Genomic DNA, 60,753 nt, shown 5'->3' with positions numbered 1-60,753 from the left:
TGACCCCACTAAGGCTGGTAGAAAGACTTCAAAAGAGACTATATAGACCCCTTGGTGCAAAGCAGGATGGAAAAAAAACACAGGTGGAAAGCGGTAACGTTTGAGAAGACGCATCAGCAGTATATGAAGACTCAGATGACGAAAGTGTATTCTCGAACCTTATGACCTTGGCAAAGTCACTTTGGTAGAATGAGCAAGCTAAGAGAATGCGCTGTCTCTGCGGGGAATGCGTCCATCATCTGTAGACGGAACATTTCTGAAACAGGAGGAAAACAGGATTGCAGAAAACACAGTGATACGCGAGCAAAAAAGTAATAATTTGATCTGTAACTAATTGTCCTTTTCTAGCATCAGATTATGGTACATTTAATTTTTAATGCAATAAATTCAGCCTCTGTCATTCAGTATTTGTGGCCAGTCATCAGAAAAATTTAAAACAAAAAAATTTTTATTGTCAAGTCCAACTGAACCATAAAACAACTGAACCTAAATTCAGTTGGAACTGTTTTTTTGATTGTCTGAAAGATGTTGACTCTGGTTGAAGTGTTTGCATGGTAAGACTCCTACAGCTAGCTATGTGAGTATTTCTTAGATTCACATACTGAACATGTTTTCTTATTTGTGGTCTTGTCAGTTTCATTACATAATAACAAACATACTTGTGATGACAAACCATGTGAAAATCAGCCACATTCATTTGATTTTGTCACTCAATGCTCATTGCAAATTATTTTTTGCTTTTGTTATAGTTTTGATAAACTATAACATGTCAGAATCCTATATTAGCTAAATAGTAAAGTTGAAACATAAGACTTATTGCCTTTTTTGAATCAAAGAAACACATTGTGTGTACAATTGTACTTAATATCTTATCTTGATCAATATCCATTTTTCAACAGACAACAGTCTCCTAGCAGGGATCAAAGATCAGCAGATGATTATGACTCACCCTGGGAAAGCAAATCTTTTCTGGGAATGCAGCAGAAATCTCCAAACTTACCCCAAGAGAGACCTCAAGCTCCTGTGACTGATACACGCTCATCTGATGATTATGACAAACCATGGGAGTGGAACAAGAATATTAATCTGAATGGCCATACACAAGGGCCAAGACAACAGGAACCTGTTCAGTCACCTAAAATTGACGCTCGGCATCCAGATGATTATGATGCACCCTGGGAGTGGTCAAAATCTGGCCTTACATCAAAGGTGAAGGGTCCAAGGGAAGGAGAGGCACAGGGCATGGCCTTAGTTGCCCCTTCTAAGCCACCAAGAACATTTGTTGAAGATGGATCCCCCATTGACCCTTCTTTGCCACTGTCACGACAGGGGTGAGTTATATAATTGAATTGTTATTCCATATGTACAAGAAAAGTAACCCCAGGTTGTGAATGTTGTGTTTGCTATGACATGTAGATGTAGATGACATCCCCAAATTTTGACTTGACTCTTTAATTTCTATCACACATTAAGGTCATAAGAATAAAGGAATTGATCACCAAGTTAAGAAGTTCTTGATTGTTAAAGAAAGCATGGGCTTTGAGCCTAGAAGAAGTGCAAGTTTTGAGGGTTGTTTGTACTGTATCTGTCCTGATCATTAATTTTCATATTTAAATCTTGAAATACAGCTGGTATCATGGACCTTTAAAGCGACTGGAAGCAGAGAGACTCCTACAATCTGCTGAAGACTGCAGCTTCTTACTGCGACAATCTGAGAGTAGTAAAAATGACTTCTCTCTGTCTGTCAAGTAAGGATTTGTTATATCAATTATTGCCTATTTGTTATTTTCAGTACAACTTTATCCATTCAATACACCATAAGAATTCACTTTGCTTCACACTAACTGAAAATTTACTGTTCTTATTTTTAAAGTTAATATCATTTTTAAAGTCATTATTTCAAGAGGAACATGAGAGAATTCTAAACAAGTTTGTTAATTTGATTTACCCCAAGTGTAAGCTCTTTGCCCTCTTCATCATTTTAAATATTTTTCTGTTTTATTTTTGTTTAGAAATAACAACTCCTTCATGCATTTAAAGATTGTTTGCCAAGGCAATAGATACATCTTGGGACAATTTAGTAAGCCATTCAACACTGTACCTGAAATGATTCACTACTATTCCCTAAACAAGCTCAACATTCGAGGAGCTGAACACAAAAAACTCTTACACCCAGTGGTACCTCCCCCTGAGTATTTTACACTGGAGCCAGGTGGATATCCCACAGCAAGCTGAGAGTCACATTCCTGCATCATATCATGAAGGCCCTTATGGGTGGAAAAGCTTTCCTGACAAGCCTTGGAAAGTCAAAGTGCAGAGATCACTGTATTGAAATAGTGAATTTAAAATAATCTAATTAATTTTAAATTTTTTTTTAATCATCAGTGACAAACGTTAAGGGAATGGTATTTTAATTTCATTTAAATTCTGTTATATGAATAGTTGGCATTAAAAAAAAAATGAAACAAGCAGGATCATGAGTAGAGTTAGTCTTTTCACACAAGTATTATAGTTTTAAGTGTTTGCCAACACATGTGGAATTATTGTTCGATTTTATTTCAGTTGACTTTGAAGTAATCCTTGATAGTAGTGTTCATAGTAGAACACTTTTCAGTTGTAGCAAGCTCATTTCTAGATTTTTCTCAAGACTTAATTATTATCTTGATAGTGTTTTACCTTTTGAAGGAGCAATCTTTGTTTTGCTATTTTAGTTGTTTTTAGTGTTGCATATTGCCCATTGTGGGTAAAAGATAATTTCGACTGATTTACCATTTAGTTAAATCTTGTTTTACCATCAGACCATCAGGGAGAATGTACAAAAAAGGAAAGTCTGTATTATAATAGTGTCAATAGGAGTAGTCTTAGAGCTCCATGTAGTTGTGGAGAAATAATTTGGTATTGAAACTGTTACTTTTAACCTTTGAGTTTTGTTTTAATGAATGAAATTTACCATTTTAATGAAAGGGTGAAGTTCTTTAGAAAAGAATTGAAATGAATGGCCTGAAATATATCACTTGTGCTAGTGTCTGTGTTCTGCAGTACACTGTGCAGTTGGTTCATTTGAAATATAAATGAAAGTTTTGATGTAGAATTGTTTCTCAAATCAAGGATCAAGTAGCAGTGGTAATCTTTTGACACTGACTCTGGGAATGTTACCAGCAATCATTTAAGGTCATTTTAGTAGCTAGTAATAATAACACAATTTACCCCTTGAAAGTCGTCTGAAACATACCAGATCCAGGAATTTCAATAAAATCCAGAATTCTCAAATATAATTAATGTAATATGGACCCTATATGATACTATGCAACATATAGAAATAAGCAATAATGTAAAAATCATGCTTGAAATAGTGAGAAGTCTTTAAACACCGGGTTTTAGATAGCTGTAGGAATTTGTTTACATGTAATCATCACTAGTCATTCTTCTCTCGACATTTGATCACCTCGATTTCTAGCTAAGATTTCATTCTCGAGATAATTTCACCAATCTGGCTTCTCGTCTTCGAAAGTCCCGAATTCATTAGGAATATTGATAAAGCTAAATAAGTATATTTTGAAACTTGGAATATTAAAACTTGAACTAACTGTTGGACTTCGATAGATTTCTTGATGTTTATGTAATTCAAATTTTAGAGATACCACAACATCACACCAGCTAGAAAATCAACGCACATTTTCCAAAATTAAAACTACCGCCATCAATTGGGGAACAGATCCAGAAAGACTGCGACTTCTAGAGCAAGTGGAAGACAGATGTCCCGGATAACAGCGATTTCACTTAATTCTGTATTACAGCATCTGTCTTTCTAGTGGCTTTTAATCCATATCCGCCATATCTATTAAACTTTGGTTGATAGTTTTTTCTTTACTATCATGCCATGAGGTCAAAGTAGGGTTAAAGCTGTAATGATCGCTTTTTTCCATGCAAGACTTAACAAGAGAAGCATCACAAAAGCTAGGCTGTGTAGAGGATGTAGATCGCATTTTGTCGATAAAGGGCCTTTGCAAATGATGACGACGAGAACACGGATGTCGACTTGATTGTCCGGTGGAGGCCTGGGATGCAATCAAAATTCAGCAATAAAGGAAAGGTAGCTTTTGACGAAAAACTTAATTTTAGCGTATTTTGTTGGAACTTAATCATGATAATGTAAAATTCCTTTCTGTACCTCTGATTTTTTACGCAGATTACATGAAAAAGCGTAAGGTATTGACTCATCATTTGATGGGGATTTGATTTCCAGTTGGCTTTGAAATTGAAAAAACACTTCATCTCATGAGTAACCATAAGATATTCTCAAATACTGGACTTGAATAACGAAAAATAACATTTTCTTCACCCGCTATTAGACTAATATCGGATTTATATTTTACAACTTCACTCAACGCACAACTTTGCGATCTAGTTCTGCTCTAACCCTACTTTCCTTCGAGGTATTAACTCTTTTCAAAATGACTTTCTACCTTAAATGGCTTGCATTTTCAGTTAAGTTCAGGTAAAACAAACACAAGATTGGTGATATAAAGACTATAGTGAACTTATTGACAGAATAAGAATCATACCGAAAAAGATATTTAAACGGATATCTAGCCTTTGGAGACTGTTAAATAACAACAGAATGAAAAGAGAATTTGGAAAAGAAATAGCGTACGTACCCAAGGTACCGCCCCTCAAAGAGCTACGTGCTGTTCGTTTAATTTACCTGATAACAAATTTAGTGCGGAGGATAAATGGTATAAGTTAGAGTCACCTTAAAAGAAAGAGGTGTTGGACGTGCTGAATAAAAAATTAAGAATTTTTATCCTGATTAGGAAATTGACATGCAATTAACCTAAAAACGAGCCTGAAGGGAATCGAAAATACAATCAAAGACTCTACGAGCAAAGTCGTGAATGTGGTATAATTTACCAGACGGGCGAGTGTCAGCGAAAATTTTAACTGTTAGCTGAGAATATGAAATTTGTGAGGATGAATTGGTGTGAAATCATATTCTGACTAACGCACCAGGGTCGGGGTTTTTTTATGAGATCAGTTCTTTGTATATTTAGGTGTTTGGCGGGAAATTTATAGGTTACCATGGGTCGGTCACTCTTCGTCCATGTTTATAAAATTTGTTTAGCTATTTAGTTGCATCGTTTTCTCGGGGCCTCGTGCTGCTGTATTAGATGAGAAATAAATTTCTACACATTATTCTTGTCTTTTGATAAGAAAGCTAAAAAACAAAATTGAATTGAGGGACCAAAATAATTAGGTAAAAGGGCAGCATATTTAGAGACGGAAAAGCTAAAATTTCGTTGTTAAGGTTACTTCCCACCTTCGTGGGTGTCCTTCGGGAAAAGATTCGTAAGCGCTGGTTTCACTAGAATCCTAGCAAACTATGTATCAGAAGAAAGCTTATTGACTGCAGTTTATGATGAAAATAAAATTTAAGCGACATTTCTTTTAAGAAAGTGTCAGGAGCCGGGAAGGCGTGAAACGACGCCGCAGCACGAGCAAAATGGCTGCCAGTCTTATTCACAAGGCATCAATCAACGAAAGTGCGTCGCGCTTTCTCGGTATTCTGATCAGTTGTCTAGATATGGGCATCTAAAGTTGGAGTAGCTAAAAATATGCGAGGTGTGTTGCGAAAATAAACGCCACAGGAAAAATATTTCAAATATCAAAATTTCCCGACACAATTTCGTTTGCCATTATTACTAGAATGTTTCAGCGAAATGTGAAAAAATCGGTCAAATCTATATATCCTATAAATTCGCTCAAAGTGGTTGTATTCCTCCCAAAAAGAAATGCGAGATTTTACCTCATAAAGGTTCGCAAACAATAGCGCCAGGCCAGGAGATTATCTCGCCTCCTGAAACCGCAAACCAAGAGGACAACAGAACCTCTTGGCGCCAATGACGATGGATCAAGATTTCCTGGGAAAAGTAACTATAGCAGACACGTTTATTGTTTTATCTCGATCGCTCAAAGAACGTTGAGGAGGACGACACAATAATGAGCAAAGTTGCCAAAAGCAAAGGAAAAACCCGCGGCAAAAATGGTAAAACCGGAAAATGTGTTGAGAGGCGAGACAACGAATCGCCATACAGCTTTCAAAATCACAATTCGAGGTGATTGTTAAAGATTTTGTTTCAAGGCTGGTACTTGCATACAGAAGAGGAAACCTCATTTTAAACATCATGTATGGCAAGTTTTGGTTTGACGGCGACTTCTTTGTTCGAAATCTGGACCCCAGCGTGGAGCTCCGTCAGTACCAGTCACTTTCACAAAGAAATTTTTTCTTTTCTTGACAGAATGGTACTTTCTTTCTTCTTTGGGCCTGTTTTTTTTTCTTTCTCTTTGTACCATGGACTTTCTTCCCCTTTTGATCTCCATGAGCAAAGATTTTTCCATGAGCAAACATTCCACGTGTGAATTTTGTAATGTGCGTGATGTAAACAAAGTATGGAAATAACATGATGACGTGCCCAAACAGGAGCGGTTGCTGCGAAAATTCTCTTAGGGGGATTCGCCCAGGTCCGATGGCAACCTTCAGATTGATTACCTTTTATTTGAAAATACGTTTTTCTAAATAACTCGGACGCTTTTAAAGATTTCTGAAAAATTTTGTATGGAAACCTTAGGTTGAATGTTTGAATTCAGTCTAGTCAAATAGAAGAAAAATCTATTCTTTCGGTAGCCTACGTGTAGGTTTCACCTTGCGGGGGAGGGTACGGCTACACGTAGGCTACTCTTTCGGCCTCCGAAGGTGGAAAGTAACCTTAAGGCAAATCAAACTGTTTAATCGTTTGTCTCACGAGGTAAATGGAGGATTTGACACCGTGGGGAGTAGCATACGTCACCCATAAAGAGTTGTGCTCAGCTGTGATTGGATGGAATTCCACGGCTAAGGGAACCTTCCGAAGATGCGCCAACCACAGACATGGAATTCCATCCAATCTATAAGTGACGTGTGCTCAATGGACCTCATCGCCTGAAAAAGACCAGCAGTATGCAGTCGAAATGTCGTGATCCATTTTCGAAGTGACCACATCGCGAGACAAACGATTATACTTTTCTTTTGAAAGTGATATTAAATTGTGGATCGCAGCAGACCAGCAAGATGTAAAGAGTTTGTGGATTTGTGATCATTTCTTGTCCAACCATGAGCTAGCGAAATTTCTGTGGTAACAATTTGGTGTAATGTTTACCTTGTAGTAGAAATAGTTCATGAAACGATAAACTTAATTTTTGAAATGTTGTTTTGCTTTGTTTGCTGAGAGTTAAAGAAACGAAGATGACAGGGCAGCTGGCGAAATGAAAAAAAAGCTAAACGTTGGTGGCTGTCGCTTTATTACTGATTTTTGAGGCACGCAAGATACTCACAAATAAAAAAATAAATTCCTCTACAAGCTACCCTAAATTTCTTGCTGAACTGACTACAGCGAATGACGCTGTCGAGTTTTAGTAAAAGTACGACTGTTAAGTTTCTGCGGAAACCTTTTATTACTTTCATCAGAATTCTACATAACAACTGCACTGCAAAACTAAGGCCTGGAAATATGTAAATGCAGAGTCATTCATTATTTTTCAAACATGCTGATTCTTCAAGAAATAGATTCAAACTTGTCACCCGCCGGGCCTTGAAAACAAAGGAGACGACAAAAACCAATAGTCTACTTTCAATTTTTCATAGTACCTCTGGTCCTTGACAGGTTGTCAAAGTTATAAAGCGAACACTAGAGGCAAACAGTTTTATTAAACTCTCGAGTCCTCCATGCTCCAGTTTACTTTCCACCATCATGTTAAGTAAGATAACGTTGTTTTTCATTTTAGTGTCCCAGACAAAAACTTCTGATACTGTCGACAAAGGAGCTCTCGAAGACTCGGGTAAGACGAGAATTTGATTTTTTTTTTCAATAACGGAAAAAACATATTGTATCAAATTTTTTACTTAGTTACGCATATGAAAACCAACCCAAACACAACGATCTCGGATCATGATTTGTAGTTTTAGGACGAGTCAAAACAGAACGTGCTACTTCGCTTTTGTAATTGATCTTATTTCATGATGCCTTGTGTTCAAAACCCGTTTTGACGCATTTCTCCTTACTTGTCTTCCAATCGTTTAGTGAATGACTGAAAGCCTGTCATTTTCAAAAGTATATCTAGTCATACTTATACCAAAAATCATTCTCGGGAACTCGGCTACTTTTGGTCGCCTTTCAAGAAGTCACGCTTAAGTTATTTATTGCGTGCATTACCAGTTTTCAGAAGCGGGTTTCATGTTAGTGTTCACGGTAGGGGAAGAAAATCAAACTAAACAGATTCTTCAGTCGAAGACTGTGCGTGAGTCCCACTCGATATCATTCGAGTCATAATGACCCGCAATGAGTTTTATGCGCAACAGGCAAGGGTCGAACTCGTGCTTCAAAGATAGTAACAGTGAAAAACACCGACTTTGTCTCTGTCCGAAATTGTTTGCATTATCAACGGTTTGGAAATAACAGTTGGTCAAAGAAAACTAAGAAATGATATTTTATTAGATTATTCCATGCTGGATGCATCTGTTCACTGTAAATAATATTCCTTGGGTACACGTCTACCTTAACTGCGACCAACGTGACCTTTTGTCCCATCATTTCCACCCTCAGTTTGAAAGATACTTGTTTTGAATTTTCGTGACTGCTTCCTACTTCATGAAACTTTCTCCAATGTCACCTGCAATCACGTAAAAAGAGCATGCAACGATAGCCGGCTCTTTGGATTTTGATAAATTCTACCGTTACGATTCCAAGCAGAAGAATCAATTACTAAGCATATTATCTCAACACAGAACAATGGCACGTTTATCCAAATTTGTAAAAAAATTAAAAAAGCAATACAATACTTTTAAGGCAAACATTGAAAATTTCAGGTTTTCGCACAGTTTACTTAGATTTTTTCCTTCAAGGTTTCCTTAGTGAATTTTTAATGCCTTGGCATTCATTCGATAAGACAAAATTACTTGAATAAACATCAGTTACCTGTTCTCTAGTATAACAAGCCGCCTTATATCATCTGCCGGCAAGTGGACAATTTCACTGAAACAGTTCTGCAAAATGTTTGTGGGTGTTCATTATCTTCTTCAAGAAGAACGTTTAACAGTATACCCCGAGAGAATTTGCCGCAATCCTCTCCAAGACCTGAGGTAATTTGACATAGCCTGCGAATGGAAATGTAACTTGAATCAGACCGCTTTTTCTTCTAATTGGGGAAAATTCAGTGCGTCAACTTTAACTTCATGAATGTTTCGGAAAGGACATCAGTTTCATTTTCATAATTTGCATTGACATCAAAATCAGAATAAATTTTTACTAAATTTTTAATTCGTGGGTAAGGCCACTTCCCCATTGTTATCTTAGTTGACTATCGACACATTGTTCCGTCAGTGGAACATAAAAATATTAATCCAGGTTCGAAAATGGTGAACTTTCAAATTGACCGATTCTGTAATTAGTAGACAACTTTTTTGGATTAAAAAAAGGCAGGGGTTCTTGAGCTATTTACACAATTGTATCCGGTTAATTTTGATGAAATTCATGAGCTCTTTTCACCATCTTAAATTAGTTTTCAAATGGTAACTGCTGAGAAGTGAAGAGGCTTAGGTTTTTTAGAAGCTCTTCTGGCCAGAAATAGCCAGTGCACCTCATTAAGCCCATAATTTCTTTCGTTTTAACCCTAAGTGTAACACGTCGTATATTCTCACAAATAATGCAAAGTGGTAGAATAGAGACATTGTCGCTTACTGTTCCTGTGTAATCTTACATTTTTACAAGGCTGTCAAGCATTGTAAACAGTCAAAAGCAGTAGCTTAAACTTCCGCTGACAAACAGGAAATCTTTTCCGTTTACTTTAGAGCCACAATTATTCCAAAGTGAAGGCTGCTACGGAGCAAAGTCAATACAAGATGCTGGTGTTAATCTTGGACGCTTTAGTTCTTCTGATATCGGTGAATGCGCTGAGCTTGCCTTAAAAAAGGGTTTCGCCGAGTTTGGTCTTTTACATGGAGGTCTGTGTAAAGGTGGTGACAATCTGCAAGGGAAAGTTTCTGAAACTTCTGTAACCTGCAGAGATGGTGTGGGAGGAGAGGATTCTGTGGAACTGTACTCGCTTAAGCCGTCAGGTCAGAATTCAGTTTGTTTTCCTATACGAAGTTAAAAGCGCCTTCTGATTGGGTGTCAATAAACAAAATAATAATAATCGCAAGAAGGGGTCCGATAACCACGCTATTAAAACAAAGATAACTGATAACCCACATGACTGGCTAAAGCGTAAGAAAACTCGCGAGACCAAATTGCGATGCCTTCAGTTGGCATCTGACTAGTTAAGAAATGACGCCAGTCATCCAGATCAATCATGTGACAACTTAAATAAAACCAATACTGTTCCAACTGACGTTTGAAAACTGCCGTTGGTGAAATTGAGTTGTTGTATTGAAACGAGTTTGTTTTAGCCTTTTCTCTCAAGGCTCGAGTTCAATGTGGGATTTATGGTTATCCTGAGATATGTCAGTATGATTGTTAAACAGGAAGAAAGTGGTAGAATGGAACTGAAAAGTGATTAGGAACGACGTTGTATTGCTTGTCTTAGTATGAAGGAATATAAAAAATTTAGATCGAAAAACTGAAATTTCCAGGCCTAACTTACCTTGGTTAACTATGTAATTCTGTGGGAAATGGCCTCTGAATTGATGGAAGATCCAAAGTCAAGTTAGATTCAGTGCTCCTTATCATAGCTAGATCATGGCTATACAAACATTTCATTGTAAGGAAAAAGTGTTGAGCAACGAATATTTTTAAGGAACAACTGAAACACGTTCCTCTAAATAATAAAGAACTTGGTCCATGAAATTCTCGAAACTGATATTTCCTCCCTTACAGCCATTGCCTGTCCAATTGAGTCTTCCGACAAGGCCAGTAAAAAATGCCAGTCCCAGAGACAACAAGAAACAGCTAAAACCAGAGAAGACTACGAGCTCGACAAAGGCAATGACTACCTACCGATTCCACGCATTAACAAGAACATAAGGGAAGTGTTCCTCTTGCTGAAAAAAGACCTCCTGGATAATCACTGGATTTCATTATACAACCAAACTATTTACAAAAACTTCGGCCTCTTCCGAATTCTCGTTAATTTAACTAGACGAAAAGATATTGACTACAACAAAATATACAAGTTCTTCGTTGCAGGTCAACGAGACCCACGCTTTGTTCTTCCGGTATGGATCACTTTAAGCGACAGTTTTAAACATTTAGATAATGCTTCTGTATTTAAATCGAGTTTTGATAGTTTAAATCACCCGCAGTTACCTGTGTATTGGGCCTCGTGTAGCTGACTTTTAAAATTCCCCAAAGGAAGTAAGTTGTGCCATGTTGTTGAGGAGTTGCTCCCCTAGCTTAAATTTGTTGTCAATTATGACTGTCATAATTTCATTACGTTAATTACGTCTACATATACTTTCTTCAGCAATTTTGTCTTGGTGTCTAATGAGCTTATTTCCTTTTTCTGCAGGAAGACCAAAAATTTTTTCGTTTTGCCTTTGAAGACACAACCAGCCCATTCAAAGATGTATCTGATCTGTCTCTTTGGAGAGATGATGATGTCTTTACTGATCAGCGATTGGCTGGCATGAATCCAATGGCCATTCAGAGGGTTTCATTGGATTCAGGTGACTAGGCCTGTGCGATAACTTACAATGTGCACTCATAGAGATTATAGCATTAATCATTTCCTTTTAGAGGATTTTCAACCTCGCAGATATTCCTTTTCATTTGAATCTTTCAGGCAGGCGAGGAGGAGTAAGCTGGAGAACACTGCTTAGAAAGTTAAATCCAACATTCGACTGGCAAGGAGCGATACAAGACGTGCTTGGGAAGAGCATTTCAATGTATTGGGTACGTGCACCAGTTTAGGACATTATTTATGGGCTTTGAAGTCTTCGTCTCTCTTTATAGCTCTGTTCCGCTGGGAATGGGGTTGGTTTTGGACGTGGTTAGTGAACGAATCCTGTTTTCGCGGCTTACATTTCCTAGGGGTGCCCGCTAAACTCAACCTTAAGGTGCTTTCCCTTGATTGTGTCATCTCTCTAAAATTCAGTGCTTGGGACGAGATTGAGTGCGCATGATGATGCACGCGTCACGACCGAAGCTTTGTTAGAAGTTAAATCACTCCCATTTTTAACCGCTAAAGCTGAAAATGTCCTCCTCGACATTCAATAAATTAGAAACGGTGGTATCTGGCCGCCTAATCCCGGAAATAATGAGTTAATTCCCCCCCAATGGGGAAAGAGAACGCCTTGTACGATGAATGTATGAATCCAGAGAAATGCGCGCTAAAATTTTGTTCAAAACGTTTTGTCTCAAATGTGCCAGCCACAAAGATTAATTAAAAGCTTTTGCACCTTGAACAGGCAATACGCAGAGGTTATATCTATGTGGTACACTATCCTTTATACGACGGACTGAATCCGATAACTGACGATCCCTTTGGAGAACTGATGGAGGCAAACTCACCCATCGCCATATTTGCATCTAAACCCAGTCATCAACGGCTCCCAAATAGACTAAAACCAGTGGCCATTCAGATAAACAGTTCTCCAGGTATCATATCTACAGAGTTTTATACTTGCATAGTTACTACATTACCACGCAATAATTGTGAAAAACTTTCGAACAACAGATCACAACAAAGATGCAGGATAGATTTCACACTTTACTAAAGTATATGCAAAAAAAATTCTTGTCTTATTCTTTGTTCCAACCATAAAGACCATAATTTACTATTCTTTGTTCCAAATAATGATGGTCGTTAATTCAACACATGACAAGATTTCTTATGACACCACTGAACGCGGAAATAGGGAAAACCCTCAGCAAGCTGTGTTCTGTTACATTGCTGAGATCAGGCATGCAAAAATCACTTCTTAATTGTATTCCCTTTAGACTCTCCAGTTTATACCCCAGAAGATAGCCAGTTATGGCAGATGGCAAAACATGTGCTCCAAGTTGCAGACTACGCTCAAACTCAAATCGTAGAACATCTGTTCAAGATTCATTTGTATATGGAGCCCATTTGTGTCTGCGTGCATCGGCGCCTGTCAAAATTGCACCCTCTTCACCAGCTATTAAAGCACCATTGTAGGGGGTTGCTTGGAACGAACGCGCTTGGATATCCATTTTTGATGGCACCGGGTAATGGTTCCATCGATAAGCTCATGTTAATTGGTCGACAAGGGGCTATGACAATGATGAGAAGAGCCTATAATGACCTTTCGTGGGAAAAAACAGACTTTTTAGTCAATATCAAGGTTGGTGCTGAGTTATCTATCTGGTGCTTTAATTAGAATTTTGTTCCTTAAAACGTAATAGTAACAAAGAAACCAAATCGGTTGTAGTGGATAACTGCAGAAAGTGTAAAAAGCACTTACGGCAAAAAAAAAAACAAAAGAAAAAAAAGAGAATTAAAATATAGTGAATTACGGGAGACATTTTCTAATAAAGGGAACTAGAAAGCAAATCTAACAAGACTGCACCAAACTCCTCTGAAAAAATTTTTTAATTTTCAAAGAAACGAGGCCTAGGAGACAAGGAGAAATTGCCTTACTTTCCCTACAGAGATGATGGACTTCTGATTTATCATTCGCTGTCGAATATGGTCAAAGAATTCGTTGGGAAGTAAGTTTTTAAGGGTTATTTCATCCCTGGAAAAGGTAAAAGGTAGGGAAAAAGGCCCTTCTATCTCTAAACGTCACCTCCAGAAGTTACTACGAAGGTTTAGTATGAGTTTCAAGTACAAAAGTCTGCGTCACTGCTAATGTTTAGGACTGAACATTCAAATGCAATTTTAAGGTCCTTGTACCGTGATGTTTTTGGCAATCAATAATTCGCTATTTTTTTTCATAACTGAACTTGATTTTTGAGGGTTAAAATTCTAACGAAAGGAAATTGCAGTTTTATTGGCAGTGTGATGGAAAAGCTATAATTGCATCTGAGATCTAACAAACGAAATACCAAGTGCCAGCACCATGCTATGGAAACTATCAAATTGGGGATTTTCAACTATTAGTTTTGGGGTTTCTGCGTACAGAAACAATTTTCAATCGAAGTAGGTCAATCTGGATTATTTCCTAGTTTTATTCCATCGATCTCTAACATTCGTGGTGTGGTTGAAGGTATTACAGATCCAATAGAGAAGTTATGATTGACAAAGAGCTGCAAGATTTCGCACGTGATGTCTCAGTTGGATCTGGAAAGGTATTGTCACGTGACTGGAGAGGAGGAATGGCAAAAGGAAATAGAGGAGGAAATGAAAAAAATTGTCTGAAAGTTATTCAATGAATTCACGATCTTTCTTCTCCGTTCTTGTCGTCAGTTCTAAAATTTCCATTGACAACAAATCCTTCAACAACATTTCCAAAGACCTCGAGGGCGTCAAAGATATTCTCGTGTGTCTTTTCATGTTTAGGTCTTCCCTTAATGTTTGGAACTATTACAAAACCTTTGTGAATGTATATCATATCTTCTCAAGAGTTAAAGGAAAAGATCATCGGTTGATTCACTTCGACTCGCATAATATACGCACGTATCATAAGTTAAACCATCGAATTAGGTGTATATATTTGTTTCATACAGAGGTATTGTGACTCTTGGTTTTTCCTACAAATTATTGTATTCTGCTTTCTGTACAAATTTACCGCAGGTGAAGGGCTTTCCAACAAAAATTACTTCCAAGTTTTGTCTAGCAAGTCACTTAGTTCGCATTATGTGGATGACAAGTGCACAACATAGTGTGATCAATTATCCCGTGAATCATTACGGTGCTTTGACGTTTAACTCGCCGACAAAACTGTACAAAGATAAGATGACAGCCATGGGTCATTACGGCTTCACTAACCTCCCTAGGAGTTTCACTTGTATGGTGAGTGTTTCTTACATAAGTCGCCTACTTGTATACCAAAGACAACGCTGGACACTCGTGTCCTTGCAGTGTGCTCCTTTCCGATTCATTCGCCCAGCTACTGAGCGCCTCTACTCAGGATTGAAGAGCGTTGCTGACTCTGTGATCATCATTTTTTAAATTTTTTTGTCTACAGACTCAATCAGCTCTATCCATGACTCTGGCAGCAATGCATTACGACCGTCTCTTAGACTTCGTACCAAAATTCCCGGAGGAAAATGGAAAATCTGTCCTTCAGAAATACCACGACTACCTGGACGGTGAAGTCACGAGTAAAATAACCCAAAGGAATAAGCAGAGATTTAAGGAGGGTCACCTGCCTTATCCTTATCTCCTGCCAGCTTGGATAGCTAATAGCATTCATACTTAGGCCGCATGGACTTCAGGAGATTGGGAGAGACTTGGTTTAATTAGCTAGAGAGTTTTTTTCGTATGACACTTAAAACCTTCCTGTCTCTCTCAAATAATATGATTCTAAATATAATTGGCTTTTCTCTAAGGTAAATCACTATATTTATTCTTAGCTATATCGATGGGTCATTGTCTCACCTAACTCTAACCCACGGATGAGTGTGCTGCCGTAGGGCGTCTCCCCACAGGCCATGCTTCTCGCTAGCTGGAGGTAATTTACCCCTCCCTTTAGCGAGCTTGAAAAAAGTGACATTAAAAGTAAAACATACCGAGTAGAACTAAATTAAAAGTTATGAAAGAGAAAAAAACTGATGGCAAATGATGTTTGTCTCACCTCTTCCGCTATGGCTCGAACACGATAAGGCTCAAATCCACGGCAGGCTCCAATGTACCTGATTCCCAAGTCATACGCCTCACGAGCGTACTTCTGCACGTCCCAGCGGCTCATTAGGCGAGATTCAAGAGCTAGGTAGCAAGGGAATGAAGAAAGATGTTTTGATATCATATATAGGTATCAGTAACATACGAAAGTGTAGAGAAGTGAGTAAAGAGGAGGGAAAAGCGAGCGCACTGCAAAACCAGAGCTGAACTCGGCTTAGCATGGCATTAATTAACAAGGCATGATACTACTCTTTGAGACCAGGTAAAATTTCTTTGAATCTCCGTTGACCACCCAATATATTTTTGAGATGCCTCGACATTTTAAGCTGGCGAAACCAGTAATACAGGGCTTAAATCCGTAAAAAAAGCGCGATAACCATGGGCCAACGCCTTTCTTAAGATGTGGCATTCGATTGTTCACCTCCTAGCTATCTCGACTATCAATTTTTTGGAAACTATACCATACCAAATGGAAACTCAGGCAGACCAGACAATCCTATGCGGTCATATGTCAGCTCAGGGGTGTGATAACAAACAGGTTGCACTATCAGATGGCGTTGAAGACCTTCTTTTTCCAAAGCAGTCTTCATTTCTTTCATGACAGCTAAACAAATGCTGGGATTTTACCAGCACGTGCTACTCTAACAGCGCATTCCCCAGGCAGAATACCAGTCATATCGCCGGTTAAACTGATGGACAGACACACAACGACTGGTTTCCCTGTGGCCTTTATCACTTCTGTTGCCCATTCGGCTTGCTCAACATACCTAAACAGCTGATAAATGAAACAATGAACCACAACAAGTTAAACTGTTAACAAAATTGAAATATACTCATTCCTGTGCGACCAAGAGAGTCAACTGAAAAAGAGAAGAGAAAAACTCAACGCTTTGGAAACTATTTCTCCTTATCAGTTGAAATGGAGAGATGTTGTTCTGATGTGATCTCACCTTCCCCTTCCCTACCCTTCTCCATGAGAACAAAAACAAAATAACGAAAATAAAAAAGTGAGATACTACAAAAAATAACGTAGTTGTAATTGTCTATGGCGGTTGTAATTGTCTATGGCGATTACATAGTGCCAAAATAAGAAATTCCTGGCTCTGCGTACACATCGATTGGGAATAATAGTTGGAAGTTTTAGTTGTATACCTCCCCTATCAAGAAATCGACGTCATTCTGGACAAAAATATCCGTTTGTCTTCTTTCTGCACTACCTCCTTTCCAGGCCCGCTTAGATAATCCGGCACCTGTGAGATGTTCCCCGCCACCAGAGCATCTCCTTTGCTGGCCACATCCCTAGCCAGTACGCACGCAGATTGGTTTATGGCTTCATACTATAAATCAAATAGATATATAGAGTACAGAATCAAGAGGTGTTTGGCGGTTTCGGTTCTTTCACTATGTGCTAGTCATGTCTGAAGTGTTTAGTTTGGGTTCAAGCTCTTTCAAAGTTCCTAAAGGTCTTTCTTAAATTTTTAGGTCCAAGATTAAAACTTAGCCCACTGTTCTTTACTTCTTAAATTTTATTACCTTATCTATTAACATGTTCATTTATCTATGTATTTATTTTGTTTTTGGCGTGAATGGTTTGATCTTATGGGGAAGGCGGATCGTCGGGCTTAGAACCGGTTGACAATGGAATAATCACACAACTGCATGAATTGGGTTTTTAAAGCGTTACACCCTTTTTTTAACCCCGATCTGTCCAGCTGAATGGCTGCGATTTTCCAGCTTGTCTTTACTGGCATAAAATGTAAATGTTTGCATTACATTAGCTCCGGCTCTCAGAAATTCACTGTGAAGCTGTCGAACTGCAACAGATTAGAGATTCATGCTGTCAGTGAAATGTTTGGTCACGCATTCCCCCAGATCAATTACTCGTCGTCTATCGGGGCAAGAGATTACATTCAAGAGAGTATCAACAGCTAATATTCTCTTGTTCTATTACAATCTCTTGATCGGGGTCATGACTGAACGATTCGATAGAAATTTGCATTTGTGAAATTATTGGAAGACAAGGGCAATACACGAGGGCTTTTCATTCGTACAATGAAGTCAAAACAAAGATTAACAGTCTAAAGAGGAGAAATATATTGTCTGCTGATCCGATGATTAGAGAGGCAACAAGGGCCGTAACACCTTCGCCTCTTGTTGAAGGTGATGAGGTCATTTGCATCTTAATCAAACCTCAAGCTTCAAGGCTCGACGGCAGGGTAACATTTGACTTATTTCCCTTAACTTACCAGCTTCTGGGTGTTCTACAGTAGCCTCTGGTGTCCAGGCGCCTGCTTCAACATAACCACGCCGCTCCATGCAGTAAAGGAAGCCGCCATCCCCAATGACAACCTCGACAGTGTCTAATCTCTTCAGAACTCCACGCTTCTGCGGGGTAGATTATTAGATAAGAAGCTAGATAAATCTTAGTGTGAAAACAAGCGCCACAAGAAAATTTACTGTAAGGTAGGCGAATCTTCTCAGCTGACATGTTTTATTCAAGGTGTTTGACCTTCTGATAATTCGGTGAATATTTTCGTGCATGCAAGACGGACGGTTTGCGCACTCCGTTTGCGCTGCATTGTGGTAGCGTTCTTTTTTCAATGTGGCATTGAAAGCGACGGAAATCGGCAGATTTTGACTTGACGGTAAAAGTTATGCTGTTCCTTTTTCCTTTCACCATAGTTACAAGAAATTTGATTGATTCTGAATGTGTAGAAGTATTTTTTGCACGTATTTGTCGCGTATTCAATAATTCTCAAGGACAAACGCAATCACTGTTTTTTACTCTGTAACTTGAAACCCGTTTTCGAGCGTTCGATGAACGTCATAGTTTGAAGCCTTTCAAAGATTAGAAATGTAATGCGTTTTAACACATAACTCGCGCCTAGGTATGAATTTGTTGTTATTCACACAGCCATCGGCTGTGACTGTAACTGCAGCCATTTGTATAGATTCTTAGGCAAGACTGCAGTTTCGATTCTTTCTCAATCTCGTCAGTTGCCTCCTAAAAACGAATTCGTCAAGGAGGAATGACAGGGATAGCACAGGCCCGTAAACACTTTAAACTTTCGAAGAAACGGCAACAAACAGTGAATCCCCATTACATCCACTTATATTCATGCTACTTCGCAGCCACCAAGAATGTTCACTCGACCGTGACAGGATGCAAATAACTCACCATTTGTGTTACGACCATGATGTAACGCAATCAGAGTGCGCAAACCGAAAAAATACGCTGTTTTGCAATTCCAATAAGAGAGATGGATTATTTGCAAGGCCAATGAGTATTTTTTTTCGACTCAGTGGCTCATAATTTTCCTTGTTTAGCTATCATCATATACCAGTGGCTGGTAAAAAATGAAACCTCTCGTTTTTCAGTTTAAACCTTGAATGTGTAAAATAAGCCAAAAAGAGATTGTGATAAAGATCAACCAAAATGAACAAAATAGCTTCAAATCACGCGAACAATAATCTTGAAGCCTGGATTTGAATGAGGGCATACGTTCGTGGTACAGATTTTGAACAGTCAACGCCTGACGAAATGGTTAATTTTCTGATTTCATTTTACTCGTTATAACGACTATTCGTCGTGATTTGCCTCTTATTTCATTTTCTCCTGAGTCCTTCCGCTCCCTACTCCCATACTCTCTTGTGCAACTTTGCTATTTGTTCTTGAAAGGCTGCTCAGTTCATTTTTTGCTTCCTGCGTTTATTTCCGTACTTCTGAATAGGATAAATATGCCTGTGTGAAATCACTCTACAGACAGCCGTATTTTTCTAAGACTCTCGTGGGCAAACCTTGCTGGTTAATTGTTGTCGGTTTACTTATGCTCAATTGTACGTGTTTGTCCGGTTTCCACTCCTGCTTTTTTTTGTCTTGTTTAGCGCGTTTTTGAGGTTTCTCATTAAAGCGATGCTTTCATTGGTTGATGCTCTTGAAATCCCTCATGATTGGTCAATCTGTGATGAATGACGGTATTTAATCCAATCAAGTACTACACTGGCTAAAAACTTGCTCTACGGAAACAGAGCAGAGGATGTAAATATGGCGAGCGTACTCAATGCTGGCAATTTACTGCGTGGAATATTTCGAAGTAGTTGCGCTGAAATCAGTTTAAGGCGATGTGCTTACCTGTCTTCTATTTCGCGACGCCGTGGAAGCTCAGATTCAAGGTAGATGGTTCGTTCTTTCAAAACTCCGCGGAGGCGAAATTGCTACAGGCACGTAGAGAGTCTCTGATCACTGGTCACGTCAATGTCATACATTTCCATGCCTTTCTATTAATTTACGAAAATTGTCGTCAAACCTTCTAGATCGATTCGAGTAAAAGTTTAGTTTTTAACTCACGAAATATTTACACGATGACCATCGCATCTAAGAGTGAAACGTTTCAATAAAAATTTTGTATTTTATTGCACATTATTATTGAATGAACACCTACACAAAGTAAAATGTTTCTAAAAGTTTGAGAAGACTTCACAAAAGAAGTGCAGCATACAAAACTTGCGATCGCCTCAGCTAAATGTGGATTAATAGAATTTTTCTTTCCTTGATTAAAAGTTTGGTAGGAACATTGCTATCTGACATTCTAGCTTCACTAAAATTGGAAAAAAATTAAATTGTATACAAAAAAAAAAGTGATATTTATTTTAATGTGTTGTGCAGTACTTTAATTTTAATTTTTCCATTTAAGCTCTTCTAAACTGAGCAAACGTTTGAAGGAAGATGCAGAAGTTGTTATCATTGGGGGTGGTGTTCTGGGCACCAGTATTGCATACCATTTGGCCAAACAAGGCATGAAGGATGTTGTGCTCTTAGAAAAATCAGAATTAACAGCAGGATCGACGTGGCATGCAGTAAGTAGATTGCATATTTGTGCAAGAGTAAATTGTTGCATGTTGAACTGTAATTACACATTGGGTAGCAAAAAATTTGATGTACATGGACTTGAGTATAGGGAATCTAGCCATAGTATACCATCATTCTTCAGTTTATGCTCCTGGCATGGCTGAGCCTTCTTGCACACAGGTATCTGACACATATAATTTTAGTTCAAGGCATTATCTCAGTGAGAGGTCCTTTGTAGCTCAATGGGACAGCATCTGACTGCAAAATCTGAACATGTTAGGTTTGAATCCTCAGGGGAACTCATGCTTGAGATTGAATAACACCTTTCTGTTTTCATATCTGTTAACAGGCTGGGCTGACAACATATTTCAACCCTGGAATAAATGTCAAACATCTTCACTATTACAGCATTCAGCTTTATTCAAAATTAGAAGAAGAAACAGGGCAGGTAATTAAGATTTAACTATAAATGTTTGGTCAACATTATCACATTTCAGTTTTTTTGGTCAAGAGGTTGGTAATTAAAAAGTGTATATATATTTATATAATAAGCTCAGTTATGCACGCATTCTGATTGGTTCTCACTTATGATCTATTGAAGGACAGGCGTATAGATGACATCATCATTAAAACTTTTTTTTAATTCTTTATTATATAAAACAAATAGATTCCAAGTTGCCGTACGTCTGTTCAGTAATAGATCACTTACCACAGATCTTACCACATTTTGACGTCATCTGTGATCTATTACTGAACAGAAGCACGGCAACTTGGAATCTATTTGGTAATATATACTTTTTGGTTAGTTGTTTGAATAAAATTGTCCCTACCCTTTGATCTCTATAAAAGACAAGCTTGTAATTACTTTTACTTACAGTTTCACTGCTGAATCACACCTTGAGGTCACAAGAATAATAAGAATGATCATTTAGTGAAGAGGCTCTGGATTATCAAACAAATTCTCTCTATCACCACCTTAGTAATTACATAGAGAACAGTATGGGGAAAAAGGCTTACTTAATGAAATGGGTTTTTGAAAATATTGATGAAAGGTTGGAAATGTTGAAAATCTTAGCTCTTGTGAACACAACAAGTAATAAGTTTATGTTTGTATTTCTCATAGAATGTAGGATTCCATACTCCAGGCAGTTTGCGGCTGTGTACAACACCTGAACGCATGGATGAAGCAAAATACCAGATGCAGAGACAAGGATGGCATAAGGCACCCCAGTGGTTGGTTACTCCTGATGAAATTGCAAAGATGCATCCACTCCTTAAAATGGATGATGTTTTGGGTGGCTTATTTAATCCTGGTTAGTTTTACTGTAGTGACTACAGTATATCTGAAAATTATTTGCTGTGGAACCCTGTATTTAACAGCGCTTTTCAAAGTCCAGATATATTTACCCATTAATTACTGTAATTTTCACTTTAATTAAGCAGTTATGGTCACCATTTGCGGAGTCCCAACTGGCTTTTTGTATTGTCCTCCACATGTATTGTAAGAGCCAATCAAAGGGAACCACTAAAAAAGAACTAAGACTTAACTTTCAAGCAAAATTTATGAAAATAAATGGCATAAAATGTGATGTTTTTAATCATGTTTTTTTATATTACCCCTATTCTATGGAACCTTTATTGAGCATTCATCCTGTATTAAGGGGTCACCATGCCATTTCTTGTGGGTGATAACTTAATACGAGTTTGACTGTATTTAACCTGGCAGATAAGCATGCTCAATTGCTTTATTACATTTATTTAGATCTGGTGATAGTCAGGTGTGTCAGGCTAGATATAAAGGCTGTAATTTTATAGTAGTGTAACATTAATTTATATTAAAATTCTTCAGATGATGGCCACATTGATCCTTACTCACTGACACAAGCCCTGGCAATTGGAGCAAGAAATTATGGAGCCAGTCTTTACCTGCCAGCACCTGTCACAGGGCTGAACCATAGAACTGATGGCAGCTGGGATGTTCACACTGAACATGGAACCATCAAAGCCAAGCAAGTGGTTAATGCTGCAGGTAATAAAAATGAAAATAGAAATGTCTGCAAGTCATGTACATGAAATTACATTTTCTCATTTTCCTTCAGAGTACTCAACATCTGCAATTGTTGTTTTTACCCTTTGACTCTTGAGAGTGACCACTGTCTTATTTCTCAGCACAACATATCATCCCTGAATCAAACATACGGTTGTAAGAATAAAGGAAATGATCACCAAATAAAATAGTTCTTGATTGTTAAACAAATTCTCCTTGTCAGCACCTTAGGAAATGTATAGAGAGCAGTATGGAAAATATGCATTCTGATGTTAGAGTGTTGATGGTTAGGGTGGCTCACACGTGCAAAAATTAGTAGTATGCGAGAAATGCCTAATCTCTGCATAAAATTTAAATCTCAAGTTGCTTGATAAGACATTTCGTTATGATGGTCAGCTGATATAGTGTCTGTCAAAACAATATTAATTATTTTCTCAGTGTAAGTATTTTAGGGTGCAGAGCCACTTTAATTTGGTGAGGTCTGAGGTCACAATGCATGCAATTTGGAATGTAATGCATTTACAGCATGATAGTAAACACCATCAAGTGGTTACCTAATTTTATTTTTGTTATTCTATTTTATGCTACTTATAATTTTATTGTTGTTGCATGTAGGATTCTGGGGTCGCGAAGTTGGTCGAATGGCAGGACATGAGCTTCCAATGGTTGCCATTCACCATCAATACATTGTCACATCTACCATTCCTGAAGTTGCAGCTCTAGAGCATGAAGTACCTGTTATAAGGGATCTTGAAGGATCTTACTACTGTCGACAAGAGAGAAAAGGCTTGTTATTTGGACCATATGAAAATGCAGACCTGATGAAGTTGCAAGATGAATGGTATCCTATTTATACTTAAATTGCTCAACTCTTGCAAAGCAATATGATTTTATGTCATAAAATTTTCAGATTTAATTTAACGTCAGTATCTCAGCAAGTGTGCACCTACCCCTCCCCTAACCCAACAAAGGTTAATATATAACAGGTGGGGTTAATGTTGAGCTAGGGGAGGGGTGGGTACACTGTGGCCCAGATACTGACATTAATCCAACTTTTCCTTGATGAACATTATTTATATTCCATTCAAAGTTACATGAATAAAGTCATCAAACCAAAAACATTATGTTCTTCTTCACCATAATGAAGAACCACAGCTTTTTCACAACTTGCATCAATTTTTTAATGAGTGGTAATATCAAAATCAGAAAAATTAAATGATTATCTACATTTTTATCAGGTGGGATGGTGTGACACCAGGATTTGGAAAGGAACTGTTTGAAAGTGACCTGGACAGAATTAGTGATAATGTTGCTATGGCAATGGAACGCATTCCAGTTCTGGCAGATGCCAATATTGCAAGTGTTGTGTCTGGTCCTATAAGTTACAGTCCTGATGTCAGTGCTGTAATAGGGCCTGCATTTGATCAGCCCAATATGTGGCTGGCTATTGGCACTGGTTATGGCATTATCCATGCAGGTATGTGCATGCTTATATGTGCAACATGAGCATTGCTATAAGTTTTCTAGATATTTTGCCTGGTCACCACATTTTTACTCACTTAGTTGAACTCACAAGTCTCTTGGCTCTTACTCTTGAAAATTTAGTTGAAACACATGAGCTCTTGTGTACTTTAAGCCTGGTTAAAAAAATGGTAAAGTCTTTACTCAAGGCAAGAGGCCCTGCACTCAGCTGGACCTTATTCCAGTTTCCTTAGCATGAGGCAACTAGGAGTATCACCGCTCTGTCCTGAATGGGAGACTACTCCATCTGCTGCTCTAACAGGCTTCCCTCCCCATTCACTAGTACCCATTTATACTCCTGGGTGGAGATAGGCTCCGTGACGCTATTGACTTTTGCCCAAGAACACAACACAATGACCTGGCAGGTTCTCAAACCTGGACTTTTTAAGCTTGAGTCCAGCGCACTAACCAATGGGCCAGTGTGTCTTCATCTCAGCTTAATAGCACCCCTGAATTAATAAAGTTACATGAACCTCAAACCAAACCATTGGATTTTTTAATATAAGGTGGCATTGGTAAATACATTGCGGACTGGATGATAGATGGAGAGCCACCTTATGATTTGACTGAACTAGATCAGGGTCGCTATGGCAACTGGACATCAAAGGAGTATGTGATGGCTAAAACGAGGGAATCGTATGGCTTAAATAACCAAATTGGTCATCCTAAACTAGAAAGGCCTGCAGGACGACCAGTCAGAAAGAATGGTATTTTTGAGGTAAGGTCTGTCTTTAGATCTAAAAGTCTGACTCGACTTGAAGCCAATCAGAGTAAAAGAAGTCATCACGAGGAACCAGTTGGAACACAGATTAAAACAAGAAAATTGCCTGAAACACGGGAAATGTAGCTGTTTAAGTTTTTTAGACGTAGTAGGCTACTGAAGCAAAAGTGTTTATATCCCAGATTCCTTTTGATGCTCATTTGTTTGTTGCTCGATAGTATCCAAGTATTGTGTTAAGACGAGATTTCTCGTATCTTCAATTTTTCGGGTTGATAAACAGTGCACAAACCAATAAATAGTTTTATACCTTTCAAACTTTTAAGAACCCTTTATTTATTTGCAGCGTCTTGTAGAACGAGGAGCAGAAATGGGATTCCATGTGGGTTGGGAGCAGCCAAACTGGTTTGCTCTGTCAGGTGATCATGGTGGTTATAAGCCGAGCTTTAGGAGGACAAACTGGTTTGAACCAGTTGGACGAGAATACGAATTAGTTCTCAACAAAGTTGGTGTTATCGATCTGACACCATTTGGAAAGTTTGAAGTGAAAGGAAAAGATGCTACAAAATTCATGGATATAATGGTGGCTAATGTTTTACCCAAGGTAAAGGACTAGAGGTGTTGTTGTCTTTTAACAGAACAAAAAACATGCCAATTTCACTTGAAACAAATCTATAAACTTAAGTTTGAGTTTATGAACGAGCAAATTCCGTAAGCATTTTCTAAGGTCTGTCTTTGGGCAATAGAGAACTTGGAAAACACAGCGAATGAGTTGCGATGAGGAACAAACTGTAAAAAAGGTTTAAGTTTTTTTGCTCCTTTCAGGTCGGCTGCACCAACATCAGCCACATGCTAAGTCCAAGAGGCCGAGTATATGCTGAGCTGACTGTTTCCACTGTGTCACCTGAGCATTATTTCTTGTTGACAGGAAGTTCTTCAGAGTTTCATGATCTCAGGTTAGTGCGACGCTTTAAGTTGCTGTAACTGCTGTACATTGTGTACATAACACATCTGCATTCATCAACCAAAAAAACTGTGTAACGTAATTATCAATTTATTATTCTGAAACAACTTAATGAATGGATACAGTGTACGTGTACGTTGCTGAGGGAATCCACCACAACTGTGCACCACCGATTACCTGTGTTGTGGTTCTATTTCGTAGTTCTTTTCCTGACTGACCGTCACTTCCAATGCTAAATTTTCTTTTCCTTCCTTTATACAAATGTCGAGTCTTTTTTCAAATGATGATTTCACAAAACTTCCGTTTTATGCCAAGCAAGCTAACCAGCAAGATGGGATGCCATCTTAATTTTGCAAATTACGCTTAATTCCAAAAGTTATGATGCGCGAAGTACAGGATGCACAGTGCGGTATTTTGTGACGCGCCTCTTTGACTCTCATAAAAAAAGACTTTAATCAAATTTACCTGCAACAATTTGACATGTTGTAGAGGCTCTACATTCGTTATCATTCACCACTCCCTCCTCACTAATCCTTACCTTTCTTTTTTAATAAACAGGAATTGTAATCTGCGCTCTTTCCATTGCGGGAGGAGAGAGACGGGATGTTCGTTAAAAATGCTATTTTTTTGTTCTCCAATTCTTTGTAGATGGTTAAAAGACCATGCCAGGAAGGGGAATTTTGATGTCACTATTGAAAATGTAACAGATGATATATCAGTGTTGGGTATAGCAGGGCCATACTCCCGCAGCGTCCTGTCCAAACTTACTCCCACTGATATGAGCAACAGCCAATTTAAATTCTTGACTTTTAAGGACATTGAACTAGCTGGTCTTCCTGTGCGTGCTATGCGAATTTCGTACTCTGGTGAGTAGAACTTTGGGTAGTAGAAATCTGGTCTTGATTTCTTGGCCATAAATTTTTTGAGTATTTCCAGGTTCGACCTCTTTGATCACTTTGCATTATTTAGAAAATGACAAGTGTTCCTGATATTTTCATTGGGTTGTAGGTGAACTCGGTTGGGAGTTATACCACAAGAATGAACACACAGCTGAGCTGTACGAAGCTCTGTTGAGAGCTGGGAAGGAGTTTGGTATTGGAGACTTTGGTACTTATGCCATGACGGCGCTGAGAATTGAAAAAGGATTTAGGGCCTGGGGACAAGAGGTAAAGTGTGTCTTTCAATTCAATCTCTCACAAGCTGAGTATCCTCAGGTCAAGCTATAGATATAAGGCGTGATCAAGTTGATCTGATTCCTTGTTGTTCGTTTGGTAGTTTTTTGTGGAGTGGTCCTCGCATAGTTTGAGATCTCTGTGGCTTCCTCTTTACGTCCTATGAAAAAGACTTGACTGAAAGCGGGATTGCACGGCAGCGAGACGAGAGAAAGTAATAAGAGGAGGGAAGAAAGGGCTCTCTCTCTCTTCCATGTGACTTCTGCTGAAAATCCCGCCATTTTTTTTCTCGCCCACCTGTCCGTGTCAGCTGACTGACAGACCGGCACAGGGTAGAAACTAAATAGCTACATTATATTTGAGTGAGGAAAAAATGTATTCATTATCTCACTTTCCAATAGATGAATATGGACACCACCCCTCTAGAGGCTGGCTTGGATTATTTCATCAAATTTGAGAAGGTAAACTAAACACTGACATAGCTGAACGTTATATTACATTTGGTGACTGAACTCAAGCTTAAAAAGCAACGCTCTATTTGTTCGTAGGGCGTGGACTTCATTGGGCGACAAAGTTTACTTCAACACAAGGAGAATGGAATCAAAAAGAAACTCTGCATGTTAACGGTGGACACAACTGATGTGGATCCTGAAGGAAATGAAACTATTTGGTTTGGAGGAAAAGTATGTTACTTGTTATCTGCTTTTGTTTTCGTTTCCTTTTTCCACCCTCCAAAATTGTTTATGAAACTCATCTTTCTATAGATTTCACGACTCATGATCACACGAGTTTAAGTTACAGCAGCACCTTATCAATTCAGGACCAGCGGTTAAAGTTTATTGAATCAAGAAAAAAGGAATCCTAAGACCTCAACATTTTTATGAGTCACAGAACAGCCGAAAAATTTTGAAAATCTGATTCACCGTGTTGCCTCATGGTCTGTCTGACAAGCTTTCTACCGGCTTCCTCGTCTTTTGTTCCTTTTCCTCTCAGCCATCCCAGGCTCCATTTTTCCCTTCTCCACCATCCCAGGCTCCATTTTTCCCTTCTCCACCATCCCAGGCTCCATTTTTCCCTTCTCCACCATCCCAAAACCCAGAGTCCATGTTACTCGTTCACCACCCTATCCGTTCTCTGACCATATATTCCCAATCATATTCCTTGGAATCGTACCTCTGTGAACTTTACACTAAAGCAAACCTCTTTGGCAGGTTGTTGGTAACACGACATCTGGAGCGTACAGTTACAGACTTAAGGAGAGCATCGCAATGGCTTACTTACCTCTTGAACTGACGGAACTTGGATCCCGGGTTGAAGTGGAGCTTTTGGGAGCCAAATGCCCCGCAACAGTAGTAAAAGAACCACTGTTCGATACAGAACCTGTGCGCACAAGACGGCAACTAAAAGCTGCCAAATTAATCAAAGGAAAGGCTGCTTTATAATGTATAAGGAGACAACAAAGCACTATCATCCCCCCCCTCCCCTCTCATTAGACATTCCCTTTCCTATTCATTAGTTCTAAGAAATAACTCATTACGTTTACACGGCTCTTTGTCTTCGCAAGAGGAAGCTAAAGATTGAATACAGCAACACACCCCTCCGATCAGAAGCCTTCCTTAGAGGATTTAATCCTGACAGATAGAACACGCTTTGTGCCTTCCTTCTCGTGTCTATACATCGAAACCCATTACGGTTTGGATGACCTAACACGTTCATATTCTGTACAGTGTGTGATTTTGAGTTCGCATTGATCAGAACTCATTCTTATGGGGGTTTTTTTAAGATACACACTAAAAATGTGATGTTGTGATGTTAAAAGAACATTGTAATAGTTTTCAACCTGCCTCAGGGCTTGTGAATAGATAAATCTTTCGAGCAAAAGAAAGGTGTCAGCGTTTATTATGCATCCTATTGACTTTTACAGCTCACGTTCATTCGTTTTAATTTAATTTTCTGATATCAACACATTGGCTGACCCGCAAACAACCACAGCGAGCCGAAGGCGGGTCGGTTACTCAGACACCACCATCATTATTTATGCTAAGTTAGTTTATGAAGAAGTCCATTGGGGTAGTTCCTAATTGAATTATCTATAACCAGAAACGCTAAGGATCAAATGCTAAATTATGACAAACTCTTTTTGATGCAGAGCGATTGACAACGAAAAATCCACAATTAACAAAAAAATTTTTAACAAGTCGTTTGATACCTCCAAGCTTAAGACAAATATCTTATCACACAATGTGTCATTAAATGTCCCTTGAAAACGTATCTAGACGGATGACTTAGCGAGAGAATTCAAGACATGAAAAGGAAGACTTTGGAAAAGCCGAAATTAATGCAAACAGAGTACAAAACATTCAAGTTTCATGGTTCAGTGAGTCTCTGCGTATGCAGCAAGCTTATGCAGTTCCTCGTCAGTAGTCAGAGTCTTTTGTTGAATCATGTTTTTGTCTGCCACCTTAAGATTTCCCCACTGTGAATCCAGCTCACGTAAAGCGCTACTGAATGGCCGACCACTAGTGGGCTGCAAGTTCTCCCAATGAGATCGGCGAGCCCTGAAAATCATTAACGGTAAAAAAAAGTTTTTTGGAACTTCGGCATATTTTAAATTTTTTTGTATCAGTTGCACTTGCCAGAACTTATTTGGCTTTAAAGACTAAAATGTTATCATTCTTGGATCAGCATTTGCGCACAAATTATCGAAGGCATCACTTATTAGCATTAGTTACTTTACCCCTGGCATTTCAATTTTTTTTTTCGAACTTTAACCCTCGGGTTTAGTTTTGCTGCAGGATTGCGAGTGCCTTTAAACCAAGCTTGTCATCAGAGGTACTGTACGTTTCCTTTGTCAGATCCCAGGGGTAATATCTCATTTGGCCCTAAATTACGGCGAATGTGCTGCCGAAAGGCCTCTCCTCCTCATAGGCTATGCCTTTCATCACAACTAACCTTTGCTTAGTTTAATCCCTGAGGGGTTCTCTTACCTGGCTCTAACCCAAGGATATGTGTGCTGCCGTAAGGCGTCTCCCCATGGGGCATGCTTCTCGCTAGCTGGAGGTAATTTACCACGTTCTTTTGCAAGCTGGTAACAGCAACAATAAAAAAAAAAGATATGTCGAGCTTTGATTGTAGTTTGAATATCTCTTCTTTCTTATTTGTCAAAAACATGCACGATCCACAACAAAGATTGAAAGAAAGCTTGCAAACCCAAGCATTTTCATGCACGATTTCATTCATTTTGTTCGCTGATGCATTTTGTATTTTCTCTGCAAAAATGTTCAAGTAGATACATTGTGGGACGACGGATTTTACTTTAATTTATCTTAGTTACTCATGACATGAAACTAGAGACCTCTTCAGCTATGGCTCGAACGTGATAAGGCTCCATTCCACAGCATGCTCCAATGTATCGAATGCCCATATCATAAGCTTTACGAGCGTACTTGTGCATGTCAAACCGAGTGAGCAAACGAGTCTCCATAGCTAAAAGAAAAGGGAAAATAAAGAGTGTTTGCGCCAATAGAACGTGTCAAACGGGGAAATATCCCGGAAATAATAGTTCTCAGGTAAGTGAGTTAGACATCAAAATTACATTACTTAGGAGTAGTGAAGTGGCACTTTCAAGGTTAACAAGGTGGTTCTAGGCTTCACAGTTTGTTAATAAATCGAAAAAAAAATAAGAGAGCAAAGTAAAGCAGAACCACGCGCATTCCAAATCACTCTCGACAGTCAATTAAAAATTGCAGTATCTTAACTATCACACCATAAGGAAACTCCGCTAGTCCTGTAATCCCCATTCGTCTGGCTGGGTTAGTGTGGTCGAGACACTCCGGTGTCTTGTAACCCATTGGCTGAACAATCAGATGACGTTTGAGTCCTTCCTTTTCCAGGGCCTGTTTCATAATCTTCATGGTTTCCAAGCATACGTCCGGATCGTAGTAACAATTCACACCGATCATGTCGGCACCTGCCGAAAAATAAGAAAAACAAAAAAATTGTATCATTTTGTAATTCATGGTAGTTTTTTCTTCCTTTTATTTGGCTAAGAGCCTAGAATGTGGCCTGCAGATAACTGCATATACATGCATGATACCGTTTATTGTGTCTTGTTACTCCAGACGTAATGCGTATAATATTTTGCTCATTCACGCTTGAGCCCGTGATCGTGTGCGGAAAAAGCCAGCGTGATTTCCTCGGCTGTTAGAGAAGAAAATCTCGTTCCAGACTCAGACGCAGATTCATTCAACTAAATTGAGAAACTCATGCCTTAGTATAGCTCCCATGAGACAAACACTTGAGACAAACCCAGTCTTTGGGCGGGTTTAAAGCATCGAAGTAGTAAGGCATCGAAGGAAGGCTAGCAGAGCTTCAGATAACTGTTACCTGCTTTAGCGATTCTCACAGCACACTCTTCAACAGACACTCCTTCCAAATCTCCGGCAGAACAGATGTTAAGGCACATGGCAATTGGTTTTCCTGTGGCTTTCATCACTTCAAGGGCCCATTCTGCCTCCTCTACATAGAAAAACAACTAACAAAGACAATTTAATCAGTTCACATTCCCTATTTTGACCAGAGTTCATGAAACAAGCCATATGCTGCACATAGGATAATTCATGTCCGATGTGGAAAGCTGTGTGGAAAGCTGTGAAAAGGGTAAACCAAAGTTATTTCAAAATTACTATGAACAGAAACTCTTGTGTTGCTTAGTTACTGGGGCGGAATTACGGTACTGATTATGTTCAAGTAATGCAAAGCGTAGGAAGATGTAACGTTACCTCTCCGATCAGAAAATCCACGTCATTCTTGACAAAAATGTCGATTTGTTCCTGAAACTCTCTCTGAACGGCTTCTTTACCAAGTCCTGACATGTATGAGGGCGTTTGGCAGATGTTACCTGCTACGAGGGCGTCGCCCTCGTTGGCCACTTGACGCGCGAGATCACACGCAGCTTGATTGATGCGCTTGCACTTAAACAGAACGAAGACAAACAACTCGATCAAAGTTTATTTTTAAATCACTACCCTAAATCGATTTGAAAGAAACTTCAACTGAGTTGTTCTTACCCCAATCTTCTCGGAAGCCGTGTTACCACGATTGCGTAACTTGTCATCACTGGCGTAGAAAGTAAACGTCTGCATCACATCGGCGCCTGCCCGAAGAAACTCTCGATGCAGTTGCAAGACTAAACAAAACAGAAGTAAGAAACATTTATTGTCTTCCTTTAACCATTGGAACAAAAAAGACTCTCGGTTTCCATCCATCTCATTTTTATGGCCCGTAATTCATCCCTTACGTCTTATCTTTTATGTCTTTCCTCCTCTTTTAAATTTTTATTCGTATTTGACATTCGACATTTTGAATTTTCCATGCCAATACATATTTTCCGGTCCTTATTCTTTATTTTCTGTTTCCTATTTTATTTTCAATTCAGCCTTTTCCATTGCACATTCTCTGCGCAGCATTTCCGCTTCGTCATTCCCCATTCTACATTTCCCAACCTCCAATAGGGATTTTTCCTTCTGTAGTCTCGACATTGTATTCCTCTTTCTCGCTCCAACTTCTTCTCACACGCTCTCCATTTCTCGTTTTCTAAATTTTGATTGCCCCTCTATAACTGACATTATCACAGATGCCATTTTTTTCAACGATTTTCCATTTACCCCCTGCCATTCCCTTTCCCCGTTCCTTCCTTTACGCTCTTTGTACTCCAATTCTTGCTCCCGACCCTCATATCCCGTTCTCCGAACACCATTCTTCTTTCTCCTTTGCCCGTTCCCCAGGTTCCTCAGTTACTCGGTTCTACAGTTCATCGGTTCTCTCTTTCCATATGATAACATGGTGTAGTTGAACAGACTTATCTTGAAAATCCGGTTGAACAAGTTTTTTGATGCTCTTACAAAAGAATATGCAGAAATTACATTTATCTGCGTCATTACGCTCGCGCCAATGTAAACAACTAGCAGGTAATTTCGTGTTAACAACTAGCAGGTAATTTAGTGTTAATAACTGGGTTGAAAACGTAAATTAACCACCGTAAAGGGTAAAAAAGCTGACGTTTCGAGCGTTAGCCCTTCGTCAGAGCGATTGAACGCAGCACCACAGTTTCTTTAGAAATTTACCCCTTTATTTACTGGGAGACCTGTGGTAGCCCAGTCATAATTTACTGGGATACCTGTGGTAGCCCAGTCATAAAATGCCTTTGGTTTTTTGTCGTCTTTTTTTTACTGGGATACCTGTGGTAGCCCAGTCATAAAATGCCTTTGTTTTTTTGTCGTCTTTTTTTTTTTTTTTTCCTCCGCCACAAAATGGAAAAATTGCGCAATAGTACCCAGAGGTCATTGGGCCCTCAACACCATGACAACTAACTGTGATCCAATGAGGTGTTCACATACTGATCACGCGTGTTATCCCTCGACACCATGACAACTAACTGTGATCCAATGAGGTGTTCACATGCTGATCACGCGTGTTATCTTGATGATGATTGACGTTGTCATGCACAGACAGGGCCGGGTCACATGACGAACACGAGATTTTGCTCATGAAACTCTTTGGTCAGTTGTTTTGCATTTTAACGTATTTGGATTGCGATCTCCTGGAGCATTATAGCGCAAACGCGCAAAATACTTACAGACGCATATACAAGTCGTATTAATCGCGGCTAATCCACACTGAAAGATGTTATTGAGCGGTAATTTTGGAACGGATTGAGTCGCGAACGCTTGAAAGCCATGAAAGCCTTGAATGCCTTGTATGCTAAGTATGCCAATGTCTTAGTTGAAAAACGTTCACTTGTTGTAAAAAGCAAAATCTGAAATCTGAAACCAAATTTCTTATACTCTATGCAATCTATTGAACAACGCTACTACCGTGAGACTGAAGAACATAACTATATGGAATGCAAACTGCTTGTGAAGAAAGACGACATGTTGGATTCACTTGATGGCAAGGAACGTAGCTACGATAACAGTACGAATGGTATTAATTTCACGATCAGAAAAGTGAATCTTATGTTTGTTTTCATTGTAGTTGTATGGATATTCTTTTTTAATAAATACGTGATCCAAAACCCTGTGTTTTTTTGTGTATAATGTTGTTATATTAAATATTGTTTACGCAATTGTCTTGTCACAAGCGGCTCAAGCTCACGTCTCGAGAAAAAGCCAACGATTAATTCATGAACGCGTCACGCGTTGTGTGACTCGGTGTTAAGTTACGAGAGGAACTGCACGTTATAAGGAATAGTACAGGGAACGAAGTATGGTCGATTTACAACGATACACACTTCGAAATATGAACATTTTTCTCGTAAAATCAATAAAACTTACTCATACCCTGTGTATCCGTTGTATTTTCTGGCACTTTCTGCCGTTTTAAGCTTGCTTTACCATCGCTGTTGTTCACATCATCTACTTTTATTACGTTGATAAAATCTGTACAGACATCACACCAACCAACTCGCGCGCAAAGTAAGAAGACTATATTGAAGGCTTGAAATAATATTGCGATCGATTTTCATCAAGAAATGGCCAGGAATATTCCACAATAGTGCAAATAATCGTGAAGGCGGATTGCAGAAAAGCGATTGCGTGACGCTCGGTAAGCTGTAAGATGACATGTTATTATATACCAGACGTAAAAACTCTTCAGATTCTTAGTCTGCATTTTGTACCCACTCTACAGTCTGCAGTCTATATTTTGTATCCCGTCTGCAGTCTGCTGTCTGCATTTTGTACTAACAGGTATCTGTGGCACCAATACAGTTTATTTTTGGTTACATTTATTCGAAAACACATAATCTCCCACAAAATACCTGTGAGTGAGGTAATTCGACATTTTCGTTCTTTCCCACATTAATATTCTTCTCTCCTTTTGTAAGAATGTAGACATCACTCACGGTGTTTCAAGTAATCCACCCACCCTACAAAAAAGGAACTCTTGCATGCATAGCATGCCTATGTTTTGAAATAGGTGTATGCCCTTGGCCAGACTTGAGCGCACTATTTCAGTATACTAGTCCGACACCCGTAGTATCACTACACTCGATTCCAAGGATCCAGTACCATCCAGGTATCCCAGTTACCCTGCTCCCAGGGTCTAGTTTTTTTTTTTTTTTTCCTCCGCCACAAAATGGAAAAATTGCGCAATAGTACCCAGTGGTCATTGGGCTCTCAACACCATGACAACCAACTGTGATCCAATGAAGTGTTCACATGCTGATCACGCGTGTTATCTTTATGATGATTGACGTTGTCATGCACAGACAGGGCCGGATCACATGACGAACCACGGGACGTATAAAACGTATACGTATTTGACGTATAAAACTCTTTTGTCAGTCGTTTTATATTTCAACGTATTTAGATTACGATCACCCGGAGTGTCACGGCGCAAACGATCAAAATACTTACAGACGCATACACAAGTCGTATTGTTCGCGGCCAATCCACGCTAAAAGATGTTATTGAGCGGTAATTTTCGAACGGATTGAGTCACCAACGCTTGAAAGCCATGAAAGCCTTGAATGCCTTGTATGCCAAGTATGCCAAGTATGCCAATGTCTTAGTTGAAAAACGTACACTTGTTGTTAAAAGCAAAATCTGAAACCAAACTGCATATACTCTATGCAATCTGTTGAACAACACTCTTACCGTGAGACTAAAGAACAAAACTCTAACGGATGCAAACTGATAGTGAAGAAAGACGGCATGTTGGATTCACTTGATGCCAGGGAACGTAGCTACGATAACAGTGTACAGGGAACGAAATATGGTCGATTTACAACGATAAATATTTCGAAATATAAACATTTTTCTCATAAAATCAATAAAAATTACTCATACCCTGTGTATCCGTTGTAGTTTCTGGCGATTTCTGCCGTTTTAAGCTTGCTTTACCATTACTGTTATTCACGTCATCTACTTTTATTACGTTGGTAAAATCTGTACAGACATCACACCAACCAACTCGCGCGCAAAGTAAGAAGACTATATTAAAGGCTTGAAATTATATTACGATCGATTTTCATCAAGAAATGGGCCAGGAATTTTCCACAATAGTGCAAATAATGGTGAAGGCTGATCGCGGAAAAGCGATTGCGTGACGCTCGGTAAGCTGCAAGATGACATGTTATTATATACCAGACGTAAAAACTCTTCAGATTCTCCGTCTGCATTTTGTACCCACTCTGCAGTCTGCAGTCTATATTTTGTATCCGGTCTGCAGTCTGCTGTCTGCATTTTGTAGTAACAGGTATCCGTGGCACCAATACAGTTTATTTTTGGTGACATTTATTCGCGCAACACACATAATTTACCACAAAATACCTGTGTGTGAGGTAATTCGACATTTTCGTTCTTTTCCGCGTTAATACTCTTCTTTCCTTTTGTAAGAATGTAGACCACTAACAACGTTTCAAGTAATCCACCCACCCTACAAAAAATAACTCTTGCATGCAGAGCATGCCTGTGTTTTGAAATAGGTGTATGCCTTAGCCAGACTTGAGCTCACTATTTCAGTATACTAGTCCGACACCCATAGTATCACTACACTTGATTCCAAGGATCCAGTACCATCGAGGTATCCCAGTTACCCTGTTCACTGGGTCTAGTCAATGTAAACAACTACATGCATTATGCAAATTATAGTTCAACTAGTGGGGGTCATTCACACTTTTTGTCCCTTCAGTTTAAATTAATCCACTGATGAATTGCCTGACAAGAAGGGGCCGCTAAGTTATTCTTGAGGATTTAAGGGGTACCACGTAACATCACAAAGAGAGGAGTTAAATTTCCGAAACAAATTCGGGAGATCCATGTTATTTAGACAGGGTTCGAATTATCAGTTACTATATTTAAGGACCCTCTCCCTCTGATGTTTCTTATTTTTTCGCAAGTGATTATGTTTTTCACCTCCTATACTCACTGCAACGCACTCCTGATTGTATGTGGTGATGAAATGTGGTGTCTGAGATCGACGCTGGTCGCATTTTAAAGTTAGGTTTCCACTATACATATGCAAATAGGGCATTGTGTTGAAATTGTTCGACACATACGATCAATCCTCGAAAACAGAAGGAATAGATCTTACCTGCTTCTGGATGCTCTACTGTAGCTTCTGGTGTCCACACTCCCGCTTTAACATAGCCCCTTCTCTCCATACAGAACTAGACCCTGTGAGCAGGGTAACTGGGATACCTGGATGGTATTGGATCCTTGGGATCAAATGTAGTGATATTACGGGTGTCGGAATTGTATACTGAAATAGTGAGCTCAAGTCTGGCCAAGGGCATACACCTATTTCAGAAAAGGTTGTCATCAGGTGATAAGTGACAGGTCATTTCAAGACGGAAAGGAATCATGGGTCTTTTACTAATTGATAACCTAATGGTTATTTTCTGGCCGACAGCCAATTGATAGGGTTTCTCAAAGAGCTGCTTTTCACAATTACCAATAGATGTATGATGCATATACTATTCTGTGATTGTCATCAAGGATGTGACAATAAAAAGACAAAAGGTTTTTATGTACTATTGTTTGATTTTTTTCAGGGTAAAGTGTGTCATATTGGGAGTGATACTGGTTGAGCAATGTGCCATTGAAGTCATTTAAGAAGATGATATATGCATAGCAGTATGATGTTTTTGAATGGTAAGTAATATTAGTAGCTTTCAGAGCCGGTGTAATTTGGAAAGTACATTATGTAATTGCAAATTATATTGTCAGCGAAAATTATAGGTACTGTCTTGATTTTTATGGCAGCTGAAAGCTGGAGAGAAAAATAAATTAGTCCCAAGGACATCAGTAGAAGGAGAGGGGAGGGAGTGGGACAATGAAAATTATACCTGGTTAAGGTCATTGTTTTGATGAATTGTGTTCCCCCTTGAACTAGGGTCCAGTTTTTAAGTTAAGTCACTTTGATTGATTATCTGGTCAATTGTGGAAATATAGCTACAAAATGATGCTTACTCAAGAAACTTAAATAGCGGGACCATAAACTGATAGGTGACTTGCATAATTCTACAATATGCGTTGATCACACAAAGAATCATTTATTTTCAAATTGTGGTTGAATAGAGCAGGCAAGAGGGTCAGGGATTTTAAAGGTTTTAATTGATGATTAATGAATTTCTTATGTAAGTTAATTAAACCCTTTACACCTTAACATCTGTATGCATACTGTCCATATAGTTATTTTTACATTTTTTAACCCTTTACACCCTAACATGAATATGCATATTGTCCATACATTCTCTATACACTTCTTAAGGTTCTGGAAAGGAGAATTTGTTTAACAATCTTGAGTTTCTTTAGTTGTTGATAATTTCCCTTATTCTCATGGTGTTAATGTTTTATTCAGGGGTGGTCTTGTAAGGAGCAATTAGATACCAGTCACTGTTACAGGTTAAAGGGTAAGGTGTTGAATAGGAGAATTTCACTAATAATCAAAAGCTTGTTGAATTTGTGATCATTTCCTTTATTCTTGTGATTAAACGTTTGATTCAAGTGTGATAGTGTTAGAAGAAATTAGATGGTTATTAGTGTTATGGGTATAAGGGTTAAGTCAGTTTGTTTGTAGTGAACGGTTTATCCAGTGAGACACTTTTTCTTTTTCTTTTTGTTTTAGGGATAGTGAAGAATGTTGATTGAGCACAGGTTAGAAGTATCAGTTCAAGCCTCCTGATGTTTTCTAGACAACATGAAAATAATGGATGAGAGGATTTGTAATATCTCAGGGTTAAATATTTATGAACTTGTAGGATGTGAAGGTGTACTGGAAGTAAACATGTACAGGATATTAAAAACACGTTAAAAGTAATTGGAAGTGACTTGACAGTAATTAATGGTCACATCAAGACAGCTTTTTTAGTGACATGAAAATGGATGATAATTAAGTTAAAACTATTCAAAGATCATGACATTGACCTGATGTGAAAAAAAGAAATCACTTTTTGTCCAAGATATGCATGAGTTAAGAGTTGATATGAATATGAAAAATTAATTAAAAGAGTCACCAATTATTTTCAGATGACTATGTTTTAATTAATGACGCATATAATGATAAAGTCAAACAGTAAGGGAATATTAGTTTTTGCAACAGTGTTAATAATTTCGATATACTATTGATAAAGATTACTAAGAGTACTTGGCAACAGTATGATACTGTGAATAGATGTATGTTTGATTGTTTTAAACGTTATTAAACTTTTGATGGTAATGAAGTGATTTTATTTGAATTACAATATAATTTAGTACAACATGCATGGAACTATAAAAAACGGTGTTAATACGTTTTAGTTGAAGTTGTCTATTAGATTGACTGGAGTTTAAAGTTTCACAGATGAAATAATAATACTGCAAAAATTTGTTCATAAAGATGTTAAAAAAGAATTGTGTTATTTCGTTCGACGCCAGGAACGCTTTTGTGTGAAAGGAATCCGATTTCAGACCTTGAAGTTCATGTTCGACTTGGTAACTAGTCGTATCCATTTCAAGGAGTCCCGTAAGTTCACTAGCTTTGGTTTGTAATTATCCGATCGACCCAAATGAGCTAGTACAGATTAGAATTGTGAGCCACGCCATCATTCAGTTGTTGTAAAATGCTTTCAAAGGTGAGAGAAAGGAGAGGGCACTTTGGAACCTTTTTGCTAATTGTGTGTTGGTTGCATTTCAGAATCCTTAGTCCATTATAGTATATTTTGTGGCCAATTATAAACCCAGCAGTGTTGGGCAATTGTCATTGTCGCAATGTCCAGTTAGTCGATTTCTTTATATGCCGTTAGAGAAAGTCTATTGAAAATGCATGTCCACTATGTGATAAAGTTTTGAAAATAAAGTCCCATTCAGCGGCATGTCGTGAGTACCATATTACGAAGAAGTACTCCTCCCGCCCGGTATGCAATTGTGTTGCGGGTGGGTAAAATAATGCACTTTTAAACTAGATCGAGCGCAGTTAATTAATGCATGATTGTTAGTAGTTGTTTAGAGCAAAAGACCAAATCTTTAATTTGAAAAAAATCGAATGAAGATGTCACACATCTACATATTGTATTACCTTTTTACATTGTAAGGTGAGTATGCATATTTTCCATACTGTTGTCAGTAGTAGATTTTGTCTAACAATCAAGAGTTACGTTACTTGGTGATGATTTCTTTTATTCTCGTAACCTTTATGTGTGATTCAAGGGTGATATTGTAAGGAGCAATTACACGATAGTCAGTCTTAGGGGTTAAAGGGTTGAAGTGGTCTTCTTGGTCCGTGCGTAACAACCTTATTGCTGATAGTTAGGCCATAAACCTGAAAAAAAGAAACCAGGTTCTGTAACTTACAGAAAAGGACAGAAAAAGATTTTAAAAGAAATTTGTAACATGTCTGGTATCAAATTAAAGAAAAAGGTGTCCAGTCAAACAAAGTTACTGTAAAATACGATATGTCAAATAGACCAATTATAACGCACGCATTGTACAGGAGTTGTAATGAGGCGTGAGAGATAAAAGACAACTGATTGAAATTTTAGATAAGTCAGAAAAAAAAAATTATATTTTCATGATTATTGGTAGGTTACAGAAAAGGTGAATGTTTTTTGTAGGGTTTTCTAGCCGAACAGAGACAAATGCGAGGCGAGCGCGCAGTGCGAGTCACGTGCGAGGAGAGAAGCGTAAAACAGTGTAATGCACCTTCCTCGCGTGTGATTTGCGGTTTAAGCTTGCCTTGCTGTTCCGTGTGCAACTGACAAAGGCGAAAAAAGGCTACGGTTGTTGTGAAGGCCATGTGGGTGAATACAGTTTTCCAAGAAAAATAAATGGTTGAATGAGGCAAGCTTGCGCGTGTCACTTTTTGGCCAGCGGTGCGCCAATTTTCAGAACAAATTTTTATAAGAAATGATACGAATAAGACCTATGTCACCTAAAAGTTATGAAAAGAAATTAAATGGTCCATAGAAATGTTTAAAAGGAAACAAAAGAAATAAACGATAGACATAAAAAATTAGCCAATAGCCTGTTAAACCCTACATGCGCAATCACGTAAAAAAATTATAGCAAAAGCAGATCATGGTGTTCTGCAATAGTAAGAGGTTGGACGGGTTAATACGATTGGGTGCGGAAAAAGCTCTCCCGTCTCGGGGTCTAATTCTTGAAGGTCCCCGTAACCTAACAGGCTGGCAAAGTTGTTGTAGTTATATTTAAAACGGACTTTACAAAAGTTTTGAAAAGTGTACAGCAAAACTATTAGCTACAGAAACAAAATGGATTGGTTAGGGTGCAATAAACTGCTTTTCTGTTCTTATAATTGTGATTTTATAAAATATGGTCACTTCGACGTGTTAAGTTACAGGAAGTTTCCAAAAAAGGCCCCTGTATTCGCACGGATCTTTTTTCATTTTCCCAGTACGTAAATTGGAATTGTGGACTGGTATTTAAAATGAAAGAAGATTAGACGACTCGTGTTTGTTGATGAATTACGATTTTGTTGTTGTAACTCGAAGAAAAAAAACAGAGAAAAACTCTGTTTAATTTTTTCCAGTAGTTGTCTGGTGCACGCCCTTCTGTTGTATAAGAGGAGGTTCAATTTCAGTTGAAACGAAATTTCAACAACAAGTGGCCATTTGATGAAACGCTCATAAACTGACTTTCGTCGGATCGGTTTGGAAGATGTCTGGGTCGAGGTCATGACTAGTGGACCGCGGGAACTGCACACTGATATGTGTTTAAAATTGTTTCAATACTTTTCCCGTTCCTCTTGTGTTAATTTTCCAAAAGTTTTATGGTTAGTTTTTTACGAATCAAACAATGTCTCCTGATCTGTTCACTCGGAAAGTAATTTTACAATGGGCATATTTCACACAAGTAGAATAGCAAAAATTAATACCAGTCGCGTTGGATAGGGAAGTCTTCCGATTATATTGCAAAAGTGTTTCTGAGTACAATTAGATGGAAACTTGTAACAAAGTAGAATTCACTGTTTGATTAAATAAAACGATTTACGAAATATTGTGCTCTTATTTTAACTCGTGAATTGCGCGCATGCTCGCTCGCTCGCTCGATTGGTCGATTCCTGTAAACTTTTTTTCGATTTTAAGCTTTTGAGTGCATTTGATAGTTTTTGGCGAGCAATAAACAAACGAAATGGCGACCTTTGTTGGTAAGAATAGTGGTGGGGTGAAAAAGAAGCCAAAATGATAGTAATTTTTTTTCGTTTTAGTTTCAACAAGCGGCGCCAGCGACTGGCAGGCATGCAAGGATTCACACTGAAATAACAGAACAACCTTCGTTTTTCATAAAATTGTAATTTACAATCCTTGAACTTGAAAACAATCCGAAGATTTATTGAAAATATCACTTACTGCGAAGCGGTCGGAGTTTACAGATGTTCAAAAGCTTTTTCGGTTATGGGGTGAGGTTGAGGACAAAATCGATCATTACGTTTCGTATCGTGTGTTTTTCCTGTGTGAAGCAACATGAGATGCCGGCGACTGACGAAATTACAAGTTATCTCGAAAATCAAATAACACCTAAACAAACAATTTTAGCTACCGATTTTCAGTGAATTTTTAAAAGAACAATTTTCTTTTAAGTGTCAAGACAATTTGAAGATTCAAATTAAATATTACGTTCAAAAATGCGAAAGTTATACACCAAAAAATTGATAAATAGGCCTGAAATGAAGTTCTATCTTGTTCTTGATTATACGTTGCCTAGCACGTGACTAAAATCTACCCAGGCGGAGATCCAAAATGACGGTGGCAGTCGTGGCTTAATTATATCACTCAAAACTCGTTGCCGTTTGTCTCATTTGCTAAAGAGAGAATCGTTAATGTTTTCATTAAGACAGTATTGCCTTGGTTTTCTAATATTTACAATGATAGACAGTTAATTTCACTTTTCACCCACATTTACTTCCAACCTTTTCTTTTGAACCAGAAACAGAATTGATATACGTTTAAAACACATGACATCGTCCACCGTTGTCAAATGTAATAACATGATCATTTCAATTGTAATGCCTTCTTATCCCAACGTTACTTTGTTTTCTTGCTGCGAACACTGAACTACTGCTCGTACTCTAGATATGACAATCAACGACAAAATTCCCTAAACCAGATATCAATAAAACATAGTCCAAAAAAATCACGTGTCAATTTACGAGTTTGCTCACAGAGCACTTTTATCTTTTATTTTAATCAGCCGTCGTCAATTATTGAGCTGAAGACAACCAATAGAAATCATTTTCATTTTTAATGTCAATTAATATATGTATTGACCAATGAAGAAGAAGGAAAGAACGGGTCAACTTCATCTGATTGGTGCAAAAACATTATAAATGCTGTACCCAGAAACGTGTATGCTACGCCTTCACCCATATTCTTTTGGACCATTGACCGGAGTATATTGGTGGAAAAAGTGATTAGCGAGAATGGGTAAGCTATGATAACTTAAACACGATTTATCGTAAGTACAAATAATTTTGTGAATAACGAAGCTAGATGTTCCTACTACAAAATTAATGCCTAATAACGTATCTTTTGGTGAAAAGGAGAAGGTGACAAAAACTGCGCAATTAGTTTTAACAGCAAATACCTTTCAATCTGTTCACGATATACCCTTCCAAATAAAGAATATAGCTAAAATCATAGTTCCCTTAAAAACATTGCAGTTGTCGAATTTATTGTTGTCATATTTTGTTAACGAAGAATCTTTTTATAGGGAATCGAGTTGTTGCGTCACTGGTAAAGGTGTGCATTTGTTGTTTACTCTTAGAATTCAGAGTTAAATCAGAGCCGGAAAACAAGCAAGGTAAGATCACTTTCTTTGTCGAATTTCCTTTTCTCTTCTTACGTGATACAAAACGAGTAACAACACAAATTCATGAAGAAAAAAAAACAACTATATTTTAAGATTGGCGAACGTGTGAGTATAACTGCCTTTATTTCCCTTTGAGAATGTAAAAGTTTTCAGAGATTTGGACGCTATTTGCTCTTCGTGTTTTCTGTGTGTCTATTTCACTAGTTTAGCCAATAGTTCCATCTCGCAACTTGGTTAAAATCGTTGTTATCACATCTCGACTTGAACAACATTTAAGAACAGAACACGTTCCTGAAATGTCTCTGCATCGGCACTAGTCATTTAAGTGATGAGTACTGCAAGCGGCGAGAAAAGCGAGCTAAAGAAGTTCTAAACGACAAACTCGAAGCATTTTTAGATCACAAAGGTACTGCGTTCTAAACGTTATAAAAATACACTGAAAGTAACAACTTGTACCTAAGTACGCACATTCAGAAGGATCACGTACGAAAAGCCACAGCGGAGAATTGAGTGTTTATAGTTGTAAGGTGTGAGATAGAGTACGCACGTAAACAATGGGAACAATAATAACACTACGCGGAAAAACCTTTGATTTTACAGTTTCCATTTGTTTGTATTTATCGTGGAGATACAAGCTAAAACCAAAGCAGAAAACATTGCCATTTTTAGGAAACTTTTTGTCGAAGTTCAACAAGGAAATGTTGCATTAACAGGTTTGAATTTAAGCCTGAAGTGGAACATGTGTAACATGCCAGCGAACTTGGAAACGAATCCTTGAAGTAAGCTGTCGAGATGAATTTAAACCAGCTTTCACTGAACTATGCTTGAAAGAGTAGTACTCATTTTTCAGACATTTCATTTACCTTGAAGTGCATTAAACCGGTTGGTTCACATCAACGACGGTCCGGTCGTTTTTCAACCAAAACCATTCAACCGGAATTCCAAAACGTTCCTCAAACGCGCGAGGACAGCGACAAATGAAAGCGCATGCTTCTAACACCAGAAGCAGAGAGCAAGAGCACCAAGCAGTCGTGCGACACTTTATCCCACCGATTTCAATGACAGTTTGCCAGGTTAAAGGATCTTCCCCAAAACTCAAACAGACAAACTGGTTTGTGTTTTGGTTATTTCCAGGGAGAGATAGACCACCCTCCGGTTTCTCTTGGTTTTCACAAAAAAAATCACTTCAAAACAAGTAAAACGTGTGGAGTTGTCACTGCGATGGTAATTAAGCCCTTACTCTGATGCTCTGACGCAAGTATAACTCAATTAGATTGACGGCTTGTCAGTGAGCAAAATCAAATAGATTACTCAGTTTATTTTTAGACTTTTTGATAAATCCAAATATTTGATAACCTTGGAGTTAAATAGCTCCCCTTGCCAGACAGTTACAACACCAATTCTAAGTCGCCTTTATAATCTATCATTTCATCTGTGAAAACCATCTAAAAAATATCTTGGGGGTCTGCCGTATTTTTGTCTCGAATGCCTTTCAAAATCTGCTGCTGTGACAAGGTTCCCTGAAGTACACCTGTCACGCAATTCTGGGTCTAGGCGGTGGCTTGGCCAATTAATCCAGCATTTTATAGTTCGCTATACAACATCATTAATCAACAAAGTTAAAAGTGTGAAAAACTGCGAGATTTTTTATAGGAGTAAAAAACTTCACGTTTAAAAGCGAGATGTGTGTAGGCAAATGTTCATGCAAAGTCGTAACGTTTCTTTCTTCTGTCGTTTGTTACTTTGGAGATTTGCCAAAATCAGCAAATATTGCTTTCGTACGGCAGAAAACATTAATCAGTCAATGATCTGATAGTCTGTTGTCCTTATCGCCCATTTTTGGTGATTTAAAGTTACAAGCAACGTGTTGGTCGACATAGCACCTTTCGTGTGTGACATCTTCCGCTTTTACAGACGAGGAATTCTGCGCTGTCGCTCGAGAAGAAATATCGGTAGCTCTCTTAAATTATAAAACTGTTCCGCAAATAAAAGTAAGTGTTTTATGTAAGAGAGTGTTTTTATCAGTGCGTTTTCGCCCTGAAGAAGGGCTAACAGTCGAAACGTCAGTCTTAAAACTCTTTGCGGTGGCCAATTTACGTTTATCAACTCAGTTGTTAATAGTTAATCACCCTGTTATATTTTCCCATCGACGCAACATCACAGTTTCTTTAGGAAGTTATCCCATTATTAAAATAGTGTTGTCGTTGTCACTTACCGCCATCAAACATCTCCATGCAAAAGTCCGCCAAAGTAACACCTTTGTCGTGACCCGAACATTTTTACAGAAATCATTCGAGCGCGTTGGTCATGGTGTCTGCTAGATGGCAATTTCAGAATATTCTGCAGATCTCTCTTTGTATTTCTTTTCTTGGATAGTACACTGTCTTTTTTTATCACATGTTAATCTACGTCAGTCGATAAAAGTGTCGCCGGCGTTGATTGCGAGACCTAAAGAGTGAGCCAGCAATATTTTGACCAGTAGGCTTCCTCTTAAATAAAAATATTCGAAGACAAAACCACTTGATTTCGAGGGTAATGAGAATAACTTGAACGAAAAGCGAGATGCAAAGAGTTGTATTTTTCGAAACCTAATAACAGCTGCACCCCTATCCTGCAGGCTTAGTCCTTATCTCGTGCCTTGTTTGGTCAGTTTCAACCTCTGAAGCTAAATTATCAATGTCTTCATCGTTACTCGTACTTACAGAGGGGGACCTCCTCAATACTTTGTGAAAGATTTCTAGTCTGATGACCCTAGTAAGGCCCTGAGGTGCACCAAAGTGTGCCAGTGAGTCTACGTCATAAACTTGTCGCAGTTGCAAAGTCAGTATCAGCGTATCCCTTGCAATCATATGATACAAAGTTCATGACAGTCAGTACTCACCCGTTAGGAAAATTGATGTTCAGAGAAGCGTCCTTCTTCCTTAAACATCAGTTGACAAAAAGACAACAGTTACAGTACGCGTTCTATTAGGTTGACAGTCACCTTGCCACTAGGAAGACCCTCCACCAGCTTTGATTTCTTCTGCCATCTTCAGATTTAGGTCTCTCTCAATTTAACGTCTCCAATTTTCATGAGAACGATACTGGCAATTACGATCACCAAGGTCTGCATCTCATACCAACTTGTGCATGATATTTGAACCACATCGTGAAATCGCGGCCCTAGTAATCTCCAAAACGGCCAATTCTAGCTATAATAAGCTGCTTCTCGGACGAAACGCACATTTGGAACACATTGCTGTGTCTTAAATGTTCTTCTATGCCGTACACCCACGGATTTAAAGGTGTGAAGTAGTTTGCCCTCTTGGGTAGCGCAAGAAAAATAACATTGGGTTTTACAATTAGTTCCAAAGGAATAAGAGAGCTGTGTCATCTTGACTTTTAGAATAAATTGAGGGATTTCTAGACGCTTGGTCAATTGTACAGCATCAGCATGAGGACGCAATACAACTGATACACGTACAGTACATGGGAAGGGTAATGTCCGTTGTGCTGTTGTGAGAGGGAGGATTTTAAAATTCCGTTTAGAATTTATTCTTTCTTTCTTTTTTTTTTTTTTCGCGTGCAAACCAAGGGAAGACATAGTTTCTAAAACACTTAACAAGAACATAATGGGACTAAATGGGGATGTTATCTCACCGGTCGACTTGCCAAGCTAAATAACCTCGCCCTTGAGTGAATTAATAGGGAAACGCGTATTTTTCACTGCTATACGGTAATAAGTACGGTATAAAGCCATTGATTACGACAGCGTAAGCCTTATTTTACTGCGAGCTAGATCAATGTGACTTTACCTCAAAGGCAATTTTTTTTACGGAACAAACTTAAATGACGATCACTGTAAGAACTGAGAAAGTAAAAACTTTCATTTATCTCCCATCCGTTTCGTCTGACAATGGCGGAATTCATCAAGGAATTCTACAAGAACGGTAAATAAGGTTTCTTAACTACAACTACGACCTACAACTGAACCTGTTTTAAGCAGTCTTTTTGTTTATCCTCTATCTGACACAAGACACCAAAAAATTTCAAACACTGCAATCAACAATTCATAATATAATTGGTGCATTTCAACTACTTAGAAAACCCAATATTTTCTTAGAGTAAATTGTATGTAAACATATATTGTCTACTTATCAATTCATCAGTAATGAAGTACATGATATGTAACAAATCTGTAAGCTAATGATTTCACTGACAACCTAGTTGTATGTTTTGTTTTATTTTATTTTTTCCTTTTCAGAACATCGAGCTGGTACAAATGATGTAGAGTTAATAGTCAGTAACCAGAATAACTCAACAGCTAATAACATCGCACGTAAGTACATATATACATCTCAAACAAATTACAAAGTTCAACCTACTGCTGAACCTGTTTAAGCAGTTTTTTGTTTGTCCTCTATCTGACACAAGACACCAAAAAATTGCAAACACTGCAATCAACAATCCATTATATAATTGGTGCATGTCAACTAGTTATAAAACCAATTTTTTTCTTAGAGTAAATTGTATGTAAACATTTATTATCTACTGATCAACACATCAATAAATTACATGATATGCGACAAATATGCTTGTGAATGATTTTACTGACAACCTAGCTGTATGATTTGTTTTATTTTATTTTTTGTTTTCAGAACATCAAGCTGTTACAAATGATATATATTTTATAGATAGTGATCAGACCAGTGCAACAGCTTATCACATTGCTCGTAAGTACATATATACATCCCAAACAAATTACAAAGTTTAACCTACTACTGAAACTGTTTTAAGCAGCCTTTTTTAATGTCCTCTATCTGACACAAGACACCAAAAAATTCCAAACACTGCAATCAACAATGCATAATATAATTGGTGCATGTCAAATACTTACAAAACCAATTTTTTCTTAGAGTAAATTGTATGTAAACATTTATTGTCTACTGATCAACGCATTAATAATAAATTACATGATATGCGACAAATATGCTTGCTAATGATTTCACTGACAACCTAGCTGTATGTTTTGTTTTATTTTATTTTTCTCTTTTCAGAACATCAAGCTGTTACAAATGATATATATCTAACAAATAGTCACCAGAACAGCCCAAGAGCCGATCACATTGCTCGTAAGTACATATATACATCACAAACAAATTACAAAGTTTAACCTACTACTAAAACTGTTTTAAGCAGTCTTTCTGTTTGTCCTCTATCTGACACAAGACATTAAAAAACTTGGTTGGTTGGTTGGTGGGAGAATTTTGAGTTGTAAATTTTCACAAAACTTTGCCACCAGGAACAAACTAATGTTCAAAACTTCAAAATGCCTGAAAGGGGTGCTGTCATAGCAGGATGTTGAAGCTCCAAATTGACTGATACATATTTATATATCATACCCAGCCTATGAAATGCAATCACATGTTGTCAATCCTAGCATAGCATACATTTTAATTTATAGTTCCTAACTTGCACATAATGTAAAACATCTATTCAGTCATAAGTGACAACATGAATATCCTGAAACAATCCTTCCTACAACAGATACACATAAAAAGGATCAAACTTATAACAAACTGTATTCCTTCAACTCAATCAGAGCAAACCAATCATCTAAAAAAATCTGCAAATTAAGTCTTTGTTGAAACTTGTGTTGAAAAGAAACTTGAGTTTGAGTACCAGACTTGAATGCAAATGTATTTTTTTCTTTTGGCAGAACATGTTTCACAACCAATCAGGACAAGAAATGCACAGTTACGACGTAAGAATAGTTATAAAATACTTTTAAATTACTGCTATGTCATCTTTACAGTACCTAAATAATACTGTTACAAGACAATTCAGTTCCTTTGAGAGTATGATTTATGTTCTTAATAGTTACTATTTTACTTGTTTGTGAAAATATTTCTGTCCAAACATTTTAGATGCCATACGCCATAGGCGCTACAGAATGTTACAACAAGGTAAGTGAATTCTTACTTAAACATTTGTTCTATATAAAATAAGACTAACTGCATCAAAATAACAACAAAAATGTTACATCTCACCAATGTTAACTTATTAGCCATTATACTATCACTGACTAAGCAATTCAATTAAAAAGTACCTTTTTAAAAAACCATGCACATTTCAATATTTTCAAAAAAATTTCTCTTCAAAGAATTAAAAATATATAATTTTTTTGTTTGATGTGAAAAACATATATATATATATATATATATATATATATTAGATGAATACATCTCTTTGAGATCTCTTTTGTCATGTGACTGAAAATTTTTATAAAAATAGCTTGTTCATAGATTACCCTATACTTTTTAATGCTTCCTTCAACAAAATGTTGTACTTGTCTATTAATAATCAACTAACAAAATACATATAACTTATCAAATTCTTTCAATTCATTGCTAGATCATTTTGAGAAAATGAAAAAGTCACTCATCACCATGGTTAAAAATTTATGTACCATTGATAACCAGCTCAAAAAAATTCAAAATCAGTTGCAAAGGTCACCAGCCACAGTAAGTGAAATTTTTTAAAATTCATTCCTTGAATTGAACATTACCAATAAATCTAAATAATGGTAACACTTTCAAACATTTCAAATAGAAAATACAATGAATATTTGTCCTTTATTATTACTATTAATAGTATTTATGCAAACCTTAGAACTTCACCATGCTTGTAGCATTATATTTGTAATGATAGTCAATCAAATACATCAAATCAAAATGTTCCAATCTATGACATTAATGCCTAACTCATTTCACAACCTGTGGTACACTGATCTTAACAAAATTCCTTAGAAACGTTAAGTCAACTTTTGGTACACTGAAAACCTAATTCAGGGCAGTTTAACACCTTAATCATGTATTTATTTGATCATTCTTTGTTTAAAGATTATACATTGACATTACAAATGAAATCTAAGAAAAAGTTCCTTCTTTACATCTTATTAACTTCAGGAATATGATTTAAGGTGGATCACATCATTTTAGTGACAAATTATCCCTATATTTCACAGAACTCACAACAGAACAGATTGTACTTTAACCATATGTTAGACGTCTGTAAAACAGTAAGTTTTGACTTGTGTAGTTTACAATTAAATTCAATCACAACTACAATTACACATGAAAACTGCCATGCGGTTAGCGTATGTGCATGAGCACTGGACTGTGTGAGAGGTCGGGGTTCATGACCTAGACTGGACCCACACTCAGGGTCTTAAAATAACTGAGGAGAATGTGCTACCTTTGCTATGACATCTGCAAGCACTAAGACATTCTAGTTTTCTCAGATAAGAACGATAAGCTGTAGGCCCTGTGTCCTGCATCTTCTCAGTATTGGTTAGTAGGGGACATTGAAGAACCCACACACTTATCACAAAGAGTAGGTACTGTAGCTCCCAGTGTTGTGGTCTGCTCTAGTGTTAATAGGTGGCTTATTTTTAAAGAGTCTTGTATTGTGTTTTTAAGCCTACCTCAGATTTTTCAAATCCAAAATTTGATTAAAGTAAAGTAAAAGCAATCATCATTGATAGTTATAACACTTACAAAAAATTTGCCTTTAACATACTAGACCACTAATCATAAATTTTTATGAAATTTTAATGCCTGTTTTATATATCATTTACTCCTTCTGATGCACTCCTTTGTCAATGACTTACTATTTCACAGATTGCCAGATCAAACCTTGTGAAGGTATATGCAGTGGCAGACAACTAAAGTGGTAACATTCTGCTTCATGTTTGTTTTAATTAAAATGTTATCTTGTTAATCGATATAACCTGTCAAAACTGGCTGTCACTTTGAGGGAAATAACATATTAGTCACACTAGACAAGCCTCAAGTTCATATGTAAAGAAAAAGCAAACAATTGATTCATGAAATCATCACATGTTGCATGACTCAGTGTTAAGTTATGACAGGAATTGTTACAATTTGAACACATCACATCATCCATTTTAAAGACTAAGTCAAAATTTTAAATCAACGTTATTTCATTCCCTTTTCTTTTGAAACATGACCTCATCACACCTGAGGTCACACAACAAACTTTTTGTTACTTTTCTTGACACACACAAGTCACTAAGAGTTTTTTCAAATCAGAAATTTAAATAGTTGTACCTTCTGAAAAAGGATCAAGTTAACACCTAGCAAATGATTGCAAAAATTACAGTAAAAATTTGTATTTATGTTAAAAGTTTTTTAGTACCTACAATTTATACTACAAAACAATGGCAGGAGCACTAGTGTCAACACAAAATATAATACATAAATTTTCAAATAATGACCAAGAATAGAAGTTCTGTGCTAATTAACCCTTTGAACCCAAACACTGTTGGGCATCTAATTTTTCCCAACACTGTCATCTCTAAATCACACAGTAACGTCATGACAATAAAGGAAATAATCACCAATTAAATAAGCCCTTTTTAATCACTTGATTACTTTCTCTTTCAGCAACAAGTGTTGGCTCATACCGTAATATCCACAAGATGTCATAATTTTCCTTTTTTGCGTTGATGTGCTGTGTTTTTGTGTTTTTGGTTTGAAGCAGACTAATGTTTGCCCATGGCGTAGTATCCACAAGATTTAATAATTTTTCCTGTTTTGCGTTGATTTGTTGTGCTTTTGTGTTTTTGAATTGAAGCAGACAAATGCTGGCCCATGGCGTAATATCCACAAGATTTCATAGTTTTTCCATTTTTGCGTTGATTTCTTCTGTTTGTGCGTGTTTGATTTAAAGCAGACAACGAACCATCAATAAATAATTTACGTTTAGTTCCCGCAACAGTGCACACTTTGTCAAAGTTACTTGAGAATCTTTTTATATATTAATATGATATCATCAAAGAATAGAAGGTGCATCTTGGGCCTGGTCGCTATGGTCTTTTTCTGTACGAAATGACTTCAAGTTGTCAACAAAAGTACCGATAACTCTTCAACCCCTTGTGCCGTGATTAATACATATATCCCGATGTGACCAAAACAACACACCTAATGACAAAACTACTACCAAACTTTACCAACCTTGACTAAGCAAAAATGCCTTTTCCTTATGCGATGAACAATTGTTTTGAAAATCATGATTCCTGTGTTCCCCTGTTTAGTATCCTGTTCGCCAGCAATCTTGAAACCAACTCCCAAATGGAAATTCATCAACTCGACCTTCCCTTTCTTTTATCTATAGCCAATTCTACTGTCTACAAACGATTCGCCATACAACAACAAACATAGTTCAGATATCGACGCCATCATTTACTCCGTCGTAATTTCGGCCATTTGCTGCGACAAACCGATTACGAAAGATAGATTTCCCCTAGCAACAACCTCGTTACTAAGAGACCAGTGTCAGCCAATGTTCCCAACAACAAACCGTTCTAGCACTAGTAATTAGGCTGATATAGCAAGACAACGGGAACCTCACTTGACGACAGCGCGCGCAGTGCAAATACCCAAATATGGTCAAATTCGAACAGAATCCAGACTATTCCGCTCGCTCTCCCGTCGTCATCTGACGTTCCCGTCCTGTTGCTAAATCAGCCTAATTGTCTCGTCAGGCGGCACTTTTTGGCCAATGTACTTTTCCCGGCTGGGCAGTACTTTTAAGCAAAGATGTCGGTCACTACTTCAACCGATAAATATCATATTAATCCTCTCTTTTGTGTCTCTCTCTCAAATCACTTTGTTGACAGAAAAATATTGCTTTCGAAGGCAATTTGTATAAGCAAAAGTGTTATTAAATTGGTTCACAAGCGGCCTAAAAACCGTCTGAAATTAATTTTATTCCTTCACAAAAAGTACCTAAAAAGTAAAAATGTGACGTATTTGGTTACATTTGAATTAATCGATAGAACTTTCATCCATTTAATATCTGAATTCTCTCAAACAATTTGTTTGTACTGACGACGCGACCAAAGTTTTTAGCATTGCTACATAAATGTTTTCGGTAAGTGTTTTCCGGATCATTTGCACAACAAAAACTGAAAAAATTTAGTAAGGAAAAGCCGCATTTAATCCCCTTGTGTTTTGATGAAGTATCTCATTCGAATTTAGTTTTCTGAAGGAAAGACCAGATTTACACACCCCATTGCAGTAAACAAACGAGCAAAGTCTCACAGTTTCAAAATAAAAAAATTGAATTTACTTACCTTAACTTTGCTTGCCACTTACTTGCTGAACACAGGTAAATCTTCGTACACTAATTAATCGTGTAGGAGAGTGAATAATACTTTCCTTAAGATCACTAATTCTGTTGTTTTTCAAAAAGTGTGCTTACGCCTTCTTTTCCTCACGCACTCTCTAATTGAAGGGTGTCAGATTGTCACAGATACTTGTAACAATAATGTTTCAAAGTTTATTGAAAGCCTTTTAAATCACTTTATTATTAATACAGAAATGAAATGCCTCGGTGAAGCCTCTCTCGTTAACTTGTCTACCTCGATTTAACCGTGCGCGAAATGTATTTTATCCACCATTAGTTTTTCAACGTCGAAAAACGTACAATTAAACCATAACTGAAAAATTGTAAATATAATCATGTTCACCAGTTACAATTTTGAATCACATTTATTAACCAAACTTAAAAATGAAATGGGGTACCAAAACTAAACTTGTGTCAGACCTCAACGTAGTTCTAATAATAAAAAACCGCCCTATTCAAACATTTCAATTCGATTATTAATTTAATGTCCAGTGTCAAATCAAACGCCAATGAATACTTTTTGTTTTCTTCTCAAAACAAACAAACTTAACCAAACGTCAATACTACGAAACAGTTCTGCTGTGAAGCCTTACTCATAACCGCATTTCACGTAGTACTACAGCGTTCACTATTTGAGTACAGGTCAAATAATATCATTTCCAAAATAAACATCACTTAACCACTTTTTTAAAAATCCATACGAACACAATCATTCCCAATATGTACAACTCAACAATATCAAGTGAACCCTTATTTGAATTCTCATTAACAAAACCTTTCACTAATGACCTTTTCAAGTCAAATAACATCCAGTCAATGCAATTATCTCGACCTACAATGACTCAAAGTAAATGTTTGTTATGGTAAAAGAACTCTTTCCATATTCAACACTAACGTTCTGCAGGTCAAACAACTGCTGATAGATTTCTTCCTCGGGAGAGTTAACTGTTACATCGGGTGCTGGATGGCGTAACATCTCCTCTAGTACTGGCGTGAAAGCTTGAGCCAGATTAACTCAGATTTGTTTCGTACTGCAATGCGCACGGAAGCATTTATGCAACAGACAGAAAGAGGCTGAACTGTCTTGCAGTTGCCACACTTGACAATACTGATACCGGAACAACTGGTGTCTATTAGCTTCTTTCGGCATTTACAACAAGATAGCCATTTCTTAAAGCTCTGCGCCAAATGTATTTTATCCACCATTAGTTTTTCAACGTCGAAAAGCGTTTCAAACGCTTCCTCGGTAGGTGCATTGAACTTCTCCTCAGTAGCAGATATTACTGTTTTGTGGTTCGTTGCCACGTACTTCATCCATCGTATTTCTTAATTAACACATGTTCAATTATATAACACTTATTGTTCACCACCTGTTGAATTGCATCTCCCAAAAGTGTAAGCCGCATGATCCCCGTATTGTCTGTAATCGTGCAACGATTTAACATTGGTACGATGGAATTGTCCTTCATAGTTACTTGCTTAACACATTCGCCTTCAAAAGTTACGCACCCTTTCACCGAAATCACTTGATTTTCACACAGTGACGCAATTGCTTCTATGGCAGTGAAACCTTGCTGGTCATCTCCCAACCCATTTTCTTCTTCGTACTCGAAGTGAATGTCAAAATTATTGGCGGGTTCGATCCGACTTCGTCTCGTTAGCACTATATTCTCCTCTGCCATTCTACCACCACATCGCTTCCCACTGACATTTGATAACTTCACAGGTTCACGCGCTTCTTCATAACTCTTAAGAACTTTCGAGCTTGCTGAGATCATAACACACAGCTCGTCGCTTGTCACCTTCTTCCACTTGAAAATGAAACCTGAAGTACCGTAACGATCCTCTTTTCGCCGTTGAAACAGCTGAAACGTTATGAAAGTAACCCTTGAGTTGAGCCTCGTTATTCATATTTGTTATGGACGCCGCGTTGCCGAACTAATAACTAGCTAACAACTTTAACTTACCTCTTTTATAACAACTGTAAAATATTCACAACCAATGATAAAGGTTTATCCACTCTGGAAAATTTCATCATGTGATCAAAAAAACATTCCACCAATCTAATTCCCTCTCGCCACCTTGAACTTCGCTCGATCACGGGCCCGTTCTTTGTAAACAAGTTGCATTCTCACACGTTGTCATTGCAAAAGTTCAAAGTCCATATTAGATTTCAACTAATTGATACTCTACTTTCAAATCACGTTATCGCATACACTTTTCACGTGCTCACTCTACTCCTCGCATTAGACTTTGCCCCATCACATGTCAATTCCTTGTAAACAACTTACATTACTTCACGTTCACTTTTCGTAGAGTCAAGGTCCATCTCGACAATGAAGAATTCCAATGTTGACGTAACACCTTTAAAATACTCGTTCATAACCTTCATTTCTTAAAACTTTAATTTGCTTCAATTTACTTTCTCCAAGACTTATTCCTGCCACTATTAAACTTCTGCCACTACTTATGCACGTGTTGAAAAATTTCCTCTAATCGCAATCGCTATCCTTATTTTACACTTTGACCTTTCACGTGTGTCTATCACCCAAATTTAACCTTTGCCCCATTGCGTGTCATCTTTTTGTAAACAACTTGCATATTTCAAGTACGCTCTCCTAGAGTTCAAACTTCATTTCCAGAAAAATCCATCGAAAACTTAGGTGCTTCTATTCGCGGCTTATTCCCTATAAAAATTCCACACCTTCATTAACACTTTGGTTTCCACACCTTTAATTGTACTTCAACCAAAAACTCCAAGACTATTTTCTGCCGACCACTAAACTCGTGCCACCCCTTGTCCACGTGTTAACTAAATATTCTTCCAATCGCATTCCCTTTTATTTTACACTTTGACCTATCACATGCAACTGCATGTCAAAATCAACTCGAGTTTGTGATCATCACCAATGGTTATCACTTCTCTTTGCTGATTCGTTACTTTATATGTTTGCCTGTTCATTGGGAATATCGATCTTCCCTTCTCTATAAAACCCACATCTCGCCCCTACAGTAGCAATACATTACTAATTCTCCACTTCTCCCACAAACATGAGAACCAATCAGCCTGAAAGGTTACATACACGATACAACTGCGTTTTGCAAAGCAGAAAATGGATCCACTCACTACTTCACCTTCCTCCTCCAAATTAACGAGACGCAAAAGCGACGAGCTGTATGTTACAGACGATAGCAAACACAAGCTGGTAGAGAACTTCCAAGAATCGAAAAACCTGCCCGTATCATTAACATCACAAAGAAGCCCAGTATCTTCGATGCAGAAGAACAACATCTAATCTGGGCAAAGATCTCGCCATCGGAACCAGCCGCTTTAAGCGACGTCCCGTTTGAATATGACACTACCACATTCAGCAAACCGCAAACCTCATTCAGGGCTATTACAGAAATACAAATCCTCCCCCAAAATCATTTAGCCTCTGTCAGGGGGATAATTACACTGGACGCAGACTCTGTGCGAGAAGTCATCATGAAGGACGGATTTGTTGTTCCCATGTTAAATCGTTGCACCATTACTGACAGTACGGGTACCATCCGCATGACACTGTGGGTGATCTTATCCAACAAGCATCCAACCACCAATCTTACTCCGTTACCCAAGTACGCATAAAAACATACGACAAATGCCAAGTACCTCACAACTACCCCGTCGACTACTCTACTCCACTAGAAGAACACTTTAATCCTCCCAGCGACCAGCTCTTCAAAGCCTCTTCGACATTGACGTCAATTGTTGACAGGGGAACTCTCGCTGAAGCATTCCAACTTGGCTTTCCTGTAATAAATGTCACCATTCAATGACGAAAAGGCCACGCTAAGCGAAACATCCACCATCATCAAGTGCTCAACTGTAATGCAGTACAACCATTCCTCTTGCGCTACTAGCGCCTCCGTACGCATCGCTATAAGAAATCAAAGTACGAACTAATATGGTTAAAGGCCTTCACCCCAATAATCGAAGAAATCCTCCATCACTGACGCTAAACTAACCTAGACGCATCCGTAGAAGAACTTTACGAAGCAATTTTCAACACGAAGAACCTAAACAGTTTCTTACAGTAACACATCAAACACATCAAGAAGGTACAGTTTTCAAATCCAAGAGATGCTCTCACTCCCTGAAAAAAGATTTCAACTATGACGTCAATATACGAACTTCATTTCAAGCGTTACCAACATTCCAAATTGTTGCGTTACTTTGCTGCGATGAATTCGCAAACAGTTGTTTGACATCGATGAAATAAACATTTTTCATTGATATTTAATTTACAACTATTAGTTTCTTACGCTTAATAGCTATCTCTAATCTAGAAAAGGTATCCCTAAGCATCAGAGTCACACTATTTGTCCCCCAACTTCAAGCGTATATTCTGTTATTTATTCTCCGCAAACCATCTTCATTTAAAGTTAGTTTATTTAGAACTAATACCTATTGTTTCTTTTTTAAGGATATACGACATTAAACCGGACTATAAAACATTTGCTTTCCGTAATGAATTATCTGCAATGATATTCTAAAGCAACTAAGTATCAACAAATAGTTTCCATTTTCTCTCCGACCAAGCAAAAAACAAACATCGGCCGTTATTACATCACGGGGCGGCGAGCGGGGGAAGAAGAAAACACGACATACGAGTAGTCAGCGGGAGAACAAATTTATTACCTTATACAGAGATAGATCAGTGTAGTTGCACAAACTAATAGTGTTGTAAAGGCGAAATGTTAACAGTATACTTCGCTAATTAAAATGTTAACAATGTTTCAAAAGTGTTGATTGTACATACATCTTTTACTGCGTCATAAGAAAAGAAACGCATCGGAAAAGGCATCGGTGTCATTGGAAAAACACAAAACAGTTATATTTACGTTTTGTAGCTTGCAGAAAACAATGGTTGTAAACCCAAAATGTTACCGAGTTATACTTTGCTGCTTAAAAGTAAAGCAACTTCCAAACGCTTTGACTGCAACAATATTTTTACTGCTATATTAACCAACGGAGGTATGGGAAAGGCATCGGTGACACCGGGAAAAACCTCAACAAGAATGATATTTACAATATGTAACTTGCTGAATGACGAAAAAAACTATTTTGACTTGTTTACGTCGTTAATCACAGTAGGCTTGCTTTTCACTGAATTTGCAATTTCGACTTTCGATTCCGGAAAAATTAAAAGCTAAGCAACTCTACAAAAATTTGTTTGTCTCCACAGCCGAAGATAGGAAATTTCAAAATTTCCGTCTGCTGTAGGTAGGTCTTTATTGTTGTCCTGTATATTCAATCGTTTGATTCCACGTGACAAAAGGCACGTAGGAAAAACACTAAGCTTTGAGAAACAGCCAAGTTAAGGCCTATGTGTTTATACATCTATAATCAAGGCCATCATTTACGAGACCTTTTTCCAAGAGATGCAGACGTCAAAATAATTCTGTTTCCGTGCGAAGTGTTTCCCATTCATTGAACAAAATACACTCGGGATGAAAAACTTAGCGTCTGAACCTAACGACTGGTGAAATATTCTGTAAGCGTCTGCACGAAAGGTTATCCAGACAACTTGCGATAGAAAAACGGCTATAGCTATCGCACCTAATTTTAAAAAAAAGTTTTAAAACTAAACTGGGTAAGCAGCACTGCGAACAGTGTTGTAAATTTATTTACTCTCCGACGCGTTTCGTGTAACGGTCTCGACTTCTTCGGGGAGTTTTAAAGTTAACACAAAACGCCTGTACTTATAAGCCGTAGTTAGCGGCTATGGTTAGACCAATGACCATAACGGCTTGGCCGGACCAACAGAACAGGAACAGGCGAAGTTGCGAAAAATTTCAAAATTTTTTGGGCAAGGAGGGAGAATATTTGGGCACCACGGCTTTGTTTCTTTTTCGTCACGCACGTCACACAGCAAGTCACAAAACGTAAATATACTTCTTCTTGGTGCCTTCCGGATGCCACGATACTTCCATTGTTTATTACAGCAGTAAAAGATATTTGTACAATCAACACTTTGGAAAAATGCTTAACATTTCATGTAAGTGACGTATACTGTTGGACCATTTCGGCTTCTTACAAACATCGTTTTACCACAAACTACAACCGATATGTTTCTGTATGAATTCTATTAAAGTTGTTTCCCCCGCTGACCGCTCGTATTTCTATCTTTTACTCTCCTCCCCGCTCGTCGCTTCGTGATGTAATCACTCCCAACAAAATCAACATGTGTAACCTCCTTCGTAAACTGCGTCTTTCATCCTACATCACTCTTGCGTGACAACACCAAAACAATACCTTACGACAAAAACATACATGTCTCCGTAGTGGGTCACAGACAAAATGCAAACTACAGGGACACAATACACAATGCAGATTGCAGACCAGGTAGCAAAATGCATACTAAGTACAAAAATACACACCTGCATACTGAAAGTGTGGCTCAAAATGCACACTGAGAGTAAAAGTGGTTCTTTTCCTCTGATATGTTATAGAATTTCATCTTTACAATTTACCAAGTGTCACTTTTGCGCTATCATCTCAACCTGCGAAAAAAGCGATTGCGTTGACGCTCGGTACAGTTGTAATATGAGATGGTATCAAATACCAGAACGAAAAAAACTCTTTAGATTCTCACGTCTGCATTTGTACCCAGTTCTCACAATCTGCCGTCTACATTTTGTACCTAGTCGTTTCATTTTGTATCCTGTC

At 37.9% G+C, this 60,753-nt stretch overlaps 5 protein-coding genes and 2 long non-coding RNA genes across 8 annotated transcripts; 4 read left to right on the top strand and 3 right to left on the bottom strand.

Annotated features, from left to right (window-relative positions):
• The first annotated feature begins 879 nt into the window (after positions 1 to 879).
• Positions 880 to 3,591, top strand: LOC136278518 (SH2 domain-containing adapter protein F-like). The gene is made up of 3 exons (XM_066161988.1): positions 880 to 1,331; positions 1,629 to 1,748; positions 2,013 to 3,591. The coding sequence occupies exons 1-3, from the start codon at positions 976 to 978 to the stop codon at positions 2,233 to 2,235; spliced, it is 699 nt and encodes a 232-aa protein (XP_066018085.1). The 5' UTR covers positions 880 to 975; the 3' UTR covers positions 2,236 to 3,591.
• A 4,150-nt stretch (positions 3,592 to 7,741) lies between these two features.
• Positions 7,742 to 15,687, top strand: LOC131790314 (polyunsaturated fatty acid 5-lipoxygenase-like). Its single transcript, XM_059107506.2, has 11 exons — positions 7,742 to 7,872; positions 9,881 to 10,147; positions 10,905 to 11,242; positions 11,536 to 11,692; positions 11,809 to 11,918; positions 12,434 to 12,623; positions 12,966 to 13,330; positions 13,591 to 13,697; positions 14,195 to 14,276; positions 14,722 to 14,940; positions 15,116 to 15,687. The coding sequence occupies exons 1-11, from the start codon at positions 7,785 to 7,787 to the stop codon at positions 15,347 to 15,349; spliced, it is 2,157 nt and encodes a 718-aa protein (XP_058963489.2). The 5' UTR covers positions 7,742 to 7,784; the 3' UTR covers positions 15,350 to 15,687.
• Positions 12,703 to 17,010, bottom strand: LOC136278516 (S-methylmethionine--homocysteine S-methyltransferase BHMT2-like). 2 transcript variants are annotated; one of them, XM_066161985.1, is made up of 5 exons: positions 16,924 to 17,010; positions 16,238 to 16,538; positions 15,725 to 15,855; positions 15,529 to 15,626; positions 12,703 to 13,291 (listed from the first exon to the last, which is right to left on the bottom strand). In XM_066161985.1, exons 2-5 carry the CDS (start codon positions 16,368 to 16,370, stop codon positions 13,282 to 13,284), a joined length of 372 nt encoding a protein of 123 aa, XP_066018082.1. In that variant the 5' UTR covers positions 16,371 to 16,538; positions 16,924 to 17,010; the 3' UTR covers positions 12,703 to 13,281. The 2 variants fall into 2 exon arrangements, with proteins under 2 accessions (XP_066018082.1, XP_066018084.1); XM_066161987.1 differs by having other exon boundaries at positions 16,399 to 16,538.
• Positions 17,011 to 17,290: 280 nt separating this feature from the next.
• On the bottom strand, positions 17,291 to 18,553 carry LOC136278517 (uncharacterized). Its single transcript, XR_010716372.1, has 3 exons — positions 18,229 to 18,553; positions 18,018 to 18,156; positions 17,291 to 17,585 (listed from the first exon to the last, which is right to left on the bottom strand). It is a non-coding gene; the product is annotated as an uncharacterized lncRNA (long non-coding RNA).
• Positions 18,554 to 19,796: 1,243 nt separating this feature from the next.
• LOC131790399 (dimethylglycine dehydrogenase, mitochondrial-like) lies at positions 19,797 to 28,921 on the top strand. Its single transcript, XM_059107609.2, has 15 exons — positions 19,797 to 19,944; positions 20,466 to 20,628; positions 20,970 to 21,068; positions 21,744 to 21,933; positions 22,470 to 22,649; positions 23,283 to 23,508; positions 23,906 to 24,144; positions 24,695 to 24,906; positions 25,253 to 25,510; positions 25,732 to 25,862; positions 26,519 to 26,736; positions 26,879 to 27,036; positions 27,444 to 27,503; positions 27,591 to 27,725; positions 28,254 to 28,921. Exons 1-15 carry the CDS (start codon positions 19,817 to 19,819, stop codon positions 28,482 to 28,484), a joined length of 2,628 nt encoding a protein of 875 aa, XP_058963592.2. The 5' UTR covers positions 19,797 to 19,816; the 3' UTR covers positions 28,485 to 28,921.
• Positions 28,922 to 28,924: 3 nt separating this feature from the next.
• Positions 28,925 to 37,261, bottom strand: LOC136278513 (betaine--homocysteine S-methyltransferase 1-like). Its single transcript, XM_066161984.1, has 8 exons — positions 37,138 to 37,261; positions 32,112 to 32,230; positions 31,824 to 32,015; positions 31,429 to 31,576; positions 30,809 to 31,012; positions 30,398 to 30,528; positions 30,030 to 30,127; positions 28,925 to 29,600 (listed from the first exon to the last, which is right to left on the bottom strand). The coding sequence occupies exons 1-8, from the start codon at positions 37,205 to 37,207 to the stop codon at positions 29,417 to 29,419; spliced, it is 1,146 nt and encodes a 381-aa protein (XP_066018081.1). The 5' UTR covers positions 37,208 to 37,261; the 3' UTR covers positions 28,925 to 29,416.
• Positions 36,263 to 39,264, top strand: LOC136278515 (uncharacterized). Its single transcript, XR_010716371.1, has 3 exons — positions 36,263 to 36,385; positions 37,598 to 37,697; positions 38,674 to 39,264. It is a non-coding gene; the product is annotated as an uncharacterized lncRNA (long non-coding RNA).
• Positions 39,265 to 60,753: the final 21,489 nt, after the last annotated feature.

The sequence above is a fragment of the Pocillopora verrucosa genome, unplaced genomic scaffold (assembly GCF_036669915.1).
Source record: "Pocillopora verrucosa isolate sample1 unplaced genomic scaffold, ASM3666991v2 scaffold_116, whole genome shotgun sequence".
Lineage (NCBI taxonomy): Eukaryota > Metazoa > Cnidaria > Anthozoa > Scleractinia > Pocilloporidae > Pocillopora > Pocillopora verrucosa.
Note: the sequence above shows the minus strand (reverse complement) of the source record. Positions and strands in the feature narration are given on the sequence as shown.

Coding starts and splice junctions, on each gene's coding strand:
- LOC136278516 (XM_066161985.1), bottom strand. CDS start 16,370: ATGAAAGAAATGAAGACTGCTTTGGAAAAAGAAGGTCTTCAACGCCAT. Junction 15,856..16,237: donor TCTGCCTGAGTTTCCATTTG/GTATGGTATAGT, acceptor CTTGCTACCTAG/CTCTTGAATCTCGCCTAATG. Junction 15,627..15,724: donor TTCGAGCCATAGCGGAAGAG/GTGAGACAAACA, acceptor ACTTTTTTCAAG/CTCGCTAAAGGGAGGGGTAA.
- LOC136278518 (XM_066161988.1), top strand. CDS start 976: ATGCAGCAGAAATCTCCAAACTTACCCCAAGAGAGACCTCAAGCTCCT. Junction 1,332..1,628: donor TTGCCACTGTCACGACAGGG/GTGAGTTATATA, acceptor CTTGAAATACAG/CTGGTATCATGGACCTTTAA. Junction 1,749..2,012: donor GACTTCTCTCTGTCTGTCAA/GTAAGGATTTGT, acceptor ATTTTTGTTTAG/AAATAACAACTCCTTCATGC.
- LOC136278513 (XM_066161984.1), bottom strand. CDS start 37,207: ATGGAGAGAAGGGGCTATGTTAAAGCGGGAGTGTGGACACCAGAAGCT. Junction 32,231..37,137: donor AGTAGAGCATCCAGAAGCAG/GTAAGATCTATT, acceptor TGTTTTGTTTAG/TCTTGCAACTGCATCGAGAG. Junction 30,529..30,808: donor ACTAGCGGAGTTTCCTTATG/GTGTGATAGTTA, acceptor CTTTTCTTTTAG/CTATGGAGACTCGTTTGCTC.
- LOC131790314 (XM_059107506.2), top strand. CDS start 7,785: ATGTTAAGTAAGATAACGTTGTTTTTCATTTTAGTGTCCCAGACAAAA. Junction 12,624..12,965: donor TCAGATAAACAGTTCTCCAG/GTATCATATCTA, acceptor TATTCCCTTTAG/ACTCTCCAGTTTATACCCCA. Junction 14,277..14,721: donor TCTCAGTTGGATCTGGAAAG/GTATTGTCACGT, acceptor AATTTACCGCAG/GTGAAGGGCTTTCCAACAAA.
- LOC131790399 (XM_059107609.2), top strand. CDS start 19,817: ATGGCGAGCGTACTCAATGCTGGCAATTTACTGCGTGGAATATTTCGA. Junction 21,069..21,743: donor TAGAAGAAGAAACAGGGCAG/GTAATTAAGATT, acceptor TATTTCTCATAG/AATGTAGGATTCCATACTCC. Junction 25,511..25,731: donor TGGCTAATGTTTTACCCAAG/GTAAAGGACTAG, acceptor TGCTCCTTTCAG/GTCGGCTGCACCAACATCAG.